This window comes from Corvus cornix, chromosome 3 (genome assembly GCF_000738735.6).
Source record: "Corvus cornix cornix isolate S_Up_H32 chromosome 3, ASM73873v5, whole genome shotgun sequence".
Taxonomy (NCBI): domain Eukaryota; kingdom Metazoa; phylum Chordata; class Aves; order Passeriformes; family Corvidae; genus Corvus; species Corvus cornix.
In genome coordinates, this window is record NC_047056.1 from 11,484,305 (window position 1) to 11,555,422 (window position 71,118).

General features: G+C 45.2%; 3 protein-coding genes across 5 annotated transcripts in view; 1 reads left to right on the forward strand and 2 right to left on the reverse strand.

Moving 5' to 3' along the window:
* TRMT6 (tRNA methyltransferase 6) overlaps positions 1 to 3,060 on the forward strand; it is a 13,155-nt gene extending 10,095 nt beyond the window's left edge. For both annotated transcript variants that reach the window (XM_039568450.1, XM_010411027.4), the window contains 3 exons: positions 953 to 1,055; positions 1,136 to 1,222; positions 2,077 to 3,060. In XM_039568450.1, the coding sequence (XP_039424384.1) occupies positions 953 to 1,055; positions 1,136 to 1,222; positions 2,077 to 2,250 (364 nt within the window). In that variant the 3' untranslated portion in view covers positions 2,251 to 3,060. The remainder of the gene's footprint in view (positions 1 to 952; positions 1,056 to 1,135; positions 1,223 to 2,076) is intronic.
* A 900-nt stretch (positions 3,061 to 3,960) lies between these two features.
* CHGB (chromogranin B) lies at positions 3,961 to 12,900 on the reverse strand. Its single transcript, XM_039568449.1, has 5 exons — positions 12,791 to 12,900; positions 9,093 to 9,136; positions 7,919 to 8,012; positions 5,421 to 7,108; positions 3,961 to 4,338 (listed from the first exon to the last, which is right to left on the reverse strand). Exons 1-5 carry the CDS (start codon positions 12,837 to 12,839, stop codon positions 4,255 to 4,257), a joined length of 1,959 nt encoding a protein of 652 aa, XP_039424383.1. The 5' UTR covers positions 12,840 to 12,900; the 3' UTR covers positions 3,961 to 4,254.
* Positions 12,901 to 18,245: 5,345 nt separating this feature from the next.
* SHLD1 (shieldin complex subunit 1) lies at positions 18,246 to 58,110 on the reverse strand. Of its 2 annotated transcripts, XR_005604070.1 has the most exons (5): positions 57,578 to 58,110; positions 56,732 to 56,863; positions 54,928 to 55,094; positions 24,176 to 25,237; positions 18,246 to 21,910 (listed from the first exon to the last, which is right to left on the reverse strand). XR_005604070.1 is itself a non-coding variant. In XM_039568451.1 (4 exons), exons 3-4 carry the CDS (start codon positions 55,085 to 55,087, stop codon positions 24,717 to 24,719), a joined length of 681 nt encoding a protein of 226 aa, XP_039424385.1. In that variant the 5' UTR covers positions 55,088 to 55,094; positions 56,732 to 56,863; positions 57,578 to 58,110; the 3' UTR covers positions 18,246 to 24,716. The 2 variants fall into 2 exon arrangements, 1 of the variants encoding a protein (XP_039424385.1); XM_039568451.1 differs by having other exon boundaries at positions 18,246 to 25,237.
* Between the last annotated feature and the right edge of the window lie 13,008 nt (positions 58,111 to 71,118).

Below are 71,118 nucleotides of genomic sequence, written 5' to 3' on the forward strand. Positions count from 1 at the left end.
TGGTTCATTGTGGAGCACCATTCTTTTGAGGTTTGCACTTGAAGCAAATGGCCTGCAAGGCCATGGCTGGCAAACAGCCAAAGTGGGAGCAACTGAAAAAGAATTATCTCACCTCCTTATCTCCGTTGTATTTACAAAATTGAACATCAATTTTTACCTCCCTTTTGTCAGGAAGTTTAACTCTGCTCCAGTGCTGCACATTCCCCTGGAGAACAAATGTTAATTGATGGGGCATCTCAGTAGTCTCTGTACACTGGAGAAGGAGTTTAATTAGCCCGTTCTTTCTGCACAAGCACAGCTTATTAACTAATTACCAACCATTTCTTGCAATCTAGTTCAGCAGTGATTGTTTTGGATTAAAACTGGAGATAGCTGTAGAGAATCTCAACCATCTGTAGATCCAAGTCATCCTGTGATGTTAAAATGAGGATGGAGAATAGAATATGAAGCCTTTAGGTTGTCAAGGACGTAAGTTTCTTTTTAAAAGATTTCTAGTCATGCCTACTAAGGATTTGTTTTCTCTTGAAATATCCTTTTATAGAAAACTATTTAATGAAGACTACTCAGTCTAAAGAGTCACGGCTCAGGTTACGGCTCTAAGCAACATTTGGCAGTCACAAAACTTAAATTGCATTTGGAAAATGGTCTTGGGGCAGAGCAAGCAACATAAAATTTCCTAGTTCGTAAGACTTATTGTGGAGCCCAACACAGCTGAAGTGAGTGCTCTTGCAATGCATTTAATGTTCTGCACTTTGGGGAGCAATGCTTCAGCCTCTTAATTACGCCCGTAGGAAGTCATGATTTGTTTTTATATTTGGGGAGTTGGCAGAGCAATGAAGACATGCTGATGAGACACTTCTGTAATTGATTGCTGTGCTAAGGAGGAGGAAATGTCACTTGATGAGTAAGTTTCGGAAGCAGAAAACTAATGCACATGAAACTTCTTTTGCAGCTTAATTGTAGCCAGCAAGTTTCATCCCACACCCTTGTTACTTTCTTTGTTGGAATTTGTTGCTCCCTCGAGGCCTTTTGTTGTCTACTGCCAGTACAAAGAGGTAAATGAAGATGTTACTTCAGCTGTTCAGTTCAAGTGCGATCCATTCTGCTTTGTAACCTCCTCTTTGGTTTTTCTAAGCCATTATTAGACTGTTACACCAAGCTGAGAGAAAGAGGTGGAGTCATCAACCTGAAGCTGTCTGAAACTTGGCTACGGAACTACCAGGTAAGGATGGCAGTAAGGGGCTGCCAAAACCATGGGAATGCTGGGGAGCAAAACATTCCCTGAAAATATGGGGGTTTGGACTGGCTGAAACAGTGTATAAGCTCAGGCATTTGCTCTACCCCAGAGTAGTGGGCATTCTGAAGAGCTTTAATGCTTCATTGTAGCAATTTCAAATGGAAAGACTTTACTTTCTTACATTTCATTAAACATTTGCTGAAATATTTGTAGCAAAATGACAGGGTGTTGGTAATTCCTAGATGTGCACACAAGGTGGGCCTGGCCAGGGGTCCTGGGTCCAGCTGCAGTGAGAACAGCACTGCAGTGTCCTGGACACAGGTAAAACCTCTGAGACTGCAAATGGCAGGGCAAGGAGGAAGCACAGCTGAAGGGAAAGTCCTTACAAAAGGTGTAAGGTGGCTGAAAGGGATGGCTCAGTGCTGTGTCTGACCCTAAGGGTGGCTGCAGAAAGGTGCTAGGGACAGAACTGGAAATCACAGAATTCCTCCAGGCTGGTTTGTGCAGCAGCTGTGGTTTCTTGCAGAGTACCTCACTTCTGAGCACACAGTGGCACTTCTGTGTGCTCAAACCTTGGCTTTATAATCTTGCTGGCAATGCCATGAAGAAGTAACCAGTGAGGCAGCAGCCTGTAGTATTATGGGTTTCTACAGCTGGATTCTTCAAAGATAAATACACTTCCCAAATGCCTGTTTGTTGTTGTGGCTGGGGAAAAAATGTACAGCCTATCCTGTAAACTGAAATTACACACATGATGTGCACACACACAGAGTGGATTTCTACAGGTGCTGGTTCTGGGGTGTGTTTTGTTGTTGTTGTTGTTGTTTATTTTTTTAAAGGTTTTACCAGATCGCAGCCACCCAAAGCTGACCATGAGTGGAGGTGGAGGGTACCTCCTGTCTGGCATCACTGTTGTCTTGGATAAGGGCAAATCTGATTCCAGTAACTCAGAAGCACTGAAGATGGAGGAGCCATCATCTAAAAGATGCAAACTTCAAGACCTTCCTTGTTAACATTTGAAGAACTGACTTGTGGTTTAGATCTCAGGAGTTTTAGTGAAATAACAAGTCCTTTCTGTGCTGTTGACAGCACAGGGCTGTGCCTGTCGTGCATCTGTCAGAGAAAGCAGCAGAACTGCAGGGGAGGGAGGACTGGCCTGCTCCTTAGCAGTTCACATCATCTGAATGTCAAGGAAAACCCTTGGGAGCAAACATCCCACTGAACTCATAGGAACTTCAAGAAGGAGAGAAGATCAAGAGAAGACAAAGCCTCAGTGCAGGCATTCTGTTTGTTTGTTGCCAAATCTGAAGATGAGGTAGTTTTTTTAAAAGATTGAGTCAGGATCAACACATCCAACTTAGCTTTCCATTATCCCAGAAAGGCATCAGAGGATTCTCCTCAGGATCTGCTCCTACTTGGGACACAGAACTCGGCTCTGTTCAGTAATTTAAGAAAAGAGAATGAACAGCAAAAATCATACACTTTTTTTTTCCAAAGGAACAATAAAAAGAGAAAACTAATAATAAACATGACCTCATGCTTACAGCATGACTCCGTGTTTTCCTGAAATATATACAGAAGAGAAAGTGCATGTTCTTAAATTAAAATACTAAATATTTAAACAGAATGTCACTATTAGTATTGTCTGTCATTTTCCTGAGAGCTGCTGTATGTTTTTAAGACATTACTATTTGGGAAACTGCTGTATGTATATATATTTATTCTACTGTTGAATCTTTCAGATGTCTGGCTTTTTTAATTAATTTTTTTTAACTTTGCATTTGCCATTTCAATTAAACTACAGGGTATTTTCCCTAAAGAGATTTATCTTCTTTTTCTTACTTTTCCCTCTTTTTGGAAATAAAAAGGTCCAGCATAGGCTGTAGGAGGACAATACACTGCTGGCTGCACCCCATTACACCCCCAGTGGGAGCTCAGAGGGCCAGGAGGGCTTAGCTTCCATTCTGGAACTCCCTCATCCATGTCTGGACTGACTGGATGGAACCTGGAGCTTTGGGATCAAGTGCTGAGACTTGATAAAGCTGTAGAATTCTGTATTTTGAGAAGAGTAATGCTCAAACCAGGGGCTGTATTTCATGTAAAGAAGCAGCTGAAGCTTTCTGTTGGGAGAACAGGTACACTGCATCTTCAGGTTTTATCTGCCTCTGCTTTCTGTAAACCTCCCAGTGTTGTTTTTCTACTTTTTGGGAAGCTTCTCTTCTCTTTTATTCTCCTCCTTATGTGAAAAACCCATAAAAGGAGAGGATGTAGATTTCACCATCTCTGCGTTCCAGACAGCTGCTTACCCTAGATACTGTGACAATAAAAACAATAACATGGGAAAAGCATTTGCATAATAGATCAGCTTGAGAAATAAACAATGTTGGAACACCGGGGGAGTTAATTTGTTTCAAAGCCAATCTGGCTGCATTTCACCAGCAGTGACACTCATGGTCTCAACACTGAATCCCAGTTTTCCAATGTGCCATAATCCTTGTAAAGTGCAGTGAAAACCAGTAAGGAAATGAGAAATTAATCATTACTGAGATTTCAAATGCCTTCTTCCCTCTCACGCTCATGCAAACTGGTGAACAAAATGCACAGATGGGCTCCTTGTAACTTCTAAGGGATATTGGTGGAGTGCCACTGTTCTGTGCACAATCGACCCACCTGCTCCAGCTCACTCTGAGATAACCCCATCAGCCACATGAACAAGGAGAAGGTTTGGTCCAAGATCAATGGTTTTTATTATTGCAAACTCAGACAAATATATTCCTGAAGAACACTAACACAATTATCTCCAAAAGCATATTAAAAATACCTGCCCACATGAAAGGTTATATTACTAAAATTCATGCCATTCAGGTCTTGGGAGCATAACAGCAAATTAAAGACACTTTCAGCTGTGTAAATCACTACACGAGAGTGGACAGGGAATAGAATTTTCTGGGTTTAGGACAAACAACAATCCAGTGGCAGTGAATTTACCACAAAACACAGGTATTGCGAGGACACCTTCAGCCTCTCCTGAGGCTGTTAATCTTCTCTGCTATTTTCTGCAGCTCCAGATCCATGGTGGCCAAGTTTTCCAGCTCCTTTTCCTGTGAAAACATAGAGAGCGTTTTACACATCATTAACACTGGCAAATGTTTTGTTCCATGGAAAGGAGAGGAAGGGCCATTTCTAAGGCAGATTCTGTCCCGCCACTTCCCGGTCCCTGAGCAGAGGGGTGTTAACAGCAGTGCAGCTCATTCTTCGGGAGATTGGTGCAATTCCCTGCTTTGGACTGAACTGAGGCTGGAGAAAGCATGTAATTCTGAGAGCTGGCCCTAATGACAGCCTAATTACACCCTTACCCAGTGGCGGCCTCCTGCCGTGTCACAGCTGCAGGTGCTGTCCCTGAGAGGTCCCCCAGCAAGCACAGTGTGCAGCAAGGGCACAGCTCCACAGCCACAGGGAGCAGGAGAAGCTTTATGCAGCCAATTCTTTACTATGACGACTTGTTAACACCAATTAACATCTGTATTAATCAGTGTCCAGCCTCCACTGCTGCCAGCACAGCTCTGTGCTGATGCACAGATACAGTGCCACACTCGAGGAAGATCTGGCTGATGGGATCTAACTGATGGGTGTTTTCCAGGATATCAGAGCAGAACAAGAAGTCCAACAAAAAAAAGAGGATTCACTAGGTGTGAATTACACACATGAATTGGGCTGACAGGTGCACGGCAGGTTCTGCTCTGCAATTCCAGCTGGGAAGTCCATGGACAGCTGATTTCACTCTAAACACCCAACTCACTTTACACCTTTGTATTTTAAACAACCCGACAGACCAAGTGGTGCTCGTCAGCTCCCCCTCTGCTCCTGCTGCAATGGCACCTTAGTTTTGTCCGTCTGTAGAGCCTCGAGGGAGAGGCAGGGCCCAAAGAGGAATAAAATCTTTCCCTTCCTGTCTTGCAGCAGACAGGAGCTGTCTTTATCCCACAAACTGTGCCCTTGGGTAGTTCACCAAACTTAAAAGTTGCGCTGCTCGAAGAAAGCAGATTTTTAAATCACTGAAGATCTACTCTCAAAATGTGACTTAATCTTGTTTGTGTTTCTCCATGCAGTTTCCCAGCTACCTTGGGAACAGATTTGGAAGTGTGCTTCCCCCAGCTTTTCAGAGAAACTGCTGTACACATACCTCCTCTTCCATCAGGGGCCTCTGGCTTAGACTCCTGTCATTCCCAGCTATGTGACGTTTCTTGAGGTCTTCTCCAGAGCTGTACAGCTCTGGGAATTCAGCAGACTTCTTCCTGTAGTTCAGAAGTTGTGCAAGTTGATCCATCTTGTTGTACTGCCTTTCCACATCGTATCTGTTCGTTTTGCCAGGATTCCTCTTCTCGGTGCGCCTGTGGTTCAGAGCACTCTGGATTTGCTTTTCTGACCACCACTCATAGTCATTGTACTCAGGGAAAAGGCTCTTCTCACTCAGGGCGGGCCTGCCTTCCTCCCTGCCCTCCAGAAGCTGCTCCCCTGCACTGTCCCTTTTGTCCAAGTGCCGGCTTTTCCACCACAGCAGTGGGTAGAAAGGCCTGTAGGATGCTGCAGTTCTCTTCTCCTTCTCTGCAGGGAGATGGCCTCTGTACTCCTCCCTCTCTGCGTATCTTTCCTCCTCTTCATTTTCCAGCTGGTCACTGCTGTGATGCTTCTTCTCCACCTCCTCCTCCTCCTCCAGGCTGTCTTCAGTGCTGTAGTGCCTCCTGGCCTGCCCCTTGCGCTCTCGAGCGTAAGCCTTCTGTGACCCTTCCTCTTCCTTGTTCCGTAAGTGGGATCTCCCTCCGGCACGACGCTGCTTCTCCTTGCTGAGGTACCTGTCCAGCTCCTCCTCATTGCCATCGGCAAGGTGCGTCCTCCCCTCAGAACGGTGTGATCCGTCCTGGAGTCTCCTCTCCTCGCGCCACTTCTCACTGCTTTCCTCGCTGTGGTGATGCCTCTTGTTTTCCTCTTCCCTGCTCTCCTGGCTCTGCTGCCAGCTGTCCCTGTGCTCCTCACTGCCCTGCTCTGCAGGCCTCTCCTCCTGCAGCTCCTCCGGCCCGCGCCGCCCAGGATAGCCACCCTTCTCCTCAGACTCTTCCTGATGTTTCTGACGGTGCTTCCACTGCTCCCAGAGATTGGCCTCCCCTGGGTGTGATCCCCCAGCTGGCTCGCCCCTCTCACCCTCATGGCCCCTCTTCTCTTCATAGGAGTCACTCGCTCTGTGCTTCCCATGATAACCTTGGGATTTGTAGGGTTCCTTTTCCTCCTCTCTTTCTTCACTCTCCTCAGATTCTTCACGCTCCTGCTGGTGGGAGAAACCACGTTCCTGAGACTCATGGAGGTATTTCTCACTCCTTTCTTCCTCTCCCTCTTCACCTTCCCGAATTTGTTTGTAAGGGCTCTGCATTCCCTCCTCCAGGTGCCAGCGGCCCCTGGGGCTCCGATCATTCCCACCACGGAACTCCTCCATGCTCACGCTGTCCGAGTGCGACTTCTTCTTGAGAACAGCAGTCTCTACATCTTCACAACACTTGCCCTCTTTGCTTTCCTCTTCCCTGTGGTAATTCCTCTCCTCCTCTCTCCCAGTTTCCTGATAGTGCTTTTTCATTTCTGTGTGAAGTGTCTCATCCTGAGCAGGCATTTGGTGTCCAGCTTCCTCTTCCTTGCTTTTACCTTCCTCATGAGCAAGTTTCTCCTCATCACCTCCTTCCATGTACTTTTTAGATTCCTCTTCTGCCTGCCTTTGTTCTTTCTCCATGCTCCCAGTAGGATGTTTTTCAGTCTCTGCTGGGTCTTTGGGATGCCTCACTTCAGGTTGGTTGTTTTCGCTTCTCTCTCTGTCATTTTTATCACCTACAGTAACAAAAGCAGCATCATGGAGTGATCCAACCCTCCACCGAGGTGTTATTTCAAAGAGATAACTGGCTTCCCACACTACCAAGGAAATTTGGACAGAATTGATTTCTTAATTCTGTTTTTAAAATCAGTAATTTGCTACTGTTTTGTATGCTTGCCTGGAAAAGGATTAACTAACTAATTAACTCCACTTAATTAGGCATTTTACAAGTTCCCCTGGAGTTTCCAGAATAATTTTCTTTCTTTGGCTTTTTTGTGATCACATTTTTAGTATTGAATTAAGCTAGCTCTCATTCCCATTAAAAATCAATGGGATCTGGAGTTGTGTTCAGTTCTTTGAATGTCAGGCCCTACCCATCACAGATGCTTGTTCACAATAAAAACAGAACCATCTATTCCAAGCTACTCAAGGGGTTTTTAACAAATTTTAGAAGTTCTAAATTGACTGACAAAAAAAAATTAAAGAAATCTCATGCTTTGCAAAGTTATGCTTCATCTTCTCAGGCTACCTAAAGAGTTTGTCAAGTCCTCTCAGACCCTCCAGGTGGTTCAAGGAGAGAGCCACAAGTGTCAGCCAAGAATCCCTGACAATTCCCAGGTCAGGCTGTTTGTTCTTTGAGCTGAACAGAAGAAAACCAGAAGGAAACCAGAAGGAAACCAGACTGAACAGAAGGAAACCAGAGTTCTGGCACTGAAATTTGGAGGCACCAGTTTCACACAGGCTGAAGTAACAGTTCACCAGCTCCAACACCAGAGAGAAACCATGCACCAAATTCCTTCCCTAAGTTCAGATAATGTTGTACTTACTTTTCTTCAGGATTTCTTTGCATTCAGGATTAATGGGGGGTGCATTTGGCTTAGACAGAGCATTAGACAGAACCTCCACTATGCACCGGGTTACCTGGAAAAGACAAAAGAGGAGAAAAAACCCTCATGGCAAAAATGGAAACTTTACTTCTGACCCAGCTGGTAGAAAAGCCTGTTTGAGATTAGAGTTCAGGCTACTATTGATGAGTTTTGAGTAATCCTGTGCATTTGGGCTTTGCTCCTCACTCCCATACCAGCAGGAAGAGAACAGACATAAGGTCTTTTTATCTCCCCTTCTGTTTGCAGAGGCTCCTTTTGTACTTTTTAAAATATTAAATACCCTACTCAGTACAAAGGAGAGTCAAACAACAAGTGATAACCCACCCTATAAAATAAACAAACACAACACACATTTAAAGGATGAGGATTATCCTGTAGGATCTGTCCAAATGAGGAAGGACTGCCAATAAACTAAAACACCTCTGTATCCTCTGTAAGGGATACACCCCACGCCTTTTCACGTGTGTGTGCTCCAAGTCCTGCCTCGTTTTTAGCACTGAAGTTTGAACTGGATTGTCTGGAAGCAGAGAAAATGGATTGATTTAGGGAAGTCACACAATGTGCTCTAATTCTAAGCACCACCAAAGTAGCTCCTCTGTATAAAATGATTTGCAAGTGCTGAAGTTGTTGGTGTGAACAAGTGCTCTGCTTGCTGGGGGTACAAGAGCCCCAGGTTCTCTGTGGGGATAACTGGGAGGAGACAATGGAACATTTATGGAGCCATTTGTCTTTTAACTATTTCTGGTTATTACCAGGTGTTTAATAATCTAAATGATCACAGGACCAACCAGTGCAGGGGGTGTCAGGTTAAAGGGTCTGGGAGCAGCTGATGGCCTTTATTGAATCACACAGGGTAAGATCTCTTTCCAAAGCAGGAGAGGAAGGACTACATTAGAAAGTCTGTTACACAGTTGGTAACTGAAGGTATTTCATCTTTCTCCAAAGCTGTCACCTCACTGTTTACAGTACAATAACATGTACTGTGTAATATTTCATAACCCTTTTCAAGCAGCTGTACAATGCAGAGTTTCACAAGTTTAAAGAGTTTAAAGACAAAACATGGAGATCACATCACTGATACTTTCTTAGGTTGGTTTGACAAGCAGCTACTCACCATTTCTTCAGTACGGTCTTTTTCCACTGGAACTGCACTGGCACCTGGAAGAAAAACCAATTCTTAGAGACTCTTTAATACAGGCATCCCTGACAGGAGTCCTCAGACAAATAGGTCTGATGAGACAGCTTGAGTTTTGGGTTGGCCAGTCGACTAAACCAGGCACATTCCACATCAAATCTTTCTTTATCTGGATGGAAAAGCCATGTAAAATTGAGGCATAGCAACCCTTGTGGCACTAAAATAATACACACCAAGAGTAATCCCACCCACAAAAAATGCAACACCAAAGCAAGCCACGCTTAAATTCCAAAATGGAATCTTACTTCTAATCAGGTCCTTACATAGTTGCACCTGTTTGATGGTAAAAAAAAAAACAACCCAACAAGCAAAGCCTGTTTGCACCCCGAGGATCTTTCGGCTTCTTGAAGAAGCTCTATGTGCACCCCCTGCCAACAGCAGACCATTCTTCATGACTTTAAAGCAGCTACGGTCCCAATCCTACTGGAGAAATCCTGTCTCACGTGAAGGCAGCTGCTAGAAGGATGGAGAGAGTCAGAAGGGACAGGAAAATTTCCATTCACTGAATGGTCCATCCATAATCATTCCAAGAAATAAGCAAAACCCCCTCAAGTCTCAGTGGAAAACTACTCTGGAAGGGAGCAGTACAACCCATCCCTCTCTCTCTGTCCTGAGGACACATGGGATAACTCACACCTCCTTACACCAGTTCTATTGTACCTGGGCCATGGAATTTGCTTTTGGAAAGAAGCTACTGCCAATAAAACCTCCGTGCTGCCTTATTTTGCCATCACTGCTGCAGTATCTCCAGCTGGTTAATGAGCTTGGCTGCTGTGTGTTATTAATAAACTGTGTCAGTTCCCATCCACCTGGAGCTTTCCAGGAGGGAGGTTAAGCACCTCTGCCAGCCACACAAGAGTGTGTGGAAGCAGGGCCTGTTGTATCCTGGCTTTGCAGGCCTCCCACACGGTGCAGGATCACAGCACACAAACACGCAGCTTGGAGTGCAGCTCTGAAGCCCTTACAGGGGTCAGGAGAGCCCTAAATACAACCATGACCTCTCTCTGGCTGGGTCAGTGAGAGACCTCCTGAAACAGGTGAACACACAGCACATCATGGAGATAAAGGAGGCCAGTTTTACCTTTCAACATCAGGAGAATGAGCACTGCCCCAAGGAAGACAGGAGCACTTAGCCTTGCACTATTTAAAGCAACACAACCTTTATTCTCTGTGCTGGCAGAGGAAGCAGACATCCCCTGGAGCACTGACTCAGAGTATAATAGCTGAACATCATACAATAATAACTCCTGATATTTCTGTGGACTCCCCCAAACACATACAGAGGAATGTGCTTCTCCAGCCCCCATCCCTTCCCTGCATATACAAGTGCCATCAGAGAAGGGAACCCACGCAAGGATAGCACAGAAGGGATTCCCCTAAAATAGCACTGCATCCCTCCCCCAGCATTCCCCCAGTGCCAGGTGGTGTGTGAGGGGAGATGGTGCTGCACAGAGCCAACCTTCTCCCCCATCTCTGGCATTCAGCGCTGACTGAGGCAGGCTCTGAGTTCCTTTACTAACCCAGTATGCAAATAATTATCACACTGCTGCAGCCCACCCTGCTGCATGCATGGAGGAGAAGGATGCACATAATGGGGGCAGGAGACAAAGCCCCTTCCACTAAAAAAGGTGTTACCCATAAAAAGACATTCTCTCAGTCCCACAGGTGTTGGGGATGCTGCTCCCAGTCACCACTCACATGTAAACACAGGTAGGAGCCCCTTCACTGCCTCTTCTTGGCGAGGCTCCTCTCTTCCTCCAGCCCCTGAGAAAACCTGACGGGCACCAGGGAAAACGTCTGATTTTGTCCTTTTAGTGACGCAGCCACAGCACCTCTCCTGTGAGTGACACCAGACAGAGCAGACAAACTCCTGGACTTTTTTTGCTACTTCAGACCACCCCCTGAGTGCTGTCAGTGGCACGGGAAGACAAAGTCAGGTTGTACCCACTGCCTTTGCTGTGTCACTCAAAAGCTCACAAGACCTTGGTTAACAGTGAAAGCCAACGTGCACAAAGAGGGAGCATCACAACAATGTCAGGAGAGCCAAATGGCATTGGACATATGTCATATTAACCTGTCTGCAGAAACAGAATGAGCCTCCAATCCACACCAGAGCCTGAAATAACACACTGAGGCAGCTGCTCTGCCAGGGCTGAGCCAGGAAGGCAGTGGGGAGCCAGCAATGCCCCACTTTACCCAGGTGCTGGCAGTGCCAGCCCACGCCAGCTGGCAAGAGCTCCCTTGGGGCCACCTGCCACCTGAAGGTGCTGGCCAACACGGCTGCCTCCCTCTCCACATGTGCTCAGGAGGGGTGAAGCCATCACCCTGACAGGGACAGCAGGGTCAGGCAGCAGGGTACCAAGCCATGGGCTTGCAGGAACACAGCAGACGGGACCACTGCGGGGTTCCAGAGCAGAGCAAAGTCAGAGCACGTGCCAGTATGGAAACCTTGCACCTGAGCACACAGCAAGAAACAAACCACAGCCCCACAAAGTAAAGCTAAGCCCTGGGTCTGCCTTACCCTCCTGAATCAAGTCTGCCCAGGCAGTTACAATCAGACTATTACAATTTTGACTAAGTGCTGCGAGTTGATGAATATAATGAAAAATGATGATAAATTCAGGAAAATTTCACACGGTTTTTGCTTTTATCTCCAAGATTAGAACAGATCTTCGGGTGGGTCCCTGATGAAATCCCCACATGGCTTTGTTTCATCAGTGCAGATGACTCAGTGCAGTGTCATTCCTCATCAAAATGTCATAGAGTCCTCCTAGGCAGGATCACTGAAATTTTGGCATATTGATTTGCAGAAGGACTAGAAATCTCTTGAAGTTAATGTTTGACCAATTCAACATTTGAAAGCACGACAGCCACAAAGGATGTAAAGTACCTGATCTGTTTGATGGCATAAACAGGAGAAAATACTTGGTAATAAATCCCTATAGAATCTATGGTATAAGTGTGGTGAGCTTCTCTGTGTTGGGGTCTCTCCCCCCCATATTCCACCCTCCCTCTTTGATTTCAATATAGGCACTTGAAGGCAGTCGACTTCCTCACAGTGTCTGTACAAGTCCCAGAAGTGTGGAGACTTCTAACAGACCTAAAGCCAAAATACTCAACCCAGAATGACACCGACTCTTTCAAGCAATGATGTAAGTATGCATAAAACACTATAGAGCCAAACCATCACCTCTTTCTATTGTGCTTAAGGTTCATTTCACTGTGGGGTCTGAGTATTTAATGCCGCGTGCAAAAAAAAAGAAAAAAAAGAAAAAAAAGAAAATCCTGTTAATTAAAGCTGCAGAGCCGCTACTTTGCCATCACCTCCCAGCATCCAGCACCGGCTGGCAAAAACCCAGCGGCACCCTCGTAACGAAACGGCACCGAGAAGTCTTTGTGCAAAGATGCCGTACTGGGATAAAAATACAGGCGGAGCGGCCGGGGAGCCCTCGCCCAGCGCCATCCCCGCGCCCCTGCCCCACCGCCCCGTCCCGAGGGGCGACCCCGGGCTGCGGGTCCCCGGAGCGAGCCCCTCCATCCCTCCACCGCTCCCCGCTGGGGCCGTTCCCGGGCCGTTCCCCGCCTTTCCCGGCGGGATGTGCCCGCGCCCCGCTCACCTGCCAGGGCGGCGGCCGCCAGGAGGGCGAGCAGCGCCCGCGGCCCCATGCTCGGCTCTGCCTGGCTCGGCTCGGCTGCGCTCGCTCGGCGGCTCCGGCGCGGTTTAAAAGGGGAGTGGGGGCGGAGGAGACGGGCGGGGGGCCCCGCCGGGAGCTGCGTCACTGCGAGCCCCCGGGGGCGGTGCCGCCGCCGCCCCCGCGCCCCCGTCCTCGTCCTCCACCCGCGGCCCGGGACCCGCTCGGCCCCGGCCGCCCCCTCCCCTCCAGAGCAGGGCAACTTTCTCACAGGCTGGGCAAGCCGAGCTCATCTTCCCTTCCTTGGCAACTACCGCAGCCGTCCCTCCCGCCCCCCGCCTAATACTTCCAAGACCCCTGTACATCCCCCCGCCTCGCCGTGCCTCGGAGAAGGGGGAAAACGGGGCTTCCCTGCCTTTTTCTCCAGCTCAGAGGATGCGGTATCATCCTAAGGTCTTTCCCACCGTCAGAGGATGCCGAGCCTCTACCTACAGGGAGGAGGTGCGGTAACCCATCCCTCTTAAACAGCTTCCACAAGAAACCACCGCCGCCGCGCTTCCACATCCCTTTCCGATCAAAGCCTCTTCAGGTGCTGCTGCAGCCTTTTCTTCCTGCAAGGTTTTTGTCCCTTCCCCTCCCCTCCTTGCTCCGTCCTCTCACAGCCTCCCCCCACAACAAACCCAGACCAAGAGAACGACTGGGAAGTGATCCCGGTACTTATGTCACCTGGTGAGGGAATGACACGCAGTATTCCCCAAGAGTTCTACCAGGGAAATCACTGCTCTCAGCAACCATCTCCACAGGCAAACCTCTTATTTACTGTGATGATGCTCTGGGGAGCCAGAGGAAGCCTACAGAGATCAAGTTTTACATCGTTTCCTTTAACAGCCCCCGCTGTCCCAATTAGTCCTTAGTGGAATAAAAAGCTTAAATGACAAGTTAAAACGAGGTCTCCATAGAGGAAGTATGAATGCTCCACCCAGCTCCTTTCAGAGCCAGGCAAAGACCTGAACTCCTTTTGGTTTTCATTAACCCTCAGAGGATCATCTCCAATTTTATGCGCGTTTTCAGTTTTCTTTTTTGTTTGTCCTCAGAGCCAAGCACATGGCCCTCTAATTGCCAGTGCTCCTGGAGGACAATGGATCTATACATCAAGTTGGCAGCTCCCTCTGTTACCATTCTATTGTCCATTAACAATGCCAGGCTGCTACAACCATACAGCCTTTAAACACAGAAAACAGGACACAAGCACAGCGCTCCAGTCGAACTCACGAGCAGCTTCGTCGGTGCATAAAGGAAGCAGGAATTCCAGCTCCGTTTGAAGCCTGTTTCAGGAGACAGCCTGGAAGAGGCAAAGCCAGACACTTTGCTCACCTTGCATTCAGTTTACAATTTCTGCAAAATAACAGAACCCAGTCACCCGGGCACCACGGAAGGTAAATCATGTGCAACATCTCCCGATCCCCCCTCCTGCATGCTGCTCCTGTACTGCCTATGCCAGCCCCATCTCCACAGGCAGATGCTTCTTTGCCGATCTCCAGCCTTGGCTTTGGGAAGTCAAGAACCCAATTCTAAACTGAAAGATTTCCCTGTCTCCAAGGTCCCCCTGTCTGTGTGAGGACTCAGCCTGGCCTCAACTTCCTCAGCTGCTCATGAGAAAGACTTTTTAGTGAAACATTTGCCTTTTATGTGTTCTCTGCTTCTGCAGGCATGTATGTTTTGCCATCAGTTACATCAGGGTCTACTTGGGAGCACCTTTACAACTTCAGATTTGATCAGATTCCAGGTTACAAGGATTTGCAAGTGTTGCAGGAGATCCGTGACAGGAGTAGGGACGGAACTGGCTGGAACATATCCAATTCTGTCTTCAGGGTAGGATCCCAAAACAGGATCGCACAGACTTTTCTGCCAGCACTGGAAAACCAGAGCATCCAAGCATCTTGCCCACAGTTGATTAAGTTAGCCTCTGTTCTCAAAGCAATGTCACTTCACATGGACTTTCACAGCCAGGTATCAGCTGGAATGAGTTTCTCTGCAGATCAGGAGAGAGCTGTGAGTGCACTAAATCAGGATTACTGCAGGCAAAGGCACATTTCACTTGATCAGCTGTGAGTGGCACACCCCAACCTCCTTTCTCAGATGTGTCAGTACTCTGATTGCAGTGACATACCCGCCTCACAATGTTGTGACAATCTATTGCTCTATGAATAAACAGTATTTATCCTGTGGGATTCTCTCAAATACAAACGCTTTAAAAAAATCACACATTTGGCTCATGCTAGAAGCTGGAACTTCAAAGGATGACAAGCAAATTTCTGTGCCTGAGCTTCTTCTAAATTGAGAGGAGACTGCATGAGGAATATGAGGATTGCTCTGCTAATTAGATGTGCTAGTGGGGATTATCTTCATTCGTGGACGCCAATTAGCTTTCATGGCATTAAAATAGTGCAGCCCATTTCATGAACAAACTCATCTCTTTCATTCAGAAGCTGCTAAGAGGATGGGTCTGGAGCAAGACAATTGCACCTAAGGGCCACCATCTATCCAGTTTCACTGACTTTCAGAAACCTTGTCACACACAGTGCTCACTGCAGCCTAAGGGATAATGGAGCTGTACAGCTGATACATTTTTGGGTCATTCTTCCACAAAAGTGAAACATGACTGCCACCACCTGTGGCCTTAGCACTGAGCTGCAGCTGAGAGACAGAGGAGCTGTGAAGAGACCCTGTGTGGTACAGATGGGTGATTTCTGTAGCATGGGCAAATATCTTTTTTTCTTTTCTGTATTTATAAAGCACCTCACACTGTGGGGTTTTGTTCATGCCACGCGCTCTTAGGCAGTGCAGAAACAGCTGCTAGAAACTGACTTCTAGTCTTTAGTGTCAAAGACTTTCTTCATAAAAAAATCTGAAGAATTTATGGGGTATTTTTGTTTGTGAACCTTAAAAGTTCAGTCCAACTCTTCTTGAATTGTCTTTCTCAGTCTTCTTTAAAAAAAAAGCATGTTTTGTTCACTTGTAACCCTCTTCTCTTCCATGCAGGACCCTTCTAGCTCCTGTTTTTCAGTGATGTATCCGTTCCACAGAAATGAGGACAAATATTATATGGCCAAACTGAAGAGAGGTTTAAAATATGCCTACAAGGCATAACTGTTAAGTGATATGAAAAATACACGCACAGACTCTGTTGTGGTCTTTGGAAAAAGCCCTGTGCTACCTGATATAAATCCTCAGGGCTTCTGGATACACTCACAGGCTACAGAACGGAAGAGAAGAAACCACCAAACCCAAAACAAAGCCAAAGCCGAAACAAAGGCAAGAGAGGGAAGACCAAGTATAAATACAACCACTTCTCCAACATCCCAGGTTTTCCATAGAATTTTCCCATATGCTGCTGACACATACCTCTCTTCCTCCCAGCCATCCTTCTCTCAGTTTGTTAGCTCAGATGGAAGAAAACTAGATTATGCTGCAATACAAAAATAAGTTTAAAATACATAATAAATAAATAAATAAATAGCATACTTAGGGGCCTGGGGCACAAAGGACAATTTTTCCATACTGCATTCAGCATGAAGTGCCACTTCCTAGGTCCTTCCCTAGTAGTGACTTGCTGGCATTGTTTGCTCCAAGCAGTAAATGTAACTTAGCTCCTGCAATTCCACTGGTAAATGTCTCCATGGGAAAGATGACACTGCTGGGACACAACAGGCAGATTTCCCCCTGTAAGACAAAGCTGGAATTTGCCTAATAATGCAGGCACCACTGGGACTTTCAGTCATAAGGCTTCATTTTTTCTGTGCTGCCACTTCTCACCTGATTGTCTGTCAGAAAATGATCTTCTAGACTCCAGGTCAAAACTGACCTCTCCAGATGAATTGGTCATCAAGCTAAAATGCAGCTTTTGGATCTTGAGCAGGGGCACAAGAAGCCCTGACATGATTACTCATGGCTTTACAAATCTGGCTATGACTAAACCTTCTCCCAATCTCAGCTGTCACCAAGTTGCCTTGCTGACAACATGTTCCGGTTTGGCCAAATTTAGAAATATATATCCTCTGAGAGAAGGCACAACCACCCCTCCCCCCACCAGGTTCGGGAAAAAATAAATTTTCCTCGAAGGAAAGTGAAGAAGATAAAACTATTTATTTAACAAACACACGGGAAAGGAAAATAATGTTAAATGGTAAAATCTTTCGCTGTAGAGGAAAAACGTGGGAAAGTGTCCGAGTCCTCCCTTTGGTCTCCTCGGAGCTGGGGCTTGGGCCGGGGCCAGGCTCTCTGTGCCCGGTGGAAAGTCCTCCTGATGTGCTCTGATGTTACAGAAATCAAGCAGTCCAGTAGAAAAGGGAGAAAATCCGAAATTCCAGAGAACGAGAAGTTCAACTCTCAGCCTCTCTCCGGAGAACAAGAAACTGGAAAAACTGGCCAAAAGCTGACTGGAAAAGCCGCAAGCCGGGTGCTTCCTCGCTCCCCCCTGCCCCAGCTGGAAAAAAAAAGCTGCTATCTTTATGTGACCTTGAACAAGTTTCAAACTGCTTTGAGAAAGTTTTGCTCAGTTTTTTTCTTCCCCCTCTCAGGCTCAGTTCAGAGGCATAGAAAGGCCAATAATTAATTTCTGGGCATCGGCAGCGATATGGGATACACATCATAAGGTCACCCCAAGACACAACAGAAGCAACCTCCACAGCCCCAGGCACCTCCTCCTCTAGAAGGGGGAAAGTGTGAGCACCCCAACACCCTCCTGACCAGACCAGGAGTCCTGGACAACAAACAGTGCCCAAGAGCTGCCAACACATCTCTCTGGGCTGGCTTTTGGAGGCCCGGCATCACTGCAGGACTGGAGTTCCCAGGCAGCTGATGACCAGAGGGAAGCTGGAGATTGCTGGGGCATCTCACCCTGCAGGCTGGGCACAGCTGAGCTGCACACCCAGGTGCTGCCCCAAAGAAAGCCCTTCATTAAACAATCCCTGCCCAACACCCCCTGCCCTTTTTTTACTCACACTGGTTAATTAACCTCCTTGGTGAACTTTGGGGCTTCTGCATCAGAATACAAAACAGGATAGAAATCTCTTTCAGCAAGCAAAATGTGGACTTATGCCCTCGAATTTTGAGTACTGCTTGTCATTAAGCAAAAATGACTTTAATAGTTGCCTTTGCACTGCAAATAATTACACTTAGGCTATTAAATTGTCCCATTCAGTGTTTCTGCCTGCTTTTTGTCAACTGTGTACGTTCCATTTAATATTTAAAGACTGGGGCACCATTCTGGCTTATTTAGTAATTAATTCCTTTAAATATTTATAGCACTTTGACTCTCAGCAACGGTTCTGTTTGGTAAGAACAATACTGTTCTGTGGCTGATAGTGTCATGGAAATTTCAGAGGCAAATTTCCATTTTGCAAGATAAAAACATATAGATTTCTGCAATAGACTGTAATGATTTCAGAGTAAAGTTTTTATTACTGAACAATGTACGTACTGAAAAAAAATCCAGTTATGCCCTTGCACATAATTGCAGACTGAAAACAGTGTTGAGAGATCTATTTTATGACAGCAGTATTCACACAGCAAAAGGAATTGCCCAAGAAATTTTCCATCACCTTTTTTTGAATCGCCACTGGCACAAAGAACAAAACCCAGTTGCAAAAAAAAGCCTAGGAAAGAGAGAGCAAAACCTACAAAATGCAGGAGGATATTTTGCTAGCACCTCTTCCCTTTAGAATATCCTTTTTCCTTTTGCATAGCCTGATTTTAAGACTTTTAGGCTCTTTGTGTGAAATGCTGTGTGCTTATAAAAAAGCTTAAGAGGCTTAAGCTTAAAGGCAGCCTGGGAAATGAAAATACCAGGAAGATGCTCCATCTGTGTAAATTTGTCTAGTAACCCTGATGGTGGGAAGGTGATCCAAACAGGAAAAGCAGAAAAAGAGACCTTGGAAGAGACTCTGCTACCCTGGATATGAGAAAGAGCAAGCCATAGTGCTTTGCCAGCACTCAGGTGAGGCATACTGAGCCTACAGGGCGTCATGCCCTGGCTTTGGGAAAAATCAGTTCCCACCCATGAGGGGTGGCTGCCTCAGGGGGAACACTGCGGCTCAAATGGGCCTGGGTGGCAAACTTAGGCTGGGAACAAAGTTAAGAGGACACCTCCTGTCAGCACCCAAGCTGGCCAAGCAGTGCATGCAGGTGAGTGTCCCACCCAGGCTGAGTAGCTCTGAGGACAATCTGGGACCGGGGCTGTCGGGGTACCTGCTGCCCTCAAACACTGGACAAGTGTCTGCACTTTATCAGCTTCATTTCTTCCTCCTCGTGGCAGCCTGGGGGCTGGCACCATCTCCCCTCACCAAGCACTGGTGCTGCAGAGGCACCCCACGGCAGTGGGAACGGGAGGAAGGGGCACAGGAATCAGTCTGACCCTTGTCCAGCACACCACTGCATTCTCAGCCTAATTCACTGCTGCCTTTGGAAAGACTCCCCCAGCCCTCAAAGTAGCAGTCTGTCTCCTTATCACAGAATAATTTTTTCCCCCAGTTATTCACGGGCAAACAGTCTGTTCTTGAGCACCAGACAAGCAGCAATAACACTCCCAGAGACAGAACCCAGCCACGGGACTTGTCTGCACTCACACGTTTATCATGCGGTGCTCGACTTGTCGCAGGGAGCAGTCAGACCCAGGGAAGATGCAAAAACAAGGATCAAAACCAAGCTGGCCTCACAGAACACGTGCCGAGTTGTTTCTTAAACAGGGAGCCTGGACCACAGATGCAAAACCTCTATTATTGTTTCAGCCTCTAATTGCAGGGGTTTGAGCTTTTGCTGTTAGACAAAGCCGCGGGTGTAAATGCCCTGCCCTCTCACTCTCTCTGAAGCTCTCAGACACCCAAAACAAGCTGCTGGCAACTTAAACTAACTAACTGGTGGAAGTCACACTGAAAATGTGTTGGAGGGCACAGCATCCCCACCTCAGTATGCTTAATTACAGAATCATCCCGGTTCTCTGGCCGGGAAGGGCTGATTTTAGCACCCATTTAGCACCATTCCTGGCTCATCTCTCACAGCAGTGCAGATAACACTGGAAGGTGATACCTGCCCTAAGGCTGACTGACATTTCCCACTACAAGAACCTACCTTCCAATGCAAGTGAAAGTTTGTTTGGCTCGAACTGACGGTGTAATTTTCTATGACAGTTGTTCTTTCATTACAAGACTTTCCCTCCCAAGTCCCAGCACCTGCAAACAAACAGGCCACTGCAAAGGCAATTTAAAAAAAGGCTTGACCTTTCAGCCACGAGTTTTCTGGCTTTGGTTAGCTCCAGCTACTGCTTTAATCACATCTTATTATTTCATGCTCCGTGTGTTATGTGCCAGATTTTACTTTTAAGGAAGAAATGCTGGCATATGTTGTTGCCTAATGGATGTGTGTAGAAAAATAGTCATTAGGGAAAGCCTACAGAAGAGGGTATTTTTAAAACGAACTTCTGTGTTGTGGGAAAACATATGCCCCACACAAAATCACCAGTGCTCAGGAATGAAATAGCCACATTTCTAGAGGATGCATACTGCCTGTTGTACACCAGTTTTAACAACCATATGTCCTGATATATCCAAGTATACCAAACCACCTTAAACTCCGGGGGAAAAACCCCCTGCTGGTGTAAATGGCCCTGGCCCCATTCACTTCACTGAGGCCTGCTTCAGCACCTGAGAGAGGAGCTCAGCTCTCCCTGGCTGCTTTGGGGCTCCAGGACTGGGTAGGTCGCTGGCATGAATCAGCACCTCCCACCAGCAGCCGTGTGGGAGGCAAAATAAAAATGCTGTCGGAGTAAGCAGCAGAGAGGCCATTGATACCAAACGTCCTGGAGCAGCTCCCAGCCCAGGGAATGACTTAACAGCAGCAGGATTCGTCAGGGATGACAGAAGAGCTTGGATCAGGCATTTATGTAAGGGAACAGAGGCAGCACTCTCAGCCTGCCAGACCCAGTCCTAGGCTGAGCCCCAGGGCTGCTCCAGTGGCTGGTGTGCACGGGCAGGGGCTTAGTGCCTGCAGCGCTACAGTCACCCCTCTGAGACACTGGGGATGCTGGTCCAGCTCAGGTGCAAAACACCCAGCTCAGAGCACACACTTCTCTAGCAGACTTTGGGTGGGATTTGGATCTGGGCTACGCAGCAGGGAAACCCCTGAGCCATGGTTGTCAAGTCCTCACCATGTCCTGCATTCCTCCTCCTTGGCAATGGTGGATCAATTTTGGCCTGGCTTGTCTTACCCTACGGGACTGATGTGATTCCCCATCTTTTACTTCACTTACACATCTTGCTTGAAGATCTTGTGGGAGGGATCCTGTATACCCAGAGCCCTGAAAGGTGGTGTAGGTTTTCAGGTGCTGTCCTCAGCTAGGCTCAGAGATCTGCTCCTCGGCCGTGAGCCTTGAACAAGCAGAAGGAAAAAACCCCTTGGACTTGTTCTGCAGTGTAAGCCCCCAGATGCCTTTGCTAAAGCAGTCCCCACACACAGGGGAATGAAGGGAGGTGACAGCAGCTGGCTTTGGCAGCAGAGGTGAGAACCAGCAGTGCTGGGGAGATAGGGTGAGCTGAAACCACGCAAGTGTCAAAACTAAGTCAAGTGCAAGCCATGGAAAGAGGAAGGCACTTCACCTCTCAGGAATAAACTCAGTTTCTCAGATTATTGCACAGGACGGGAGAAATAGACAGAACATGGGACATTTCTGCGAGGGCTTCATACCACTCTTGGTACTTGCCATGCAAAAAGATTCTGGTCTTACCTTGAGGAAGCCATGGATAGTCATATCCATGATCCACTGGAAGTGAGCAGCGCACAGAACTGCAGGCACTCCTGATTCTGAGAGGTTCAAACTTCTCAAAAGACTGCATGTTTCAGCAGCACCAAGATTACCCTACCCTCTGCAAGATGCCAGCCAAGATTTGTAGATATGAGTCATAATCCAAATTTTTCAGCTGTATCCAGTCTGTTCTGCCTACGTTGGTCCTTAAAATTGAACAGTTTCATGCTTTCCTCTGCCAGTATCTCTCTTCATGCTCTTTCAGCAGCCACCTATTCTCTGTTTTGTCATTGCTTGCATCTCAGTACCTAAAGGGTTCAAGAGTAATGAGTCTCTTCTTGCTGCACCGGACATTTCTAATGAGAAAACTGTGACGTTAAAGGCAGTTGTGCAGCCCACGAACCAGAGGAGCTGAAGAAGGAGCAGGAGCTCTCTGGAGGTGCCCCATCCCCCTCTGGCCCCTGGTGTGAAGCAGCAACATCTCCCCACAGAGGGACCCCAGGTTAACTTCCTGTGTGGACACACATCTCCCAAACTACAGAGGCCTCATTTTGCCATCACTGAAAACACTGAACAACAAATGAACAGCTACTCCCTCAATGTTTGCTATAACTCATTCCAAAAATGGATAAAATGATGGCAGCTCAGGTTACTAAGGCCTCAGGAGGAGCATCCTGTGCACACCCCAGAGGGGCTCCAGGCAGACACCTCGTGTTTTGTTGCGAGTAGGGAAACCCACGTGTGTCTCTAGGGCTACTCTGGGGTCAGACTAGAGTCAATCAGGGCTTCATTTCCATCAAAACCCAGTAGGGGTGTCTCAGACATCAGTAGCAGCAGGTCTCCCCTAAAGAGCAGGAACTTATTTTCCAGCAAGCTTTCTTTGTGGAAATTGAATGTCTTTGGTTTTTATTTTCTTTAAAAAACAAGTCTGAACAGGAAACCAGATGGTTTTAGAGCTAACCCAAAGCACTGACCAATTCATCAACAAACCAAATACAGCAACTAAAGGGATTCAGATGCAGACCTCTGATTTCTCCATCTCTCTCTTCATGGGAGTTTATTTCCCTTTAAATGGCAGCTCAGAGGTTTTGCACAGCAACTAATTTAACCGTGTGGAACAGCATAAATGCTGGCAAAAAATTAAAAGCAACATCTGATTCACACTGAAGACCTTCCTTCTTCCCTGTACACCCTTAGCAATAGCTCCCTACATCTGTCAGTACCAATGCCCTTATGGCTGTGACAGCTCTGTGGGGTTAAGCAATGTGAGCTGGCAGAGGGGCCACTGATGTTACTGTAATTACTGACAGCACACTCAGGAGCATGCTTCCTTTTCCCAGCTGTACCTATGGCTAAACTAGCTGCTATGACCTTTCTCTATAGTTTTTGCCAGCAGGGTGCTTTCATCTGGATTTTGATACACAAGCATCTGTGGATTTGTTTGCTACTACAGAAATGATGCTGCATCCTCAACTCTGTTTTTCCCCCTAGCACCATTAACTTGAGTAGCTGGGGGAGCAGCTGAAGGTCTGCCCCAGTATTCTGTGTGCCCTCCAGCACATGTACAACACTTCTGCCATAAAAGCAAGCAAGCAACACACCAAGCAGGACCACCACAAAGCCAAATGTATTGGTTCCATGATGACTCATGGACAGGAAAACAAATCCAGGCACTTCCAATATCAATCTGTTTGCAAAGAGAGATTACACCAAATCCTAAGACTTTGGCCATAACTTGCAGCCAGCTGGGCCTCCTCCTGCTCTGACTGAAGGCAGCAGCCAAATTTCCATTGCCTTTGCTGGAAACACCTGCAGAGCACAGCCACTGTGCCAATCTGCCGGGGGCAAGGCAGGAATAGCAGCCCTATGTGGGACTGCAGCAGGGAATGTGACATGCAGGAACACAAACACCCACTCTGAGATCTGGCCAGTGTGGAGAGGGAGTGGGTGAGAGGTCTCAGCAGCTGGGCTGGCAAACACTGGATATCCAATACCAAAACTGGTGTGAGCAGTGTGGCTGTACTGGAGTAACCACATTGATGCTGATCTTTGAGACCCCAACCACCCTTTCTTTCTTTCTCCTTTGCCCATCTGCTGTCATCTCAAACACATCCCTTCCTCTGGCACTCTCTGCTTCCCTGCTCACACCCACACTGGAGAATGGCCTCCCCAGTCAGCAAACAACATCACTACAGCAAACTCCTCTTTCAGTGGACAGGCCAGTGGGTGGAAAAGATATTTATCTGCCTGGCAGAGGCAGGAAAGCAGCAAAGCAGCCACTGAGCCGGGAGGCTTCCGAGAGAGAAACCTTAAGTGGCTGTGTGTGGGTTCACTGCTCTGTTGCTGACTGACATCAGCCTCTTTGGGCTCAGAGAGATCTGTTTCATTTTAAAGGGAACATTCCCCCAGGGATCTCATTAGCACCATCACGAAAGTCAGAAAGGAACTGAAGGTTGTTGGGGGGGTGATGGTGGGTTGGTAAACAGGACAGCAGCACTGTCAGAAAACATGCTCACAAACTGTATTTTCTCTTTCTCATGCACACACACGCTGCCTCTGTCAGAAGAACTCACCTGGCATTGCAATCATGATCTGTGGGGTCATATGTCTGCATATAAAAACACAGAGCTAACAGGCACCCCGTGGAGGCAAATGTGTTACAGTATCAGCCAGGTATGGAACAAAAACTTTCCCTCCGTAGGGTTGGGGCACACCATGCCAAGGTCACTCAAAACAGTCTGTTACAGCCAAAAGCACCTGGACAGCCATCCACAGCCCACAGGGACTGAACTTGGGCTGGACCACTGCTCAGCTGGGGTAAGGATGTAGGCCAATTTAAAAGCCTGGCAGGTAAAAATTATCACAATTGATGTCCCAGCAACAAACACTGCATCACCCCTCCCAATTAGTCAACACATCCCAAGCAGTTACATGGATGCTCCTCATTCAGTCCTGCCCTGCAGAGACCAAGGTGCAAGGTCTGCTCTGGGTAAACCCCTCCATGGAGCCTCTGGTGTTGAAGGTGGTGCTCAGAGAACAATGTCTTTCTAAGAAAGTCACCTCTTTCTGGAGTGAAAGCAAAGCTCCAAGGACAGAAACAAACCACTGACTTGCTCACTTCTCGTGTGACCCATCAGGGTTACGTTCTGCCTGTGTTTGTTTCAAGAGGAACTGCAGGATGTCATCTGAGAGTCCAGGTGTCCTCGTTCTGGTTTCCAACAAGACTTCTCCTTCAGCTGGCTTTGAAAAGCAAGCAGAAGGGGGGTGGTTTGGAAAGATCTTACATCCATCTCTGTTCAAGACCAACTGCGCCATTTGCAGGCAACGTGACACGTATTTTGTTCCATCCTTTTGTTCCAGCTCTGAAATCTTCTGTGACAGACACCGTGAGGCAGCCTCGTAGGTTGGATCCTTTCTCTCTGGCTGCTTGCTACAGTACATGTTGTAGAAGCCATCCAGAGAGTCCCTGATGCTGGGACCTTCTGCACTGTCACGTTCATATGTCCATGAGAGCACAGCATCATTGGGTTCGGAGGGCTCACACAGCCCTGCTTTTGGGTAACATCTCACGTTTGCTTCCTCAGAGCCTTCAGCAGAACAGCTCACAGGAGCTGCAGATGATGGATTGCTCCCTCCTGCAAGCATAGGATCAATGAAACTCATTAGTCACCAGGTCATCCCTGTGGCAAAGACTTTTTCTGTCCCCCTCCCACTGCAAGTCTGGCAAACAGGCTCTTTGCAGGAGCAAACCAAGTGCTGCTCTGAACACAGCTGGGCTGCCACAGAGCATTCCTGCACAGATTGATGTAAGATGGGCTGACCTGGGGACCTCGCAGTAGTCCCAGCCTTGACACTGCAGTGACTGGACTTGGTGGTACAGACCTCCTGGCTCCTCTCAGTTACACTTCCAAAGAGGTGGAAACTGGGATCTGCTGCTCCTGGAGATGACAGCTGACCGACTGAGAAGCCTGGTTTGCAGCTGAGACAGTTCTGCATCTGTTTCAGTTTTTTCCCTTGTCCCTTGGTCTAAACCTTACCTTTCCATAGTTCTCAATTTTACTCCTACATAACTGCGTAACATGCAGTCCTGACCTCCAGCCTTCAGCCAGATTCACAGCCTCCAACACTGTTCTGGTGACTGCACAGCGTTTCAGAATGAGGACTGCAACAGGGGACTCTGTGCTTCCCCGTGAAATCCCACTTTTGCAGCCCCGCTGCACTAAACACTCTCCCCACATCCTGATGGAATTTCTACGGATAAAATTTATGTAAAGGCCAAGGACTCACTCTTGCCTAGCTCTTCTCCTCCTTCCCTGCTGACCCACACCTCTGAGTAACAGTCTGTGTTTTTCTCCTGCTTCAGAGCAATCAAGGGGGATGCTTTGCCCTAACACAGCACAACAGGGCCACTTGGCAATGACCAGACCAGGATGATCAGCAAGCTTCTAGGAGGAGGAAGTTCCATAAAGAGACCTTGAATTGGGCTCTGGTACCCAGGTAGTGCCTCTGACTGCAATCTCATCTCCAAGTCCACTGTGCCAGAGTGTTTGCCAAGCACCTGACTCACAGACAAGGAAGTTTTCCAGGGCTCAGCCAGAGGTTGCACAGCCGTCATCTGCAAGTTACATAAGCAGGATGCAGGCAGGCAGAAAATAGCTTGGTCTTTTCTAATTCTGTGAAATGTGAAGCAGAGTGCAGTCCTTCATTTTGGTAGGAGACCATGTTCAAAGGGAGTCTCAGTGTGGTGAAGGCTGTTTTTCCCTCCTGGTACACAAAGAGCCACCCTTCCCTTCCTAAGCAGAGATTCATTAAAATGAAATTAAGCTGCCTGTGCAGCCACACTGTACCTCGTCTCTTTCTTCCTGTCCCTACTTCCTATCTTTGATCTTTCTTTTCAATTTCACTTCATCTCTGATTATGCAATTTTAAATAGAACTTTCCCTCCCCTTGCAATGTGTCACTTCCAAAGCAGTACAAAGAAAAGCTTGGTGGCCTTCTTTGAACAGTGATCTATGACATCAGAATAGCAAATCAGGGAACAGGTCCATTTTTCCTCAGTAATCTCTCAGCCTGTGAAGTTAGAACTGAAGCCTCATGCATCTCTGATAATTCAATCAAGTGGCACTTGGACTCCTGTAGCAATTGCAGACCCCTGTGTCGTGCTGGCTTTTTGCTACCTCCTGCTCACAGCCACATTTTGTAAAAGAGCAGCAGCTGCCTCCAGCTACAGATATCAAGCTTGCATGACTCGGGAAGAGAAAAATTCTGCTGGTTTCATGTCATCAGGGGAGACTTTTGCAATGCTGCTTTGCCTTTCTCCTACCATCTTAGTTTGGATATTAGGAAAAATTTCTTCACAGGAAGGTTTGTCAAGCACTGGAACAGGCTGCCCAGGGAAGTGGTTGAGTCACCATCTCTGGAGGTGTTTAAACAACATGCAGATGCGGCACTTGGGACATGGTTCAGTGGTGGACTTGGCAATGTGATGTTTATAGCTGGACTTAATGATTTTAAAGGTTTTTTCCAACTTCAGTGATTCTGCTGCATTTTATTGCAAGGTCAGTATGGCCCATAAAGCTGACATCCTCTGCTGAAGCACAACCCACCAAAGAAGTGACCCGTAAGTGTCTCAGGGGAATACTCTGGGGTTTGATTAGCCAGACATATTCCATTATTATTACTGGGAGAACAGTTTTCTTTCAGTTACTGGTTCAGATTTATGCATCTCTATTTCCCAACAGTAGGCCCTATCCTCTTAGTGGACTACTTTGCCAGCAAAGCCTTCTTAAGGCAAGATTTCCAACAGGTCTGGATGCACCAGCCCTGGGAGTGTTCAAAGCCAGGCTGGATAAGGCCTTGAGCAACCTGATCTAGGGGAAGGTGTCCCTGTCCATGGCAGGGGGGTTGGGACTACATGGTCTTTAAGGTCCACTCCAACCCCTTAGCACTCTATGATTCTATGACATGAAAAGCTGGATGCAAAATTCCCAGAACCAATCTATACCTCACAAAGTTGTGCCTTTCCTCAGCTTTCCTGACAATTTTCCAATACATTCTCCAACTGTGTGCCAAGACTGATGTTTGAAAATACATCCAGACCTTTTCCTGCCTAACAGTTATCAGCAAAAGTGTAGATCCTTCCTCGATACCCTCCAAAAAGCTGGTATTGCTGCTGAAAGGTGCAAATCTCCTGAATTATTTATAAACCACAGGGAACAAGCACAGTAGCTGGGTACCTGCAGGGTCCAGAAAGAGCTTCTCAGCTGGGGCACAAACAGAGCACACAAGCCCATGCTGTAGGCCAGCGAACATGCTGCTAAAGGCAAAGACAGCATTCAACTTATCAATCCCTTTGCCTCTCCATGCACCTGCACCCCACAGGAAAGCTGGGATTCTCTGATAACACACAGCAGTGTTGCTTCAAAGCACAGACCTCTCTGGCCACCTCTCAGCAGCAGGAAAAATGTAGTTTTATAAATTCCTTTGTAAAATCCTTCCATGGCAAACTTAACAACTCAGCTGTCACACACCCTTGTGTTGGCTTGGCCCAACACCTACAGGAGTCAATGCAAAGATGAGCAAGGCTGAAAACTCTCACTCTTTGCCTGCAACAGAATTTCATCACCAGAGAATCTGGCTCATTATTTTTAGCTATTTTCACTCATTTATACAACTGAGTATTAAAGGGAGGGGAAAAAAGCCAATAGAAAAGCCCCAAACAACTGAAACAGTCATTACTAGTGTCTCTTTCATTCTCACATGATGGATAACCATGAGTAAGAATGTATATTATTTCATCTGCTCCTCCACTCCATGCTAATTGAAGTTCAGCATTTGCAGCTAATTAGTAAAAGAGCTGGGGGCAGATAAAAGGATATTCTTGTGTTTATAAACCTGCTGATGAAAATTTAAAAGCTCCATCTGGTACAAGCACATAACCCTACTGCCTGAAGCACATAACCAAATCCTGCTTTGAACCTGGGCCACTTTCAGTGAGGCAACAATGCAGCGATATTATTATTTGCACTTACAGAAAATGTAGTTGTTTGAGTTTCCATATAACTGTGTTCACACAGTGAAGTTCTCACAGATTGAATTATTTCTCTTATCCCATCAGCATGTCAGGATCTACCTGGGGTCACTGCAATCATCCACAAGAAAGGGTCCCTAATTCTGTGGTTGCCATGAAGTGCTAAAACAAGTAAACACAGACGCCGTCCCTGAGAGCTGCTCCAGCCCTCACACTGCTCCTAGAAAATCCCTTCTTGCTTCTCCACCAGATGTGTCCATATGGCATGGGAAAGCTCAAGGAGAGGTGATACTACTTGGACTAGAGCAGAGCTCCCAACTGACACTGTATCTGTGCCAATTCACATGATTTCGGGGATGCATCCATCTGCACAGGAGGCAAGAACAGGTCCCATGTCACAGCTCAACTCCCTACATGTGTTGACCACTTGAGACAGCTGATGCACAGAAAAGCATTTTGTGGGGTTGTTTTCTTCCCACCTGGCTGATTTCCAGTGGGAGTGCACACATCATCATCATGGGAATGCAATTCCTCTCTGCTCAGAGAAGAGAGAAGAAAATTTGGGAGAATTTGGCAGGAGCTCTTTCTACCCCAATCTCACACAGCACTTTAGCCTGCCAGTGATCACACATCTGAATACTCAGAAATTGCAAATCTAGACATTTCAGGATCAAATTCTATTGCCCTTGCATGCATTAAGAACATTTCCTCTGATTACAACAGTTAAAAACCCATGTGTGAGCTGCTGATCACATTCCTTTTACATGAGTTGAAATACATTTGCATTGTAGGATTTTTATTACCAACATTTAAATTGGAATAGCACCAAAAAGACAAGTATCAAGACAACAAGTGTCAATCTGCTAAGTACTGCACAAACACCTATCACAGTGAGTAAATGACAGATCCTAAAGCCTTTGGTATATAGCATTGAAGAATTGTAGAGATTACAATTTCTCTGCCTTGCAGAAAACAGCTGCTGTCTTCTTGTGCAAAGGCAAAATGAAATTTCCAATGATATTATCATTCAAAAAGACTGTTATAAGCAGAGCAAATTTGTTCCTTGTGGGTATTTAAACCGTGAAATGAAAGTGAAAATAAGAACATAATAAGCCTTGCTACTTTGCTGTCTCCTTGATGCCACACAAACCAGCCTTCTCCTGTTGTCATCTGCAGTAGGCTGTAGCTCACAAGATGGGATCTGTGAGACTCTGCTTTACACATGACATAACCAGCTATATTCTTCATTCCCCAGCCCACAGGAGAGGCACATGTGGCTGTGTCTGACTGCTGAGTGCTAGCCAAGAGCTCTGCAAATGCTGGCTGCCCTATCAGGAGGCCTGGAGAAAGTGAGGGTGGGCATAAGGCAGCAAGAAGGGAGGTATTTGGGGATTGGAGTAGAAAAGGGAGACAGTGACAGAGGAATAGCACTGGGTATGGCCCAGTACTGAGTCAGGCTCTCTGCTTTTTTTCTTGTTTCTGCTGCACATTTGTGGTGTGAAAAGTTGGGGGGGGGCTTTAATTTGCGTGGAGTGAGACATAAGCAGTTATTTTAGGGAAGCATAAAAACTCTTCCCTTTCAGTCTAACCTCCTTAGGAATCTGAAATTCAAGAAAAATAAAAAGTCTGGCAAATGGTGAAGTGCTCTTGAAATGCAATATGGAGGCACAGTGCATTCCCCTAGACACTCTTCCAAATGTCACAGTGGTATTAAACTCTGCCCTGCTCCGAGAGCTCACATTTGATGCCTGCTGCGCCGAGCTTTTAATACAGCTGGGAAACTCAGCTCAATGAAAGCTTTCAGAGAACACACTGGTTAAACACACTGGATTTAATAAACCACAGAGCAAGTCAGCTACAACATGAACTACAAATTAACACTCTTTATCTGCTGAAGGCCCAGAGATAAACGCCACTGCCATCTCACAGATCTGTTCCTAAGCAACCAGGCCCCACAGGCCAGGGCAATAGATATGGGCAGAAGCAGGAGCAGATCATGAACACCATCCCTTACAGCTGTGCCCCAAGAGCCTGATGATGGTGATACATCCTCAGCCAGGCCCCAGAGCAATGGGCTTTGCATGTAACCATCTGTGAACAGCTGCCGTAAGTGCAACAGCATACAGGGACTTCTGTCATGGCAAAGAGCACAGGTGTCTTTGAAGGGATGGGCAGCAACATAACACTGGGGTGCCTGAGATTTTATTTTCACAAGCTAACTCCTTCCCTTGGAGCTCATAATGATCCTAAAAATACAAACAGCAAATTTAAGAACTCTTCAAATAGGTACACCTCGAGTGGTTTAATTTACATGATCCTGGAGCCAGTAAAAACCCTAAAGCATCCTATTTTTTCTCAAATTGTGATTTCAAAAACATTGCTTAAGATCTAAGATAAGATTCTACTATTAAGGGTAAACTTTCTTTGAAACATAAACAATAATTTTAAAAAATTTATACAGCTGGAAACATCAACTGTCAATTGAAGTTATTATCCAGCAGATGAGGGCATCAAGGGGATTTATTAAACTGCATCTATCTGCTGCTTTCCTGTTATATACACAGCCTTGGGAACTCAGCCCAACTCACCGTGTCTGTGTAACACTAAAGGCACCAATTTCCCAGAGGAAACTCTGACAAGGCTTCTTGAGCTAATTGCTCAGCTTCTAATTAGGTGTTAGGAGAGCACAGGGAAGTGACTGTAAGAACAGCACCGTGCAAGCTCACATGCACAGACAATGCTGTGTCAGAGCACCCTTCTCCTTACCCACAGCCAAACATCTCCTTGGGCTTTCAAGTTCTGACAGAGAGGATCCAACATGAGCATCCCCAAGCCAAGCCTCTGCCTTCTCTGTTGGTGAAAATCAGAACAGTCCACCCATGTCAAGTCCCTTCCCACCATGACCACAGCACTGCTCTGCCCACAGGGAGGACTCACTAATTGAATCAGATTTGGCTTCTTCCTGTGAGCAGGAGGATTTTTTAGTAAAATGATGGATTTTTCCTTCTTTTAATCTGTGACTTGCAGTATTGGTTTTTTTATACATGGAAGGCTCTAATTAAAGCCTCAGATTGTCTTTAAGCTCATCCTGTTTCAGAATAAAAGCAAAATTTGGTGCTTGAAACAGATGAGAAACAATCCTGCCTACCTGATTTTCACCATTTAAGATTTGTAAAAATTTTATGGAGGAAATCTGTATTCTATGGTACCTGAAGGGGCTTTCTCACTTTAGTTACATTGCACAGCTGAAGCAAATGGTAGTTGTTTCTGTTTATATTTTTTTCCTGCCTAGAAATTGTAAATTCCAGTCTTGTCCATTCTCTTTTTTCCCAGCTCATTCTGTAGAGTTAGCTCTTCATGAACTGTTAGCTTTCTGACCCAAGGAGCATTTCCTAAGGAACCCAATCTTACTAAGAGGGATGAAACTCCAGAATTCAGAAAAGGATTTTATGCCCACTTCTTCAGCTAAGAACTGAGAAAGACCATTGGGAACCTCCATCATCCAAGAAGACCTCTCCTAGAGAGGAGGAGGGACTGAAGACAACGTTCTTCGTGGTTCTAAGGTAAAAGACAAGCAGGAAGAAGTCTTTCCTGCTTCTGGCAAGGCTCCCAAAGGAAAGATACTGAACTTTTAGACATTTTGCTGATATGGTCATTCAGAACTGATGAAGTTGTGAATTGAAATTAAAAGTGGACTTGAAAATCTATCTGGATGAGAATTAGTGAGCATAGGTAAGTCTAGCAAAAAAAAAAATCTGGAAGAGTTATTAAATCCCATTCTTCAGGGCTTTAACAAACCCTTCCAGAGAGGCATGAATGGGGCCCAACAGGCAGAACATTGAATGCTGTAAACACCATTTTGAGGATGGGGCTGACATAAAGAAAGGAAAACTGCCACTTATTCTGAAATATTCAGTAATGGCCTGTTCCTGGCAATGACAGGAAACAGCCCTAGATTACAAGTATTATTGAGGAAGACAGTATCACTCTATTTGCAATTATTGAAAAGAAAACCCAAAGCAATATCCTTTCTTTATATATGAAATACTTTGTCTCTCATTCAGTTACACATTTTCAGCAATCAAGAGGACCAATAATCTTCAGCTAATGCCTTTGGCAAGAATAAGCAGACAGCTCTCACCGGAGATCAATTGCTCAAGTCCCAACAACAGTTTACAAAAATTCTACCTTCTGCGTCTCCTTGGGGAGTGATGTTTATGACAGTTTGCCTGGAAAAACAGGATATGATGCTATTCATACAGCTAAAATAGAAGAGGAAGAGCCTGCCATGACAGTGTTTCTTTAATGATAAGAACAGACTAGAAGACTGACATATTATATAAAATTTAGCAAAATATTTGCTTTATTTACAGATTGTGTGAACTTGGAAAGGGAGATGGGGTGAAGGGTTGTTCAGTGTACTTTGCCTTCCCTTGCCATTATAGCACTTGAAAGTCCAAGTCATTCCCATGTTAACCCCCACAAAAGACACACACAGAGGTTACACTGAAGACATTCATAGGCATTTCAGCCCTGCTTCCAACCAGCTCTGCACACCTGTGGACACCAGTGACTTGAGGATCACAGGTAGAAATGCAGTTTCTTGACCAAGAAAATACTGCAAAGCAAGGTATTTTTGAAGCATCCCTCTTGACTTGTAGGCGAAATTATAGTACTTGTAAATACTTTGGAGAACAAAAGAGTTATAACCTATAATACTGTCATTACTCATCTTCAGGGGAGGTCCTGCACCTGCAGACCTGAATCCTGATGTGGAGTTGATGCCTGGGCACCACAGATCATCAATTGTAAAACAGCTGCTGCAGGGAAGGGAAAATACTCTAAAATCTGCAGAGGTAGAAAACTGAGTCAAATAAGGCAGAGGAAGGTGAAAGCTCAGTTAAACACAACTTCCTCCCAATTCTTTACCTCTCCTGCACACTTACATGTCTCTTAGTCAGGTGTATCTGTGTGAATTTGTTCAACTTTGTACCAACTTACAATTGGGTTCAGATCCCAAACTGGTGCGTTGAGTTTTAGGAGTGCTGAATACACAGATGCTCTTACCAAATTTTTAAAAAGCCATAGAGATTTTAGCTCTTTGGAAAACAATGCCATCTAAGCTTTAACTTTACTAATTTTTCAGGAGCAGATCACTGCAAGTTGTACAGCAGAAGAGTAAGAGAGGTACCTTGTGGTTATCAGATTTTAAGATCCTGATCTTTCATTTTTGTCTAAGGCCAGAAGCACAAGTGTGGGAATACTGCAACAAATGCTTACAGATGGACTGACTCCCTCTAGATGGGAGCAAAACAGCTGAATGTGTGCAGTCTGTACCTCTTCAGATCAAAGGTCTTTACCTCCAGTCAGGATTGATCTTTCACAAAGAACAACAGGGGAACATTTGCAGAGATGGTTTCCCGAATTTATTTGCAGTAAGACAGTTTTGAAACCACGCTTCTTGTCTGTGTCATGCTCCTGGAAATATGCTGCACATCAGACAAACACAGAAAGGCTTGCTCTTCTTTTAGAAGCAGGAATAGAAAAATTAAAACAACAAAGAAATAATCTGAAAAAGCACAGAAAAATAGCAGGTACAAAGGCAAAGAAAACTACTGATATTCTGGTGAAAATCTGAAGGCAGAGTGAGCCATTTGCCCTGTCTCCCTGCAGGCCTGATGTGGCTGCAAGCACTGAACAAGCTGTGCAGAGATGTGCCAGCCTCCAGTGCCTTGGCACAGAAAAGAGCAGACCTACATCCTCTCCAGCCATGGGGGCTGTGAGATCACACAGCTTGGGGCTTTCTTCTGTGTTGCCAATGGGAGTTCGTGCACCACACATTGATTAAAAAATGAAAAAACAGACTCAAAAATAAGAATGGAAGCAAGATACTAATCTCCACCTATCAGCTTTCCACAGACTGATAAATGAAATAGCCTGACACTGAACAAATCAGTGTCAGATACATCAAACAGTCATCAAGGAAATTTTCAAGAGACAGAAAACACAAACTGAGCAGACTACAATGAAAAGCAAACAAGATATACAAGTTTAATAACTTGGGATAGATTTTCTCACCACTAATCTGTGACATTTTGGCTTGCTACTTTAAAGATACACTGAATAAACATTTGAGCCATCTAGTTTTGCTGCGGTATTACTGAAAATCAAGTAATGAACAGAAACTGGACTCGAGCAATAGGGACATTTATAGACCATTCATAAATGCTGGAGGCTTGAGAACCACAAGGGCTTTTTCTTAATTATCTACATGCTGTTTTGGGAATCACAGAAAATCTCTTCCATCAGAACTAGCTTGAGAGCAAATTGGGCTTTGAACAGAATTGTTTTGCCATTTAATCAACCAGCTTTCTGCAGGAATTGCTCTGTGGCTAATACACAAGCACCTGAAAACTGAAATTGGAAATGGTTATAATGTAAGAAGGATACTGGGAGTGAACCCTCAGGCCCCGGGGGCTGCACTCGCGTACCCAACTTTTCTTAGGTGGTGCCATGGCTGTGATATTCTCTGTGCTTCTGAAAGGACTGAGAAAACCTGAAGTAGAAAGCAGAAGGGAGAAGGTCCTTGACAAGGAGGATGACGTTAAAAGCTGTAAAGAAGAAAAAACACTGAGCAAGCAAGTCTCCATCCCCATCTCCTCACTTTGTCCTCTCAGCCAGTCACGAGAAAGGCTTGTTAATGCAGGCACTTCCCAGCTCGGCCCTCTAAGGGCAAACAGCAAAAGGTTTCAGTCACTCCAGACTTGTTCCCATCCTTTTACCTGGCTCTATAGCCTGTTAGTCCTACTTTTTATGAACACTTCTTGGCCATGAGCAGATCTGGGTGCACCCAAACCTCTCAGTTCTGCCACAAATCAAACATTTCACCAGAATTAATTGCAGACACAACTTTGGGTAAACTATGAAGGCAACCGAGAGCCCAAATCCTGTTTACAAAGCAAACAAAATAAACCCAAATTTATGTTGTCCATCCCGTATTATTATCACACAGCAATTCTGCACCAGGATGGCCCTCCTAGGAGACTGCACACACTTCATCAGGAAAGAGCCTGGTGCTGTGTGTGAAGCACTTGCTTAGAGCTTTTTAGTAACTCCTTCAACTACTGACGAACTGTGGTTAGTTATAGTTACTGCAACCAAATACTTGTGAACAGAAAAATTAATTAATTCCTGCAAAATAAACTGAATAAAAGGATAGATAAGCCAGAGCAAGTTAGGGCAACTGCAATGCTCAATTATTAAAGGAAACATTTTTCACCCACCTCAGGCCCTAAGATTGAAAAGACTGAATATATATAACTGAAAATACCTACTTCATTCAAAAATAATCACACAAGTAGCAAGGGAGGGAAAGAGAGACAATTTTAAAAAACTTAATCCATCTGATATTTGCAGGTATAAATATTTTGATCATTTACCAATAGTAAAGAACCACTCCCCAACCATTTTTCAAGGTGATGTGAGAGTGTTTGCATGACTTTTAACAGAGCAGGGAGATGAATAATGCTCGTGTTTGTTTAGCATTTGTTCTCTGAGTAGGGGCTAGAGAGACTAAAGAAGCAGATATGGGGAAACACCAGCAAGTTCAGAATTTGCAGTTTATTGACCAGACTCCCAAAATTGCACAGCTCTTTTTTTTTAAAGGTGAAGCAACAAATGTAACTGGGGCATTTAGCAATTCCCATTGCTCTTTTGTCATCTGGATGAGAACACAGGTGTAACCACATTTTAAAATGTCAATGAATTAATGATACTGATTAGCACTCCTAGTAAACATGAATACAAACATAATTAATAGTATTAATCATACTAATATGGCCATTCACCTATTCAAAGGAAAAAGCAAATATTTAACATAATAAATGCCTGAAAATTTACATTTTTATTCAATGATAAAATTGGGTAAGTAGGATATGTGTATGATATAAAACAGATCCTTAAGAGTGAAGGTAGATTTCATTTTTCAAATAAAAAGGGAAGTTTACCACTGGGCAGTTCCTATATCTAAACTGGAGATACTCCTGACAGCTCTGTTCCAGTACAAGCTAAAGTCTCCTGGTTCTTACTTGACCTTGGTTGGTGGGTGGGATTTGACAGCCCACATAATTTAGCAGATCCCACCTTGGGGTAATTTTCTTTTAACTTTTTTTAAATCCCAAAAAGTTCACAATCAGCATAAGAATTTTGTTTCAAAAGGCCTAAAAAGTACACAATTCAAACAGATTGGATTCTGTGATTGTAGCAAATACATCTGTTTTATTTCTAAATAAAACAGGGAATTCTGAACCAAAGGCTTCAGTGAACCTTTTCAGCTCAAGTTTTGGGATGTGTCTTCAAAGGCTACTTAATAGGGCTTTTTTAGATCACATGTGGACAATGTGAGGACATACGTAGTTAATTTGTGTTCCACTACCTTGACAACGTGCTACCTTAATCTCTTTCATTTCCTCACAGCCATCTGAAAGCCTCAGCACCTTTGCAAGAGGACACTTCTGCACAGAATTTAGACATCTCAGCCTCTTAAAGAAGGTGTAGCTGCACATACAAGAGCGTACCAGAAGATGCTCATATTCAAGTGTGATTTGGACTTGAACATTATTAACTTACAAAAAAGGTGGCTGTTTGCATTTTCCATTAATTAAATTAAGTCAGGAACAGCAGTCAGAAAATAAAATTGACATTCAGGAGATCCCTCAGCTTTGAGGTTTTAAAACTTCTATGTTCATAGCACAGTTTTTTATTCCCTTCACTCTCTCAACAAACCCACTCCCCACTTTCACATTCTTCCACTTCCCCTTGGCCACATTCACTGCTGAAGTTTAGTCGTGACTCTTAAGACAATGGAAAATATATCTGATGCTGCCTTGAGCTGGAAAAATGTTTAATGCATTAAGGGCACAAGAAAAAAAATTGGTGCCCTTGAGTAAGTGACTGAATCAGGATAAAATAAAGGTCACTGAGAATTAAAATGAAACAAATATCTGCCTGCCTGCCTGCACAAAGGCTTAGTGCCCTCTCTGCAGCTACTGTCACTCATTCTTTATAACAAAAAAATTAGAGGCCAGTCTGCTGCAGCACAGCCTTGAAACAGTTCAGAGATTAAGGTATTCACACAGAGGTGGAGACAAAAGGTGTATTTTAGTGACATAGCACTTGTGATCTAAAGCCAAAATCTAAGCCACAAGCAGAGCACCAAGAGCAAAGTGAAGCCATCCTAAAGAAGGCATGCAAGGTTAATCGTGGGGTGCGGTCTTGTGACTTCTTTTTTAAGAGCCTATCATCACTACCTCGTACTACAGAGTTTAAAAGACATTGGGGTTTTTTTGGGGTTGGGTTGGTTTTTTTTCAACCTTTGGCTCAAAATTCACACTCCTGCCAAGCCACGAGGAAAAGAAGGCACGGGGAAAGTTGTTTAAACCTGCTCATCATCAACAAAACAGAGATTACAGGCAGCAGAGTCAATCTGAAGACAGCAAAGGAGTGGTCTGTCCTGGCGGAGCAGGGACTGCGCAAAGCAGGGAGAAAGGCATTATTTGCTACCTTGCAGAAAGGAATTAGGTGCCAGTGTCTGCTTTCTAACATCCACTGCCCACCTCAGTGGGGTCCCTCTCTACCTACATGCACTTAGTGCACACACCTCACTGCCTTTGAGCGACCACTGTTTATTTTCTCAACTACATTAGAGAATTTTTCCTCATGTTGCAAAAAATTAATTTAAAGGAAACTCGAAATAAATACAAATAATGGTGTTTCTTATGATTGTACAAAGAGCCCTAAGCTTTTAAAATGCAATTTACATGAGAGAAGACAAAAGGATTTTGAACTCTTTAGCAAAAACTATTCCAAGGAAAAAAAGTGATTGAAAAGAAATTACATCCTGGCTACAAGTAAATTATATTACAGACAGCTAGTTGTCCAACAGGAACACTTTGGACTGTGATACACATCAAAATAAATCTAATTACCCTTAAAAATCAGAGAATCTGTAGGTTTACCTAAAAAACAGGATATGAGCTTTTAATTGTTTTCACTGCAGACACAAACAAAAGACACTGATTAACTTACTGGGCTCAAGAGAGGTAATTATTTTGCAGCAGATGCATCTGTAAGAGCAATTCTGTGACAGCTCCAGATTTAATCTGTCTTTGTTTTATGAAGACCATCTGCACAAATTACTTTTCCCTCAGATTTTAGGTTTTGAGGTGAACTCTGCACAGACAGAATGCAAAACTCAATTATAGCCCAGTATCAGGCTGATATTGATGCTAGAGACACATGCTACAGACTAAGTCTAATGAAAAGCCCCTAGCTGAAAACAGAATTTAATTTCCTTTAAAAAAACCCCATACACTCCCCAGTTTTGTAAAAATATTAAAAATATTATGAAAAAAGATGAACAGATTACTGAGAACATATGAAAGGAAGAATATTTGAGAAGTTTCTTGCCAGGAAACAAGCAAAGAAGTATTTTAATAAAATACTCTCTTACAGCCAATGTGCTGTTTCATTCTGCAATATTACTCCAAGAGCAGAACATCTAGGTAACAATATTCTGAAGTACTCTAAATCCACAGACTTGAGAAAGTGTTTAGCAAGAGATGCCAACCTCTCCATACTAACTTCCCCAATGCTGTTTCCCAGATCACTGCTGACTAGAGTAAGGCTTCAACTCCTTTCCAAGCATCCATCCCCACACCCCTCCACCAGCCCTCATCTGCAGTGCATTTAGCATCTGGAGCTCTGCAGAGACAGAAAAAGTGCCTTAGGTTTTATTTATTCCAATTAATCCACTGAAGGAACAATACCCTCCACATCAAGTGGATGGGCCCTGAGCAGTAGGATTTCAGGAGGCATCCAGAGAGTAAGAAGCCATACAGATTGCAGCTATCAGGACTCCCTTCCATGCTCTCCCTTGGATGAACATGCTCTCCCCAAGAGAGCTCCATGTACCAAGGTATAACTAAGATAACAGGTGGTTTATTGCATTGCCTTTGTCTTAGTTTTTTGCCTTTAAGCAGGACTTAACATGCACCAAAGCATATTTTGGACAGGGACGTGTTTTAAAGACTGCACTGAGCTTTAGGGAAAATTCACATGAATGTTAATGAGACCAGAGATGTTCCCACAAACACTCACAGAGGAAGAACAAGGATGGTTTTGGGCAAAGTGTTATAGAAAAAGACAAACCAAGAGTTAAATCAGCACAGTCACTTCTGTCGCTTCATTAGTCACTACAGCAAGAGCAAGCAGGGATACCATGGTGTCCTGAAGAAAAAGAAAATCCACAGGAACACACTGGTCCCTCAGAAAGAAGCAGAAACAACTGTTTTCAAATTGGCAGTCAACAGTGTTTTGCAAAAGGAAAACCCCAGACCAGATGTAACAGCTTCCAAAACAGCAGCAAAGCCTGATTATTTTCTCATGCAATAATCAAGTGTGGGAACCAGACTGCTGCAGCAAGCTAGTAACTTCATGGCTGAGAAAAGCTACAGAGGTCTGTTTGAGAGGTGAGGAGAAAGGGAGGGCTCAGCTATTGCCTGGCAGGGCTTCAAAAAGCTTGGAAGGTTCAAGTAAATGTCTTCACTGAAGCTGCTAAACCAAAGAAAGCCTCTGGTCTCCTCTCAGATTTGACCACCCCACCATTTTGGGATCACTCTTGCCTCAATACCTGCTGCAAGAACCCACAGGAACTGAGATGAGCAGGATCTTGTGGCACATAGAATTGTAGTATTCCTAAGGAGGCCAAATTTGGCTCCAGCTCCAATAGTCCAGCCATGAAATAATGCATTTCTTTCCATGGCTTTGCTGCAAAAGCACTTGTTAAAGTTTTACCCTACACATTCATTTAGTACCAGTTTGGAAAGGCAAATTCTGGTTGTAGTCAATAGCTGAGAGACTCCTGCCAGATCCTCTGAAAGATTTTCTTCTGAAATCACATTAAGAAGTGGTTAAACTGGTACTAAACGAATGTTTACTTGACAGGAGGATCAAGAGAGGGGAAACCATCAGTATAATCCCAGGAAGCACAGGCTTCCACACTTCAACACACAGCTGGGCACTGGCATCTGGAAATAGCACAGTGGCTTTGTTCTGTGATAGGGAGAGAAAAATTTTGGCAAATTAAGGACGTAGCAAAGCAGGTTATTAGACTGAAGTATTAAAACCAGCCACATGCACTTTTTAGAGATGGATTACTGCCTGAAAGATACCATTAGGTTTTACATGCCCTCATTCTATAGCCAACTCTTCAGCAGCCATAGAGATAGCAGTCAATTAATCCATAATCAAAGGCTCATCTACTAATATTTCATTGCCAGGTATTGTTAACAAAAGAGAAGTCATGAAGAATTTAAGTGATTGACTATTTTGTGGACATGTGTGGGAATAGCAGAGGCAAACCCAGCATTTTGTTTTCTGCATGAAGAATCTCGTTTGACAACACATGATCACCCTCTTCCAGCACACAGTCTCACTCACCCTGGTGTGCCTGCAGCTCACAGGTGCTAATTACGGAGCGTGATGCTTTCATTCTGAATATCACATCCAACTATCAACCTCACTTTTGCTTTTATCTTCTGCTAAATCAGAAAGAAATCTCAAAGAATGATTCCTCAAAATCAAAAAAAATCCCATCTAGAGTTACATCAGAAATAAATATATCACTGTCTCCATTAACTATCAGCAGATTGTTGAAAGCTAATAGCAATAGGTGATTTCTTAACAATGCAAACTTATTTCCCTTTATATTCCAGGATTGCTGGGCTTAACAATACTAGCATTTCCTTCCATTCAGTCCAACCCAGGTGTGAAACCCACTGGCACAAACTCAGTGTCACAGCCACTGGAGCTAACTTCACTTCTGGAATGCTGTCACAGGCTCTGAAGGTGATTCACACACACACAAATGCAACTGGACAAGTGCCTCATACAAAATAACAATTAGCAGCTATAACAAACATCCTACCACAAAGCACTGGTGCAGCACAAAATGGATCTTCTCAAGTTGTTTTATTTTGCAACTTCTCCTGCCTTCATCATATTTTAATTAAGACTGCATCAGAGAAACGTTAACCTAGAAATAACCTCATTAGACATCCAGAGAAGCAGCAATGTAGAGCAGTGTTAAATTCAGCTGGGATTGCAGATGGTAGCTCTGTAAATCAGGTTCTGCTTCAATTCAGCACTTCAGCAGAATGTTCATCCTTTCAAGAAATTGCTGCTGAATTGTAAAGTATCATGAAACAGATCCCACTTGTGCTGCACCATGACCAGGAGTACAAATGATACATTTCTTTGCAATCTTAATAGTCAATAACTGCTTAAATCATTGAATTCAAAATAAGTTTGTATTATGAATAGCACAGAAGGACTTGGGCTAGGCACTGGGTCAGCATATTAGGGATGAGTATTCCTTAGGTCGGTACAAGTTACTGTATTTTTGGTTTATCTGCCTGTGGGTTATTCATTAATAACATCAAATACCGCTGTAAAATTTACTCATACACAAATACAACCTAAGCTGTGAACCCCAAAAAAGTTGGCCCCCTCCTTCAACTCTGCCTTGCCTGCTTCTCTATTCCAACAATCCCCTCCTGCTTCTGCTTTTGGGCACTTTATCCGAGGATTTATTTTCAAGTAACAGTGCTTAAGAGGTACAGTCTAGAAGGCAAGAATTGTACCTATGACAGCATTGGTATCAGCTCTGCCACCTGCAGAACAGGAATACTCTTTTCTAAAGGGAAAAGGAAGGGGGTGCCAGGCAGAATCAGATCAGTTTCTAGTCCCATATGTTCCCTCCACTTGTGGTCTGTTTTAGGTGGCAATGTCGTGGTGGGGATATGTGGGTGTGACCCGACACTTGAAATTAGACAGTGATTAGTAAAAGCCTTGAAACACCATCAGATGTACTCAGTATCTCGGCAACATTTGTATCAGCAAGAACTATTGACTGAGCTTGCTCTTATTACCCAAATCAGTGCACAGTCCCCTTTCTTTCACTGCTAAGCTCTCTGCCTCAATGACTTCCTGTTGCACTGAGTTTTATAATCTAATTACCTGCTGTGTAAAAAGTGACTGATTTTGATTCTACTGCCTTTCCTTTTCGTCCAACAGACACAGAACCAACATTCATATTCTTCCTGAGATCATTACTGGTTTAAATTTAATTTTAGAAATAGGAAAAAGAAAAGGTTTGCATCATTCTTTGAGATAGAAATACACATGTGAAATAAACCACTATGAAAGTACCAAAGCCTCCATTCATCTAGAAGACATTATAGCATACTTGTCTGTTTTCCCACGCTTAGTCTTTCTAATTTTTTTTGTATCCTATTTTCAGATTAAAAACCAAAAAACCACAACAAACTAACAATCAGAAAAAAAAAAACCAAAATAAAACCCCCCACACAAAACCCCAAAACCTTTCCTGTCAGGCACTGCAGCCTGTACAAAGCTGGGACCTCCTTTAGTACTAACATGCATCATGTTATTACTTAGAGCTGTATAAAACAGTCTGTAGGCACTTATGGGAGGTAGCAATGCAGAGGGTTTACCTTCTTCACAAACCCAAGTAACTTCTGGAATAAGACAACCTCTCTAACATAGGCAGTGCTGTGTTTATAAAATACAGCGAACTTGCAGAACTCAAGCCCCCCCTTGCTTTCACCTCTACCCAGAGTGAACACAAACAGGGCATAGCCAGATTCCCTCAGCAGGCTGAAAAGAACAGCAAGCAGCACATAGTACAAAACATTGTCATCTGCTTGCCAGTGCTTATTGCAGCAATAAATAACCAGCTGCCCGCCACCCTTCACAGAGAAACCCTCAGCATGGAGGCTTGCTGGAAAGGCAGCAGCACTGCTCATCCTGACAGCATTCCATCTGTCTGGGAGGAGATTTCATAGGCATAGAGATGTGCATGCACAAGCCAGCCAAGAGGCTCAGCTACTATGGAATCTACAGCACACAACACAAAGAAGGGAGGGCAGTGGGGTGAGGGGTTGTTAAACTCATGAAATGAAGGAAGAAATCAGAAGCAGGAGGGTCCAGGACAAACCTTCATGTACCACAACCCACACTGATGCTGAATCACTGGCCTGTGTTGTTTTGTTTCAAAAAATATTGTGGATGATGATGTGTGCTGTATTTATACTCGCAGCCTGCTACTAAGGGGCTATGACTCACTATTTTTTATGCTGCAGCCTCATCAGCTGCACACCAGTGAACTCAGTGAAGTAAACCAGAGAAAGAGAGAAGAAAAATGAGGCCTGAATTAAGACAGAGATCTAATTTAAATTCAGTGCCAGATGCCCCACAGGTAAGTCGTGATAGCAGTCTGAGGTGTGAGGCTTTAGGAATACCTCAACTGGACTCAATCCATGTGGTGGGGTACAAGTCAGATGTTATAGAGGGGAAGCCAGGAGACGTTGAGAGCAGCACTGAAGTGTAAAGGCAGGGACTAAATAACTGTACACAGATCCGGAGAAAACTCCACAATGATCCCCACAATCCTGGCATTAATCCAAGCCACGTCACTGCAGAGGAAGGACCTGCAGTCAGAAGGTAATGGCAGGCAGCACCGCTAAGTCCTACATCCTCCACACAGCTATGGAGCATCCCCTGCAGCACTCCAGGCACTGCCTCCACCCTGAGCTCTACTCAGGCACATGGAACAAAGGCATCCTGCCCACAGCCTCCTGCTCAGCTTACCCCAAATCTGCCATGGCAAAATTGGGTAGGAACAATCTGCATTCTTTCACAGCAGCAAGTCTGGCCTATACACTAAGCAGCATCCTGGGAGCACAGCTTCTCATTTAAACAGCACCAGTAAAACTTTTTTGTCCTCCTCCCTGCCACTAGGCACAGAGGATTCCCTGAAATGTGTTTTCCTGCTGCCAGTTCACAGCAGCTCCTAAAGAAGCTTCAAATTCAGGGAACAAATTCAGAGGCAATAAGAGGCCACGGCAATCAGGGCAGATGTATCTTATTTTCTGCTGCTGCATTTCAACAACTGCCAGTGCAGAGCCTTTTGGGTCCAATAAACTCCAGATGATTTTTCTACCACACGGTCACAGGTTATATCTGAAAAAACATTTGAATGACTGAGAGCTAAATGTAAGGAAAGCTTCCCAGTGAAAATAAAAAATTCAGGCTGTGCATATATGATCACTGGTGCCCAAAATTTGGGTCCTCGGTGTTTTGTGTATCAGGACAGGTCAATCTGATAAATGACAAGACAAAACCCCTATATTTAGAACGAGACCAGGAAAAAAAAAAAGTTAAAATCTTACTAATAGAGGAATGAAAAGAAGAGGTTTTAAAGAGACTTGAGGAGTGCCATGTCTTATTTATGTGCTGTGTATAAGCAGAGCATCAAATCGCCCTCAAACCACAAACACCACTCACAACTGGACTGGAAGTGGGATGTTCCGGAGCATCTGAACAAACGTGTAAAGCTCAGAGTTTACTGCAAGTTCTGTACCATCATTTACCAGGGCTCTCTGCCTCCAGTACAGCTGCATTTCAGGCCAGTGCAACTGTACTTCTTCCCCAAGTGCTGATGCTAATGTGGGTGACTCCACAGCACCATGTACCAAAGAAATATCCCGGTGGGCTGGCACAGGTTGGCCTCAACATGGCATTCCAAGCCAATTTGCCCATTTTTTCTGCCCTAGCCTGATATCCCTCATTATTAGATTGGCATTTTTAAGGCACTTTCACAGATCTTTACCATCCACACCTAAGTGATAGAGCTGAGACACCAAGGCAGGCTGTTCAGACAGCAGGGAAAGGTAACACTGGTTTTACATAACGATGTTGTCACAGGCATTCCATGTTTTGTCACTTGCTGGCTGATCAACACAGACACCCAATGATCTTGGGTTGTTCTTGAATCATCTGCACTACAACAAAACCATAATACCAAGCTGCAAAGAGCAACTATATTATACAAGAAAGGAGGCACCATCTTTGGAGTCCCACACAAAATCTAACATTGATGGAAAGATGCCATGAACACGTGTCCAGGCAACAGGAACAGCCACAGCCCTTTGCAGCTTTCCACAGTTATTTCAATTACTAAGGATTCACAGCATGTACTTCCCTTTCTCCTTTTTACTCCCCAAGAAAAAATAAAGCATTTTGTGGAGGTGTTTCAGCTGTACAGCAGTTCTTGCCCTCCAAAGTAAACAGAACGATTCATGCACACATGAGGATGGTTCCCAACTGCTATTACTGCATTATTGGAGTACTTTGTTAGAAAAATTACTACCATGTCTTACAAGACTCAGCACTGCTTTGTAGCTTCTCTTCTCCAGCTGTTAAGGAAAATTGGGAGTTTCACTGAAATTGTTTCCTACAAAAGATGCTTCTCTTTTTAAAAGCAGAAAGAAAAATGTGACAAGTCTAACCTGGACACTCTACAGGAGCATCTGCAGGAGCTGTAGTCCAACTCCTTTGTGTTCCCATTCTCCTCTGTGGTCTTTGTCCCTTGTGTAACTCTCATGTCTGTGAATCTTTTAATGCAAACCTCTTGCATAGTTTTAAAGCTAAAAGCACATCCTAAAGGTTTCTGTGGGCTGTTTATTTTTGAAGGAAACCAAACCTCTAAGTGAACTTCTTTTTTTGCCTAGCACTGACTGTTCACACATACATTGAAATCTGGTTCATATTATCCTTGTCTAGACACAAGTGCACACAAATTCACCAGTACAGCAGGAAAGCAGGGGACATTCTCCCAGAACTCTGCACACTGCTTGGCGAAATACTTTATGGACACCTGGACCCAACACAACACAAGTAACACTTATCAATAGCCACTTCTCAATGGTAAGAAGCATCTGTGGAAGGTTATCTTGGAATTCAGCACATAAAAACATCACTTGCCTGGGAAAGAGGAAATGTATTGAAGCTAACATGGTAACCCCAGGTGATGGGTAAAGAGCTCACACACACATGCAGAATATTCTCTGCATCAATGGAGATGCCACTGCTATTCATCTTCCCATACCCGTCCAGCCCTACAGTTATGTCAGGGATTGTTCCCAGAGCTCCTGAGCTCCAAAATAATGACAGAGTTAATCAAACTTAGTGATTAAACAACAAAACCCCTTTTGCACAGGATTTCTGGCCTCTCCCTCAACCTGACAGTTTAATTTCCTCTTTCCCTTTGCTGAATCCTGCACTTTCATTCAACCCATACCCTTTCTATTGGCACTTCAGCACCTTTGCAGAGCCACAATAATGCTAAAGGCAACTGAGTTGGGCAGTGAAGCAGATGAGGATCTCTACAAGATCAGCCTGTGCTTCCAAATCTGATTGTGAGAACGAAATGGCTCAAGGCCAGCACCTACTAAGCAAGAAGCAGGTGGTAAAAGCAGTCCATGGGCGAGATGGCACTGACGAGTCCAAACAAAGCATTTATCCCTTTCAGAAAAAAATGGAACTTGAAGAATTTCCACTACAGCTTTGCACAAAATACCTGTCCCAGGAAAATAAGAATCTCTGATCTGTCTGCCTGTAGCCAGACCCCGTGGCTTGCGGCACTCAGTGTATCCCCTGCAGCCATACACAGAAAAACGGAAGAGCACCAACACCAGTGTGTGAAACTGCTATCGCGGCCGTTAGTGCATTCTGGAGTCATGCTCTTGAGGGACTAACGAGGAATGACATCCATTTGCTGAAATATTGCCTATGCCATGGGTCCCATGTTGGCTATCCAGACGCCACACAGACCTGTTAACACAGTCTTTCCCTGAAAATTCGGGGGCCCAACTAAAGACAATTTACAGGCAAATCTGTTTCAGATAGGAGTTCAGTATAGCGGAGACAGCCACCCCAGGTGAACCTTTGTTTTACAGGGTCACTATTCAGTAGCCACTCTGCTGCCTCCAGCAGCATCAGCTGAGTGCCAACATCCAGCTGCTTGGGGATAGACCCACCTCCACTGATGACTTCCAGGGGCAAGGAGCAGAGATCATTGTTTTGAAAAAGCTGAGTAGGACTACCAAAGCAGCTTCAAGCACAGAAGAAACTTCACACTACATATGTGATAAACCAATATTTACAGAATGGGGAAGCCCAGGGAAGCACCCATTAAGGAGGAACCCAAGCAAGGAGCAGCTTTTCAGCCATGTCTGCACTGTATTTTGCAGCTTCACAGAGCCAGTAGCATCTGGCCTCCCAAAAACACCACCATCCCAGCCTGATACCAGTCTCTGTCTTGGTCAGGAAGAACTCCTGAGGTCTTCTTGTACTAGCTTAGAAACTCTTTGTTCCTGAGGTCTTCTTGTACTAGCTTAGAAACTCTTTGTTCCTATAATATTTAATGGCATCATAGTGGTTGCAAATGATGGCTGAATTTATTATTCCCCTGTAAAACACATATTTGAACAGCTTATGTTCCCAATTATAATTTTCCATCTCAAAGGACTCCACATCTGCACTTAAGAGGATGAAAAACGATTCATAAAGAATCGAACAAACTCTTGTCCATTCTTGCCCATTGAACAAATTCTTGACATTTATTTACAGGATTTAGTTCCTTTTCATTCAAGATTAATGCTCACTGGTAAGATAAAATAGCACTGGCCTGGTAAGATAAAACAGCATTGGCACAAACATGTACAAAGCTGCCTCACAGCTACTTTAGGAACAATTGCCATAATGACATTACTGCAGTCTGAATTGGATTAGGTCACAGCAATGGACAAACACTGACACCTGTGATGAGAGAACTAAAAGCCCAGGTTGGAATGACACTTTAGATAAAGGTAAAGAAGAAATGGCCCACAGGGACTCTTACACTACAGTGACAGAGCAAGGTGATATTAAAAGTTCCCAGTGCCACCAGTGGGCTGACAGAGCTCTGTGCGCCTGGCAGGTCCCAGTGTCTGGCACTGATGGTGTGGTGGTGTGACCCTGGCTGGATGCCCCCAAAGCCACACTCCCCTCCACAACCAGACAGGGGTGAGGAAATACAACAAAAGGGTCCCGAGTTGAAATAAGGACAGGGAGAGATCACTCACTGAATACCATCATGTTAGACTCAGCTTGGGGAAATTAAATTAACTGATTACCAATCAAAATCAGAGCATGATAATAAGAAGCAAAACAAATTCTCCTTCCCAAGAGACAAACTCCCAAGCTCCCCTTTATGCACAGAACCACAGGATCTGACCAGACAACTTCAGTGCATAAGTACAACTCCCTGTCTCTGCTACTGAAGCATTTTCTCTGTAGTTGAGTTCTAATTATTAATGGTTTAATACAAACTGTTCACTTTCATAGAACACAGAGGTACTCTGAAGCATTAAAGTCTAAAAGACAAGGCGCATGTCTCAGTTCTTTCCCTTACTGATGTATGCATAGAGCTCTAATTCTCCTAAAAAAAGGACTACTTTTCTTCCTCAGACTGTGAAGCATAAAGCACTCCTTTTTTCTGTTCTAGGATTTATTTTTGTCTGGATGCTTTACGTAGCCCATCCCTGAAAAATTAATTTACACAAGATCTAAGACCTTCAGTGACTCAATGGGGCCCAGTGCTTTATCTTGTGTGTTGTGCAGTTTCCCTGTATTCCTTTTATGTGAGGTGTTATAAATTCCACCTTGCCTTTTCATCCAGTGCTCAACACAACTGGACCACAAAGAGATGCTCGGAGGGTTCATGATGCCAAACTCACCAGAGCCATGCAGTCACCCACTGAAGAGCCTGTCCATAACTTCAGTGGATGACTTCAAGCTCACTGCCCCACTGGATCACACCATCTATACAGAATTAATAGCATTTGAAACATTTTACCTTTCTTTTTCCTCTTAATAAGACTCGAGTCTAAGAAAAATCTAGCATTTTGATCATACTTGAGTGCGTACTTGACTAAAAATCATCACTTAAAAAACCCAGCAGCCCTCTTAAGTTTTACGCTTGCCAGGCTGGTGGAATCAGAAATGGGTAACATTGAGCACTAGAGGGCAGCAGGAAATCAATTCCCAAAACAGGGACTATGTTCTTCAAGGCCAATGCAGTTAAGCACTGTGTTTAACCAATTTCAAACCAACACACTGGTTTAAAAAAAGATTTAATTATGTTGTTTTGCTGTTAATAACAATTAGTTCTGTTGTTTGGGACCACAGTTCAAGCTCAAGTGAGTTCGAGTGTTAGCTTCCTGCAGTCAGAGAAGACTGCACATCCCAAAGCACCTTTGAAGAGCATGCTCGCCTTCACCTTCAGAGCAAACCAAAAAGGAAAATATTCTCAGTGTGATCTATATCTTTTAGGCAAAGGAGACTATCAGAAGTTTCTGTATCTAACCTGGAGTGCATTTATGAGCCCCTTTTAGCTCAGCTTCAGCTCAGCCTGAAAATGATTTAAAATATCACACATTTTAGATTTGCTAAGTTACACAGACCTCTTAAAGAGACTATAGTCTTTAGCCAGACAAAAAAAGCCATTTTGGAAATTTGGCAACTTTTGGCAGCAGTGTGAGCCAAAGCACTGCTTTGGTAGCTCAGACAGCCAAGCTGTAATTTCTACACCAAGTAATGCACACTGAGCTCTGGGCTGAACTGAACCTCCCAGCACCCACCAAAAGCCAGCCCTGAAAGGTTGCTGCTGACGTGACAAAAACGCTCCTTTCATTTTCAGCCTCTACGTCAACACTTGTGAACAACTCCCACACAGGAAAAGCACAGGTCATGCCAGACTTCTTCAGTAAACACAAACCCACTTCTGCAAAACAGATTAAGTAACTCTTGACCGGCCAGAGGACATGGTAGAAAGGAGAGAGCATTTAAGGACGAGTCGGAACACATGTGCCAACATTAGCAGCACTCCTCAGCTGCTAATAAAAGACACAGCAACCTACTGCAAAACTGGGCATGTAAACTCACTGGGAATAGGTAGCATTTTTTTCCAGAGAAATCCCAATAGAACTGACAGCTACTGAGGTAGTTTCGACTGAAGTTGAAAATCTGTCGAAAATCTTTGTTTGAACATAGTTGTTTGGTTGACTGAACACCCAGAAAGCAATCAGAATAGTCCAAAAATCATGCTCTTTAAACTGGGATAATGTTGTGATAGATGTCCCCTTGATTTGAGTGGGAAGTTCAGTAGCAGTGCTGTGGCTCAGGCTCACTGATTTGCCCAAACCAGTGGGTCTCCAGTGAAATGGTCTGTCCCATTTCCCCCAAGCTCTCACGACTTGTTCCAAATGGGCTGGTTTTGAAGAAAGCCTACAACATCCCACAACTGATCAGACAGAACCTACAGCCTGGGTCCCCACAAGGGAGAAGAGATTAATAGTCCAACACCACCTTTTTCAGAAACCACCGTCCTGGAAAGGCTGTAATCCCATGTGAAAGCCAGGACATGCTGCAGAGCGCTGGATCCTGGCTGTACCTGTGCTGCTGCCAGGAAGAGAAGCTGTCCCCACTTCATCCACACAAATATTCACATGGCTGCCCAGAAAGCTGGGCCAGTTCCCTGAGCTGACTTCTCACTGTGTACCAACACTAAGGATCAACCAGGAATAATAAGCACAGCCAGGAGCAGCCTGGGATTCTCGCTGCATTACAGAGGTCAGGGAAGTCCATGGAAAATAACTAAAGCCTGGGCTCAAACTTGAAACAAACTGCAGGAACAGATTAGAGCTTTTGGAGAGGCAAAGGTTGAACACCTCTATCCTCCCAAGCTGGCTTTAATCCATTCTGCTTTTTTTAAAAAAAGCTAGCCAGCTTTTAGATACTTGACGGTCTCTTCAAGCCCACAGGAAACTCTGTCTACCTTCACCACCCCATCTCTCCAGTATCATCCTCTCTCTCTTACTGTCACCCTTCTTTTATTTTCTCTGTCCCTGTGACACCCCATTTTCTTCCCCTGGGTGACCCTGTCCACCCATCCATTTTCCTAAGGACACAGCTTTTCATTACAAAGAAAAAGCAATGAAGGCAGAGACTACAGGACAAACAATCTGCCCATGATCACAAGCCCTAGGCAGGGCCATGAAGGGAGATGGGACTGAGTTTTGCCCATGCTTCAGACAGGCAGTCTCCCAAGCATGGTTCCACAATTGAACTCTCAAATGCTGCCTCCAAATTTAGTAGAATTACTCCAGAGCTGCACTGGCAAACCCAGTTCTGCCTGACCACAGAGCATGGGCAGCGCCCAGAACCCTGTGCCCTACCAATTTGTAGACCACATCTGTTGTTTATTCTCTAGCACTTTTTTTAAGTTGCAATTTTTCCAGGTAAAGTTTTTTTCCACTGTCCCTGGTATGCTCTGGTTCAGTGCCCTACATGAAAAGTCACATTGCCAGTGATTTATTTCTTTGGAAACAACCTTTATTTGCTTCCTAGGACATATTAATCCAAATAATTTAAGGCTTTCCCACACATACACCTGAATGCTGCCTGCCAAGTAAGAACTTTTGCTGGCAACTTTTCTTAATCCAGAGGAAGTGGTAAGGTGTTCCTGGTGTATTGAGCAACTGAGTGATTAAAAAAATGATAAACAATTAAATTTTTGAAAATTATTTTCCAGTATGGAATAAAAAAAGATGGAGCATACTGAAGTGTTCACTGATCCCATTTAATTTTCTCAGTCTATCACCACTTAGACACTTGAACTCACTATGACAATAAGCTAAAAGTATGAATGTTTGTTGAAAGAGTAGAACCCTCATTCCCACACAAATCATAAAAGCACTCATTTACAAACAATTTTAGAGATTTAGTAATAATCCTACAGGACTACTGTTTTCTTGCCTAGGGATGCCTGCTTTCAGGAGGCCCTGTATTCATGGCTAATGAGTTCTATCTTCTGCTATTAAAAGTGATGGAGCCTCTCTAGACTAATAAAACCTGTTACTGATGACTCAGGCAGTGGGAATACCCCCATGACCACTTCCAGCTCCTTGAGGCACTGATGGTGTGGTACTTTAGTCAGTCTCAGCCCAGTTCATGCGGCAGATGACAGAAAACACAGCCTGTCAGCCTGTTTCATTCCTAAGGAAGTTGCCACATTCCCAGAGACCTACCAGCCTTTTGGAAATGCTTTTGAATCACTAAGGAAGATCCTCATCCATCTGCAATCTTCTGGTCATACTGTGGAGGTGCAACCTACAGCCACTGCCGCTCCCCTCACTCACACTGTGCCACAGCAGCAGTTCTCAATGTCTCGTGACAAAACAAACGAGCAAAAGAGCTCCCTTCCCAAGATACATTTGACAGAACTTGCTCTTCCAGGAGTATCTGATCCAGGCAGATGTTTCTAAAACCATCTTCCTGTCTCTTCTGCCACACTGGCCAATCTCAATGGGTTTGAATGCCGAACTTGAACCAAAAGAGAGAGTTTAAGTGGATATGTATATTGGTTTGATGCTGCTATGAAGAGAAAAGAACCAAGATGTTCAGAGCATTCATTGGTCATGCTGTGACACTTGAGTTATTTCACTCCAGGAGCACAGGGAGCATCCCACAGTTATTGCTCAGTGGTTTCAGTTGTGAGCAGTCTCTACAACAAGCCATGAATGGGAGGGTTCATGGGCCTCATCTGCCCTCCTCAGCACACCTGGACCCCACACTGGCACCAGGGGGTGCTGGGGTCAGCAAGGAGGCAGGATGTGGCCTCTCAGCATACCTTGGTGCTGAGCTTCAGCTGCGTACTGCACACAGGCACCACAAACAGGTTACCCGGTGCTGTCATTTCCGCACCTGTCGCTCCCACTAAGCCTCAGACATTCCTGGGACTGCCAAGTGGTCATGCAGTTATTCCATGTGTCCCATTCAACACAGCAATCAAGGCCAGCTGCCCTGAGCTACACTAAATGGTGTTTGAGCAACACATCCCAGGAACTGCCCCACAGCTCCCAGGATTGCTTCATACCTGCGACACAGGGCTTGTGAAACCTGAGCAGACAAATGCCTTCCAGCCTGTCTCACTGTCAGAGGAGCTTCCCCATCCTCCTCTCCCATGACAGCGGAAAAGGCTTGCTCAGGACATTCCTTGCAGTGCTGGTCACCACTCTTATGCACAAAAATAAAGCAAAACCTCAAACCAGTCACACTATTACTCTAGTGCAACATGGATCATGGAATGTGATATATGTTGTGGTTTAAAGTAGAGGTTAACAGCATAAGATCCCCATTATTATTATTAACATAAGACATGTGGCTTCCTGGTCTGCACAACAAAAGCAAAGCAAGGCTTGGTATCTGCTGTTGGCAGATTCCATTACAGTTCTGGATGTCCCACACCTAGAGCTGAAGGCAACTGCACAGGCAAGCAGTCAACATCAGCTGAGCGAGATCAGTTGGTAGATGCCACTGCTTACCTGTTTAGCATGAAAATAGTGGAACTCCCACTGGAAGAAACTCTCCTGTTGAGTTTCAAGCTAATTTCTTGGAAGCATGCCACAGAAAACCACTTTAGAGTAAGAAGAGAAGTCAAAGCCTCCTTTTACACTACTTAAGATTCTAAAGCAACTAGAAATGTTGTCAGTGACATTTAACCTGCTCAGGTGCCTTGACAAATCCTCTCCATGCACTATTTGCTGACAAGAACTTATTTCCCTCCCAATGTTAAATATAATTACTAGGACCTTTATTCCAGCCAGCATGAATATATGGCAAGAAGTGCCACTGGGCCAGCACATTTTGATTTCACATTTCTTGCCAGCTGTCCCTTATCTTCTCAGAGATACCATTTACACCATGTACTTCTAAGAACCTGGAGTAGTGGCTGACCTAAAATGTTACTTCTGCAGAAACCAGTCCTCTTCCAAGTGAGGAAACTGCTGTCTCACAAGAGTTGAACTGAAGCAGTCCTCACCACGCTATTGTCATTAGCACAAGCAAATAGTTATTATTATTGAAGCAATGGGGTAACAAGGCCACATCCTGAGCTCATGATGAGAACATGAAAAACATAAGGAAAGGTTTAAAAACTCTTCCTACTGACTAGGGTAATTTGAGACAGTGTTTACTCCTGATGTCTGAAGGATTACTCTGTTAGTTGTCCTTCTGAGAACACAGTAAATACAAAGAATGTTGCAGAACATTAGCAGCTGACAGCTTCATCTGAGCTCCTCTCCTGTGTCCCATCATCCCACAGTTCCCACTGTATCTGTCCAGCTGGAGCAGACAGTAGTTCTGGTAAAATTGTGTTTTATGACAGGCAGGTGCACCAGTATCAGACTGCAGTGACTCAGTCAAGCAACACACTGCCTACATAGACGAAGCACTGGCTAAAGTAAGAGCATGTGGAGAAGCAGAAGCTGTTACCTGTGGGTGGAGAGGGAAAAACATCCCCAGAAGGATAAAGCTCCTCACTGTTTTCAGAGCTGTGTGGAGGCAGAAAGTGCTCTGCTAGGTCACAAACAGAGGGGAGGTCCAATATGCTGCTCTCTGAGGTGTGACTTGGTGACGTCTCCTTTCCTTCCATGGTCCCACTGCAGACAGAAATGAGACTCAGCCAGGCTTTTAGAGCATGAAAATCTAAGCAGAAGTCAACACAAACGATCTGACATTTTTGTACTGCTTTATGAGATGAGAGGAGCTGTTCTAGTACAATCATACTTCAACTGAGAAAATAACAAAGATGTAAAGGAGGAACAACAGCAAATCCCACACACAACAGCCCTCAGCCTTAAGTAGGACAATTAGGAGTCCACAATAAATCTGGCTTTCCTAGAGGCTTCCCAGAAGTACAGTCTCGGGCCCCAAAACTAGGAAGCCATGGAGCATATTCCCATCAGGGTATCCCGTCTGTGCCATTTAAAAGGAAACATGTTCTACAGGGTCCTTTTCCACTGATGCTGCTACAAGTCTCAAGTGAAACCCATCCCTCTTGGCTGTGTTCACTAGCAGCAAGAAAAAGCATCTTAAAACTTGTCAATCTCACAGGGATGGCAAACACTTCCTGATGTGGAGACATCAGGGCAGCTGTATTGTATAATCTGTGCACAACACTTTGGAAAGCTTTGGTTGAAGGATCCCCACATCTGAACACCTTTTTATCAAGCTTCCTCAACCAGTCCACCACCACAGAGGGGAAGAACTCACAGCTGGGTGGAGAACAAGAGAGGGTTGGTGCCACCCAGCTCCAGATCAAGTGCTACAGTGAATGGGCAACTCTTTTGGAGAGGATGGAACCAAAGTGCTCCAGTAAAGCAGCTCCAAGCACAGCCACACGAGTGGCTGGGGCAGAAGAGCAGTGAAATGCAAAAAACCTGGTGGGGCAGGAGCTCCTTCTGTTTTGGTAAAGAGTGACAGGACAGAGGAACCAGATCTGGTGGTCAGGCAATGGCCTGTGACCCTGCAGGCTCACATTCATCTTCTCTTCTATAAAATAAAGACAACAAATTCTTGTCTTGGGGGTATTATCAGTAAGGAATGTGATAGCCACAGTGGGCAAGGAAATCCCCATAAGGCATTAGTACTGAAAAATAAATACCCCCATGCAGATTTTTTTTAAAAAAACATCATTCCTTAGGTGCTTCTGTGCTGAGCAAACTTTTAGCTAAGATACACCTCTGACCTTTGCAAGATGCATCTGGGCATAAGGAACATATAGAAGGAAAAACTTTCCTCAAATATTGTGTTTATGATGTGTGCTACTTTTAAGTACGGAAGGATTTTAGAGAACTAAACTGCCTATTATCATCCTTGGTCTGGAAAAAAAAAACCCAAAAGAACAAAAACCCACACCAAAAGGCCAATGAACTCCATCCCTCCAAGGGCAAGTGGCAAATTACAGCAATAGGAGCTGCTGGTGTGATACCACAGCAGTTTAAGGCTGTCATTGATGGGAGCTGCAGTGGCCCTGGATGTCTCTGCCTGTGCTGCTCCCCTTCCTTGTCTTGCCACAACAAGACTAACAACATGTGCAACCATGTTTTGATCAGGTTTAGATAAAACAAAGCAGCTTTAAAAAACGTTTTCCCCTGGATTAGCTCCCTCTAGTCCTCTTAAATCAAGTACACAGCAGTCCCAGCCCCAAAACTGATGGTGAGACCACAACTGATGGTGCTTGTGAGAAAAGGCTCAGCCCTGGGCCTTCAGACTAGTGAAAGAGATTCACTATTACCTCTGTGCCACACCTGGTAAGAGAGAGCACTGATGTGCAAACAGTCCCTTTGGACAAAGTCCAGGAGCAAACAGCCTGCTACTGCTTCAGGATTCCTTTATTCTTTCTTCATGGTTTGTCGACCTCAGCTTGCTGGAACGAAACAAACAGGTCAGTTAGATGCTTTGCACCAGCTGATCTGGCAGATGGACAGGGTGACCTTTCGAAGTGTAATGCTAGCCAACGTCAACAGACAGTCATCACATACACCACTGTTTGTTGGGTCTGGTACAGAGGAAAAGTTTTTTCTAAGAATCAGAAAGAGCACATCTAGTTATGCCCTTGAACCTTCTGACAGCAGTGGAGACCTCCTGGAAAGGGGCCGGTACGTCCTAGAAATAAAGCCAAGATTTTCTTTACAAGAAGCTGCCAGATGGGCTGTTTATTCAAAACCCATCCAGCAGAGAAGCAAGTAATAGCTGGCAACCCTCCCTCCGTCCTGTGGAGAGCAGGTATTTCCCCAACAGGTTTAGCCAGCGGTGTCTTGATGTCAGCCTGTTCCGTCAAAACTCAACCGGGAAATGTGTTTTAAGAGGGCCCCAAACCCACCCTGTGGAGTACAATACAGGCTCACAAAACCCAAATCCTGTTTCCTCTGCCACTACCACCTCGATTATCTTCAGTGAGCAACCAGGACAGATGTAGTTTCAGGCAGACGCTGGATTTTTTTTTCCAGGCCACCCTCACCCGGTGGCACTGCCCAGCTACCAGGAATGTCCCAAAGGCATGTCCTGCACAGGCTTGCCTGGCTGGCAGCATTGCTGCAGAATGTGATGGATACAGGAGGGTGTGAGGCACTGGCCTTACCGACTGCCCTGCTCAGCAGGTGAGGGGGTTCTCTTCCTCCCGGCCGCGTTTCCTTCCCCTTTTCCTGCAGGCAACATTCGCGCATTATTTCAAAAACCACTTCCTTGGCAGAGAAACGCAACAAGAGTGACACAGGGCATGGTGCACGCCAAAGCCGGAGCACCCCACGGCCTGGCCACGGCTGCTGCGCCCACCCCCTCACCGCTTCCTGAGGGGAAATGCTGCGGCAGCAGCCCAAGAGCAGCCAGATCTCGGGGGAGGAGGGAGTGGAAATAAGGGCAAAGCCAAAAGCGCGGCAGGGCTGCCCCGAGCCGGGCCGCACTCGCACAGCCGCACCTCGGGCCCTCCACGCCGCTGCCGGGCCCAGCCAGGACCCTCCAGCCCCGAGGCCGCCGAAGGGCGAGGGGAAGCGGGCAGAAGCCTCACGGCCGGGGGCAGGCGGGACCGGGGGGCCCCGAGCAGGGCGCTGCGGGACCGGGGGGCCGGCGCTGACACACAGCCGGGCAGCAGCGGCAGCCGCACCTCAGCGGAGCTCCGAGAGCGGCTGCGCAGGCCCCGGGCCCGCCCCCGCGGGACTGCGGGTGGGAAGCGGGCGGGTGGTTTTCAAAATGTTTCCTGCCAGGTTTTCCTGAAAACACGTTTAGCTCGGATTTATCACTGTGAATTCGGAGGGGAGAGGTTTTGGCGGGGTTAGGCAGCGGCGCTATCCCGTGCCTGGCACACGGGATGGCGTCCCGGGCTGCTCAGCGCTCGGTCGCTTTACACCGCTGCCCTGCAAAGGTGCAGCCTGCAAAAGCCCTGAGCGGGGGTGAGCGTGGGGCTGCAGGGTGCAAACATCATAGCGCGGGCCGAGAAAAAACCAACACAATTCCCACCCGGGACATAAGCTGCAAGCTTTCCTCTGAGGGCTTACGGAGCTCGTGGAGGAGATGTGCACCGGGGATGTCCATGTGCTCCCACCGAGGAGTTTTAACAGCGGCGGAGTGGAAGCTTCGCAAGCCCTGCTGAGAAGCGGGGTACAAACCTCACTCAGTTTGAGGCACCGCATCACTTCAGCGCCAGCACGATCGGGGTGTGCGGCCACAGCCGCAGCAGGCGTGGTGACAAGGACATTTACGGGGGACCGACACAGACATCCTGACCCTCTTTACCAGGGCTGCGGGGAGTGTCGCGGACACGTGCTGGATACTTCTCCAGCAAAGAGAATACGGTGCGGTGCTGCCTGACAGCGTGTGCACGGCACAGCCAGACACGCCAGGAGAGAGGTCAGGGATCCGCCCCGGTGCCGTCTGGGCAGGCAGTCGGGAGCAAGTGCTGAGCTCTTTGGCCCGCGCGCTGTGAGTGAGGCTGGGAAGGAGCTGGGAGTTTTTTCCAAGAAGCCTTTGGACTTCAGAGTTACTGAGGGCAAACGGGTGTGTTTAGGAGGAAGTCACTAAAAGGAAGAAAATAAATTGGAAGTCCCGCGGCTGCCAAGAGGGCTTTGTTTTTCTCGCAGGTGAGCTGGCTTGAGCTGGGAAAGGTGTCCACAGGGAGAGCCTTTGAATCCGTGTTTCAGGCACAGCAGTGACTCTGCCTCGCCCTTACAGCCTCTCTTGAACCAGGCCTGGGCACTTGGGGTCACTGCACAAGTAGAGATGCAAACCTAGCTACACCCTGAGCTGTAACTAAACTCGGCTCTAGTTCGAGGCTAACTCTTGCCAGTCATATTTGTCCCCAAGAACTACCCATCCCTCTGGGGAAGTTCTGTGACCTGGAAGGCAGCACCCCAGCCCTTCATTTCCTTGCAGGGGTTGGAGTTGAAGCTGAGCTGTGGAATGCAAAACATCAGCAGATCTGCTTTATTTAGCTCTGGGAGCACATGCAATTATTACAGCATCCAGAAAAAGTCATCTCTGTGATTTCACCCCACTGGATCATGCCAAGTCTCTGCCACTACAAAAGCTCTGGCAGTGGGGAACATCACTGGCTCCTGGAAAAGCAAGGAGTTCCAGCCAACAGAACTGCCAAGGGAACTATAGTACTTACTGACAAACATACACAGCTTACCAGTTTCTATTTGTCCATAGGTGGACAGCCAGATCTTTGAACTTAATTTCCCTTCTCTTCCTCACCAGAATGAGGAGGTCCTGCAGTGCTGGCACCCCCACCACTGTAGTCTACACATTGTAGACCACATCTTTATTCCTTATGAACTGCGTTATCAGCAAAAAGATTAAGTTTGCCTGTAGTATTTAGGGCAAGTCTCTAAGTGTGTACTATGGTCCCTTTTATCAGTGCCTTATTTTTAGCACACGATAAAAGTATACCAGCAGTCATGTCTGATGCTGGTTAAAGTGGAAGGTACATGAGAGCCAGGAAACTCAGAATTAAACCCACACTTGACATTTACCAAAGATCAGACTGCTGAGAGTCATAACTAGGGAAAAGGAAATACATTTTCTGACTATTGCAGCTCTGTCACAATGAGATTTTTCAGTGCTGACAGTCTCAGGGCCAGATTGTACAAGATGTACAATTCCATGTCATTGAAGCTAACGTGTATCTGCCAATTTACCATCTTAAGTACTTAACACATAACATGAAGAAAAAAAGTCTGTCTTCAAAACCAGCAGAACTTGCACGTTCATCTCTTTTCAGTCCTTTCCCACTGTCACACTGCAGGGGAGCCTGCCTACTTCCTTCTTTACAGAATAGCTCAAAGTTACTTTAATACCTCAAAGCAGACTAACAGCTGAATGAATAGAAGCTAATCCAGGAAGTGGGCTGAAGGGATGCTAGGGAGACGTGAACAAGGTTGATTTTTACACAGTTGAATTTACAAAGGTTGTTCTGTTGATTAACAGAGATGATTAAACCAAAGTTTGTAGTCTATATATCAGTGTTTTGAGTTCACTCCTCACCATGAACTAGTCCTTTGTTCTCAGAACTAAAAGCAAGAAAAAATATCGGTATATTTAAATTTATGAATTGCATGCATTTTACTTCCCAGCTCGAGACATTGTTACTAAAGCAGATGGAGGATCAGGCTTCATCCTAGATTCCCATTCTGAAGCTTTCCTCAAGCACTATAGACAGTGTTTTAGCGGCCTCTGCTCTGGAAAATCCTCTTGTGGTTACCCCAGGAATGAGTGGTTATAGGCTTCAGGCCAGTGTGAGTGAGAAACAGCTCTTCAAGCCCATGAGATGAGAAACAGCAATTGGCAACTCATCTCCACTCCTTCCAGACCAGCGAGGTTTGCTGACAACACTGCAAATAGCAAAAAGCAGAGAAAGGCTGTAAGGAAAGCTCTTTTCCACCACCCCACTATCCCATACAGCATAAGACACCTGGCATTCTCAAATAACTTTTTGCATGATCATCGTTCCTTCACCTAGAGCTGTGTCCTTTCTGTGCACACCACAGTACAGCATTGAAAGTGCAGCTCAGATGCAGAGGCAAAACACATTAAAAGCTGTATTATCCATCCTGATTCCTACCAAGGCCAGACCAGGGTTAGCATACTTGTGGGAATATACTTGCTTAGCTGGGGAAAAAAAAAGAGGTTGGTTACCCTAAAACTCCTTGATTTATCCAGCTGTGTTAGCTTCTGAAGAGTATTATAGTCCCTCCAAATTTGCCAAAGTTAAGTTTTCAGGCCCACATAAAAAGACATTGCATGTTTCGTGTTCTGCCACATCAAAGGCAATCACTCAATCCAGCAGACCTCCCTCTAAAGGGTCAGTACCACTTAAACTGGAATACCCCTCCTGGTCATTACTATCTCCACGCAGTGATAACGGCAGGGCTAATGCCTTTCAGAGTTTGGACTGAGCTATCACAGAGGACTGATTGCTGATTCAGCTTCCTGGTTAACACCAGGGTTAACATATAAGCTATTTTACCTGTCTTTCTAATTTATAAGCTAACCTACCTGTCTTTCTCACCCACAGTCAACGCAGGCATCTCCCAAGTTCCTCCAACCCCATAAACTCTATTCTGGTAACAGTACTTCTCTTCAAGGCAGGTGAAGTTTATGAGCAGCAGTCACCCACTTTACAAAAAGTGGGTCAGCCAGGCAATCAAAAACACTCTTGGCCTTCTCTTCCCTGGCCATAAGACAAGTAATGCTTTTTGCTTCCTCCTTCAGTAACAAGAGGTTTAAGCCTTTTGCTTGCTGCAGTCAACACCCTGAGGTACAAGAAGTTTCTAAGACCAAATGTTATTTTCTGCTGTACCACATGCCATTAAATTGACGTTATTTTTTTTTTTTATGAATCCCTTGCTGTGGCTGTGACCTGCTTTTTCTGGTGTCTGACTTTTTAAGGTGTCATTTCTAAACTAAACTAACCATGGTAGCCAGTTCATGTATTAATACTGTGTTTTGGAATTTTGTGATTTCAGGAGAAACTGGCTCTCTCTTCAAAAAGTAGTTTACTGTGGCAAAGGCTTGGCAATGTGAATGTTGGGGATATTTCAGTACAAGCAGGAACAGGATTTTTTTTTTTCTTACAATCCTGTACCAAATCCCATCTCTCTCAGAGCCTCTGCTAGAATGGGTGCAGAAGCATGCCTTCTCTGATGGATATTACCTCCCCTCTTTTTTGGGCTACCTCCTTGGCATCTGCAGCTGCTTGAACCCACTTTGAATGAAAGCTTTTTAGGACCTAACACTATTATTCTTGTTCCGTACAAGATTTTAGCACCGTGGATGCTGATGTAGGGTTCTGTGGGGCCTCATTTCCTCCCTTCTGCATCACAATTCACTAAAATAAAACAAAAGCATTATGGGACTCAGGGGTAAACATGAAACGCATTGTAACTTAGAGTATCCAAACACAACTTGGGTCTGCCTTAACTAGCATCGTATTTCCTTCTGCCAGACTTCTCCTCTTTCTCTGCATTCCTATTTAAGTCTCCACACCCACACCCTTGCATTCCTGCTGCCCAGGAGTTTTGTTCATCCCAATCACTCTGCCTGGGCTGCTGCCCTTTGCAGTCCTGATGAACAATGCATGTAAAACAGAGGCATTTGGAGTACCTAAGCTCATGTCTCAGTCTTGCTTTGGGGCAGAATAGCCCTTTAACCATTGGTTTATCCTCTGCTGTTTATCCCCTTGCACTCTTGAAGCTGGTGATCAACAGTCTCTTCAGCTTCTTAGTCACTATACACACCAGCCAGCAACTGGACTCCTTTGATTCTGGCAGGGAGCATGAGTCTGAGTTTCCTGTTCTTGTATTCCTAGGATCTGGATGGAAATTGTTACAGCTGGACCTTCATCAGTCTGTACACACATAAATACTCACCAAGGATACGTCATGTTCTCATGCTGTTGAGCCTTTGGGGAATTTCCAAAAGATGCTTCCAGCGTCACTTGAAGTAAACAGTCACAGGGGAACAGTCACAGTCTGGCTTCTTGCCTGGATCTTCCAGCGCCTGATATAGCATGGAGATACAACAAGAAGTGTCAGTTGCAGTAATTATGCACTTCTCTCCACTGGAAGACCTCCCGTGTTTAGGAGCTGAGCTCACTCCCTTGGCATTCTACACTGCTACTTTCCCTGACCAGTAGCAGGCTTTTGTTCCACAAGCACACCAGCTCTGAGATCATTACCTATCAATCTGTTAGAGATTGGATCGAAGAGTTCAAAAGTAACCTGAGAGAAATACATCCACATTGGCCCTGTTTTTCCTAGAAGCCAGATAAAAGTAAAGAGTCAGGTCTTTGATCTAAAGGGCTGGTGTTCTGCAGGTGGGGTTATGATGAATAGTGAAACTGAAGGACAGAGATTATACAGTGCCCAAAGAAATCACCCTCTGCTCTCACACAGCATTATCTGCTCCCTCAGCAGCTCTCCACTGTATTGTTTCAGGGAACTTCTAAATAGTTTTTGCAGTTGTGAGCATATAATTTTACTTTAATTGAGCTCCCACTCATAGGACATAGACTTGACAATGGCTTTGGTGTTAATTTCGCCCACCAATTCTAGGAGAGCGTCTTTATAACTTAAAAGGGAGGCTCCATTCTGGTCCCATTCAGTGTTTCTTGATTTGACAGTCTTACTCCCTGCCCCATATATTGTGGTGCGGTACAATGGGGCTTTTGGGGTTTTTTTTTGGAGTAGTTACACGTTTTCCCATAATTTCTGGATGAAGTCTGGCCCTCTGTGAGGTTTCTTCAAGGTGTGTCTACTTCTAATCCCCACATTCTGTGTGAGTCATAGCTAAAGGACTAAATGCCTCCAAAAGTCAGGCTTGTGCCAGTGCTCCTACATGAGAGAGACACTGTTGAGCTGTAGCTCTCTGCAGAGACACGCTGCTCATGGAAAGTGGCAAGAATATGCTCAGAGAGATGTTGGCCTCCAGCTATTCTCCAGAAATCCACCTGGGCAGGGCAGGGCAGGGCAGGGCAGGGCAGGGCTTTTTCCTGTGAAATGCTCACAAAGTCGTGCTGGTTTCCCTGGAACGCCTGGCAGTTATACCAGAACAAAAGGAAAAGCTTCTTTTCACTGCTTGGGCTTTCAGCAGTAGGAGGGGGGTTTGGGCTTTCCTTTTCTGAGCTGTCAGCAGAGTAGAAGCACGATGGAAATTGTCTGCCAGGCTGAAGATCAAGAGGGAAGCAAAGCTAAACCTGGCAGAGTGAAGTTCTAATGCATAAACTGATCTTCCCTTCAGCCTGGTCAGCCTTCAGCTGGATTTTGAGTATCCACATGAGCTGCCCTGATCCAGTGTCACCAACACTGAGAACATGCTGTTGTGCAATGAATCTACATGAGCACCTCAGAAGGAAGAGCAAATTATCATTCTGGCCTCCCACTTCAATCCTCACAGCTCCAAAAGCCCCCACTACTACTGGAAGGTTTAAGCCAGCAATGTTTTTTGTTTAAAGAGATTGGAGCCTTATTGCTGACTTTGGGCTGGTGTTGCTGGTGTCCTTCTAGTTGCATTTATCCATGACCTGCCACAAGTATGGAGAGTCCAGCCTTTAGGAGTGGGAAGAGCCATGCCGCTTCCAGGGCTGGCAGTGCTGCAGCTCAGCCTGCTTTTCCATTTCCAGTGCTCACACAGCTCAGGAGAAGGTAAACAGAAGCCTTGGGCTTGGACTGAGGCAGGAGAACCCCACAAGACCTCTGCCCTGCTGGAGCACGATTTCATACACTGTGTTCCTGAGTGAGCTGAAGACAGCCCTGAATTCCTTGGATGAAGCATCGGACTAAGACTGCCTTAAACTCTGCAAGTGAGCAGATACAGAAGAGACCCTGCCCCTGGCCTAAGGCTTATTTATTGCCTAAAGGCAAAGACACTTTGCAGATAGAGAGCTGTTCTTAGTCTCCAGTGTAAGCTCCTTAACTGCTCTTCTGGAGTGCTGCCTCCCTAATCTCTTATTTTTAGATTAGCTATTTTTAAGAGATTGCTTGCTGCCTACTTAGAGGTTTTTGATGCTCACATTTCTCAGTATTGAACACTGTTTTATCTGCAGTTACATCGCATCATTATTTGTCTACTGGCTGGATCACAGAATTTGATCTTGACCTTGGCAGGCATGGGAACAGAGACCTCTAATTAAAAAACCCCAAGTTGCTAAAAGAAAAAAAAAGAAAATAAAAATCAAAGCTGCAGTGACTTAGTCACTGGTTCACATTACAGTGAGAACAGAGCACATTCTCAGGGTGGAGGCCTCTTTTCCGAGGGTGATGCAATCTGCAAGTCCTGACCTCTCAGCACTTTTACAACCAGGGTGCAATACATAGAATTTGGCAATGTATTTCAGGGCTATGTTATGCTGACAGATATTCCTCTTGTATTTTCAATTGTAACTTCAAACTTTCAACTTTTCCCCCTAAAAAGCAGGGGAGGGGGGGAGCAGAGAGAACCCTGGTTCCCTCAGAAAAAAATCTGAGTTTGCTGATGGACATCTACCAGCTGCAGTGACCTACTGGACCAGCATCCCCAGCTCCCAGTGCCAGCTGCCTCTGCTCAGCATCACACAAGCCACTTGCATGACTTTCCCTCCTGTCATCACTGCCAGTTTCCCATTGTCCCCAGCTCAAGTGGATGGCCCTACAAGATCTTGTAAGCAGCTCCCTGGCTCCACACAGCCTTTCCTCTACATGGGCAGCTCTTCTGCAACATGGTCAAGCTCACACAGAAAAGATTTGGATGAAGCACAGATAATTGTAGTGGGAGGCTCCTTAGCCTGGGGAATTTCTGTACCCCTTGATACAAAAAAATGAAAGATTAGTGTGCCTAGGTATGGATACCACTGTAATTTTAGTAAGGGATCACCTGATGGGGAATGAAGAAGTTTGTCACCTTTGGTTTGCCCCAGGAGGGCACCCCAAGTGCTCTGTAACACAGGTCTGTGTTTTGCTAAAGGTTTCTATGAGCTGTCATCAACTCCCTGATCCTAAGACAGCAACAGGCCCAACGTTTGTTAACCTGTTACCACCTTTTTTTTTTTTTTTTTAACCTCAATTATAGAGGAAAAAATATCAGAGCATGTGAACACAGCTTGAAACCTGAGAAGCCTGAGCTGGCTTTAATCAGGCCTTCAAAATCAAGGAATGGCAGGGCCAGGACCAGTCAAGCCACAACTCCTCTCCAACAATAAATAGAAGTTTGGGGATATTTGTGTTAAGAGGCATCAGAAACAGCTGAGAAGTAGGATACATCTGTCTGCTAACTCATCTACCTGAGCAAAAGAAATCCCTGCGTGTCCATGTAATACTCTCTTGGCTTGTTACAAGCCCACAAAACCCTTTCAGGCTGTTACTACCAATTTTTCCTCCTGATGGAGACAACCATGCTTGGATCCCAAGTGCTGAGATTCACTCAAATCTCCTTTTGGGTGGAGAAGTCAGCAGCCTCCTGCCTATTCTACACCACAGTCCCGTGTGGAAGTCACACAGAGACCAAACCACACTGCCAGTCATTTTGCACTGCAAGGCTTTCAGATCCAAACCCAGAAGATCCAAGTCAAATGTTTCCAAGTCACATGATGACTGAACTGAGAAGAGGTATTGAGTTTCTGGAATGCAGACATTTTGGAGGAAAATGTATCACCTTTCAGTGGCTATTAGAGTAGATGAACTCTGTACAAGTCATACATATTCAACCTGACAAAGGTAAGCTTAGCAGCTTTTTGCTAATCATCTCTAGGAAAAACCGTACACAAGGAGGGCTTCTGATGCATGATCACGGCATCAATAATGAATCTCTGTAAAAAAACCCCCTATTCCCCAGCTACACCAAAGAGAAAACTGTAAAGGCTTTATTATACCCCAGAAGCTCCAGCTGGTCCTATTCCTCTGACCCAAGTCACTCAGTGCTCAGCATCACAGAGCAGATGCTGCCCATAGCAATTTTTGCTGCAACTCTAAAAGATTCAAGCCAGGAGTACATTCCAAACAGCAGCATCAGTACAGACAAGCAAGCCAAGAGGTTGTAGTGTATTTTTGAAGACCAGTGAGGAGCTAACCAGTAACTGCACTTCGGCTTCCAAATCACTGCTGAAGCTTGTAAGTAACCAGCACAGAGGTGGGTTTTTTTTATTTTTAATGCTAAAAGCAAGGACTGAAATGATTTCTACACAATATCCATTTTTACTTTCGTACCATTGTTTCTTCTTACTAGAGGTCATGGTTTTCTTTCTTTCTTTCTTTCTTTCTTTCTTTCTTTCTTTCTTTCCTTCTTTCCTTCTTTCCTTCTTTCCTTCTTTCCTTCTTTCCTTCTTTCCTTCTTTCCTTCTTTCCTTCTTTCTTTTCTCCTGTGGTGAGAAGTACTTGTTTCTTTCTCCAGCTGGAGTTTTGTTACACATACCAGCAGCTCAGGTGCCTTGAAGCTGGGAGTGGTTGAGCAGTTCCTACTTTGGCCACATGGAAGTCTGTGACTGCCTTTCCAGTGTCACCAGGTTGTTCAGAAAGCAAGTCAGCCCCTCAGCTTGCTGCATCAAGTGGTTGTACCTGTTGTGGCAAAACTGTCAGTCAAACCCTGCACATCTGCAGCTTAGAAGTACCAAACAAATATTTTCATCTCCATTTGACCTTTTAAATCAGAAATTAGAGCAATGGTATATTTTATGTTTCAGTGGGATCTGTTACTGAATCTAAAGAACGGCTGCTCTCTCACCATCAGGGGAACCTGGAGTTACTAAATAATAGCATGTTCCCATAGATTGGAAAGAAATCTTGTCATTATTGAGTACAGCATGTTCCATGCTGCAGAAATTAAAACAGCTATATGATCCTTGTGAGACCATTGTTCTGGCAAGAGATGCATCCTCCCTTCCTGCATTTCCTCCTCCTTTGGGTTTGCACGAAAAGAATTCCACCTTCCCTCATAAACATCATGTCTGTTGATGCTTCCCTCCCACTCTTAAACTCTGCATTGGCATTTGCTTAGCATTTCCCTGGCACTACTACCAGTTTCCATAGCAAAGGATGTTAAATGAGACTGTAATCACAAACTTGAGGAACTGCTGAGCACTGAAAGTCAACCAAATCACACATGAAGCAGCACAAAAATGCAAAATATCCTTGGAATATCCTGGCTGGGAACTCCCTGAGAGATAGTGGGAGAATATTCCCTTTAGAAATCCTGTCCTGAGTAGAGCATCCAGAGTCTATGAGACACTGAGCTAAAAGTGCCAGACTAGATCTGATGTCCAAAACTGAACTGTCACAGGTAGGGCAGGGAACAGATCACAGCCAAATCTGCCCCTTCTGCCCTAAAATGGCCAGGGATAAAACAGCACAGACAGGGCCAATAAAGGGCAAGCTGGTCCTGCTGGCTGGCAGTGATGTCTGCTCCAGAGGCCACATAGGCAGTTGCCCTGTGCCAACAAGTGAGCAAAGGATGGACTTCCACAGCCCAAAAGCTGCTGCCAGCAACATCCTTGCACTGCAGGCTGTCAATTGATACCGCTAGCAGCCCAAATTTGCCCTTCTCACCTGGGGTACAATCAGAGGGACAGAAATTCACCATTCAGATATTGCTCCTTGTTTCTGTTGTCTGGTGCCATCTCTGAGAAGGAAAAGCATTACCTCATTCAGGATAAGCATGGATACTAATTCATTAATTTGAGACTTTTTAGTGCTAATGGTACATTTAGGTGCCCCTGAATCACATCAAGTGCAGTGGATTTTTACATTAGCGCTAATAACAATTACCCATCCAGTTCCTCTGATACAGGATTAGTCTGAATTTTCCCCTTGAAAATACATTTTTTGTGTTCTATAAGCCTTTTAAATTACAGATAACATTCAATCTGCCCAAACCAAGTACTAGAATTCAACTGCCTCTTGTAACACATGCAGCTTCTGTAGTGCTCCGATTTCTTCCTCAAAGGCCTAGCATGTTTTAAATTAAGTTACTCCACCTCCCCTGCCCCCCACCACCCCAAAAAAATAATTAAATGAGATATTGTTTACATGGTCTCTTGCTCATTTAGGTTTTAGGTTGCACATGCTGTTTTCTTTCAATGTGACTCAAGACAGTCATTTGTGCTTCCCTGCCAAGAAATAACTGACCACTGATTCATCACACTGAATGCCAGAGACTAGCAATCTGACATATTAGCTATTTTTAAAAATGCATTTAAATACATTTTTGGATGGAATTATGCCCAGAATAGTCTCTAAATACTGTGCTACATGTCTCTGGGGATGGTATTCCAATTCTGGAGGTAATACAGCTTCTCAGTTACTGCAGCCATTAGCCTTGAGCAGCTATAGAAGTTAATGTCACATGTCAGCACAAACTTTAGCAAGTACATGTGCATATGTTCTAGGTAATATATAGGCAGGGAACATACGGGTTTTAATCAACACTTGGGCTTTCACACTGATTTTTAACTAGCACAGAAAGTCAGGCTCACTGGCCACAATGCTCTTTAGCTCTTTCCTCCCCCTGCCCCCATGACAACATTAGAAGTGGGCAAATGCCTGTCTGCTCATATCTTTAGTGGATCCCCTGCTGCAAGGAGTGTTTTCACACCACAGAACTGTCCTTGCAGCTGCCCCGTGTCTGGAGAAAGGCCAGAGGGGTCACTTGTTGGTGGAACAGCATGGGAGCTGCCTGGGAACCAACTGGTCATCTGCTGCCATTTGGGTTTTCCTTCCTCCCACTGCATGGTCAGACCCGCAGTTACAAATCCACAGGCTCTGCCCTAAGTCTTCCCACAGCGAATGCCAACAGGGAGATTGTCATCCCATGAGTATTTGGCTGGAAGTGACCTTTGGAAGTCTCTGTCTATCCCTTCCTCCTGGATGACTGCCAATGCTAAACCAGGTCTGCTGTCTAGCAGAAACTTGAACCCCCTCCAAGGATGGAGGTTCCCCCAACCTCTCTGGTGATCTGCCCCAGGGCTGCACATCTTCCCCATGATGAAGTTTTTCCCAGCATCCCAAGCCACAATTTGCAATATTTGCCTCTTATTACACCATCTCCCACCACCAAAGAGAGTTTGGCTCTGTCATATTTTCAGTTGCCCTTCAAGAGAATGGTGGCTCCTGGTCATGCCAGTACTTTGTTGCTGGCACTGAAGATGTGACACTCTTCACAAAGGAGGTCACCAATCGGATCCTGCTGGATGGTTGTGAGCACTTGGCATCTCTCAGCTTGCCAGTATTTACAAACAAGCCAGTAGCATCCACGCCAGTGGGTGTGTTACACAATCATGTGCCCTGAGTCAGAGTGCCAAGGGCAAGGTTCTCTGCCAGGAAATCTCTAAGCAGCTGCTCCTTAAGTTCCCCTTCGTCCCTCAGGGAGGGGAGGGATATTGCCTTGAGCTCAGAGTTCATCAAACACCACCACATAAACAAAAAATACAAAACCTGTAAAAAAAGAAAAGAAGCATTGATGAAGGATGTTTCTTCTCAGGACAAGGCTCAGCCATATTCATAGAAATGTTGTGCAAGGACATGCCAAAAGAGACTGCTGTGGAGCTAACTCCAAGCAAGCATCACAGTCCAATGTTCAGGAAGGGCATAATCACCATCACTCAGTGCTCCCCAATTTTAGTGACAGAGCTCAATTCCAGTACATTCTATGTTCAATACAGAGGCGGAAAGGGAACAGCAGCAGCATTTAAAATAAGAACAAAATAGGTTGCTGAAGGTGGGCAGCCCAGCTTCCCTACAAGCCAGCACCTAAGTCCTTTAGGCTCTTCTCTGAAAGCCATTGGTCCCTTATTTAGGACAAAACCACAGCAGCAAGAAGGTAAAGCCTCCCCCCATGCCCAAAGCTACACACAAACACTGATCAATTCCTCATGACAGCTGTGGCTGGCTCTCCCTTCTCTTGTACAAACAAACTGCCTCCCCAGCCCCAAGCAGGTGTTGGAGACAGGGCCACAGTTCATTAATCTTTTCCAGCCCTGATGTTCCTTGAATGCCTCATTTACATGTTCCTGCAGAAAAAGGAGAAAATAGATGTTTGGTGTGTCCTCAACAAGAAGAGGTTTTAATAGGATTCAGAAAGGTTTAAAAATATTCCCCATGCAGGACTGGGCTGCATTTTATGGAGAAGTCAGATCCCAAGAGTGTGTAATTCCTGCCTCCCAGA

Excerpts from the sequence above, each read along its gene's own strand:
- CHGB (XM_039568449.1), bottom strand. The coding sequence starts at position 12,839 with ATGGGGCCGCGGGCGCTGCTCGCCCTCCTGGCGGCCGCCGCCCTGGCA. Across the intron at positions 8,013-9,092 it reads AAGACCGTACTGAAGAAATG|GTAACCCGGTGCATAGTGGA; the intron begins GTGAGTAGCTGC and ends TGTCTTTTCCAG. Across the intron at positions 4,339-5,420 it reads GGCCCCTGATGGAAGAGGAG|GAAAAGGAGCTGGAAAACTT; the intron begins GTATGTGTACAG and ends ATGTTTTCACAG.
- SHLD1 (XM_039568451.1), bottom strand. The coding sequence starts at position 55,087 with ATGGAAGGAAAGGAGACGTCACCAAGTCACACCTCAGAGAGCAGCATA. Across the intron at positions 25,238-54,927 it reads TTTTCCCTCTCCACCCACAG|GAGGGAGCAATCCATCATCT; the intron begins GTAACAGCTTCT and ends CTATGCTTGCAG.